Here is a 72,089-nt window from a genome sequence, read left to right on the forward strand (position 1 = left end):
ACCATAAAACATGGCTCATGCAATCGGGGAGCTCTCATGGTCTTGTCAAGATTGAAAGTGATGGTTTCATCTCCTACTTCAAGGGTGAGCTCTCCATGCTTCACATCGATCACCGCTCCCGCGGTGTGCAAGAAAGGTCTTCCTAAGATAATAGGAATGTTGGAGTCTTCTTCCATGTCAACAATAACGAAATCCACCGGGATGAAGAATTTTCCAATTCTCACGGGAACATCTTCCAATACCCCTAAAGGTGTCTTTGTTGATCTATCCGCCATTTGAAGCGTGATGTTGGTACATTTGAGTTCTCCCATTGCTAGCCTCTTGCTAACCGAATATGGCATGACACTAACACTTGCCCCAAGGTCACATAAAGCTTTGTTGATTGTAGTGTCACTAATAGTGCATGGAATGGAGAAACTTCCCGGATCCTTGAGTTTTGCAGGTGAACTCCCTTGAAGGATGGCACTACTGACCTTAGTGAAGGCAATAGTCTCAAGCTTCCGGATTGATTTCTTCTTCGTAAGGATGTCCTTCATGTACTTCGCATAGGCCGGAACGTGATTGATCAATTCCGTGAAAGAAATCGAGACTTCTAAATTCTTCACAATTTCAATAAATTTTCCAAGTTGGTCATCAAGCTTAGGCTTAGCTTGACGACTCGGGAATGGAAGTCTAATCACAATGGGCTCCTTCTCTTTGGCCTTTTTTTCACTTTTCTTTGAAACTTCTTGATTGGTGGGTTCTTCTTCCCTATAGTTTTGCACAACTCTTTCCTTGTCACTAGCTTCCACAACTTCATCCTCAACTTTCTTCTTTGGTCCTTCATATCTAGTACCACTCCTCAAGAGAATGGCACTAACCGTTTCATGTCTTGGGGGATTACTTTGAGGTGGTAATTGCCCCTTTTGTCTTTGAGAGCCTGAAGATGCTAGTTGGGTTATTTGAGTTTCCAACATTTTTGTGCGGGCTAGGTTGTTGTTGATGGCGATGTCTTTTTCTTGGCTATCTTTTTGCATTTGAGTGAAAAATTCTTGTTGATTCTTTTGCATTTGGAGGACCGCTTTTTGAACATCAAAACCTTGGTCATTTTGTTGATTGTATGGAGTTTGATTTTGATAACCTTGGTTTTGGTTGTAAAAGGGTCTTTGATTTTGGTTTCTCATGGGAGGTGGGGTGTATGTTGGTTGAGGATTTTGAACATTTTGGCTGTTGTATGAGATATTTGGGTGGAATTTGGTGTTTTTATTGTAATAGTTGGAATAAGGGGTACCACTTTTGTATGCTTGAAAAGCATTCACTTGCTCATTTGTTCCCCTACATTCACTTTGGTCATGTCCCAAAGTTCCACAATTCTCACATATCCCACTTGGGATTGATGAAGATGCCACCATGGCATTAACATGATGCTTTGGTGATTTTGAGGCTTCTTCAAGCTTAGCCATAGCCTTCTCAAACTTCAAGTTGATGGTATCAATATGAGCACTAAGTTGAGCACCCAATTGAGTAATAGAGTCCACTTCATGCTTTCCTCCTCTAGTAGCCTTGCGAGGTCTACTATATTGTGAATTATGGACCGGCATTTCCTCAATCTTATTCCAAGTTTGATTATCGTCAACTTCAGTGAACATAGCATTTGATCCCATGTTGAGAATGTTTCTTGAGTCTTTATAAAGACCATTCCAAAATTGTTGTACCAAGAACCAATCGCTAAGTCCATGATGAGGACATGAGCGACAAATTCCTTTGAATCGTTCCCAAGCTTCATACAAAGATTCTTCGTCCCTTTGCTTAAAACCCGTAATTTGAGCTCTTACCATGTTAGTCTTTTCCGGAGGGTAGAATTTTTTATAAAAAGCTAGAGCCAACTTCTTCCAAGAGTCAATTCTAAGAGTAGCCTTATCAAGGCTTTTCAACCATTGTTTCGCGGTGCCAATTAGAGAAAAAGGAAATAGGACCCATCGAATTTGGTCTTGAGTCACTCCGGTTTATGAAATCGCATCACAACAGTCACACAAATTTTCCATGTGGGAATGAGGGTCTTCACTAGGCATCCCCCCAAATTGGCTTCTTTCGACTAATTGGAAAAATGCGGATTTTACAATGAAATTTCCGGTTAAGTGTTGTGGTGTGGGAGTACCATTGAGTAGGTTCTCCTCGGTTGGTACGGAATGTGATGAAAACTTAGGCATTGTGGGTTGATTGTGTGATTGATTTTGTGTTGGGTTCTCCTCACCTTCTCTTGCAAAAGGGTTGATAAACTCAATAGTGTTTGGTTGAATATCTACAACCTCACCAATACCTCTCAAAGTATTTATAGCAAGTCTTCTATTGGTTGTCAAAGTCCTTTCAATTTCGTGATCAATGGGTAACAAGTTACCTTGTGATCTTCTAGACATGCAAAATATCAAACAACTCGAAAACAATTAGAACAAACCTTAAGGAGTTTTACTTCCCCAAGGCAAAGAAAGACACAACTAATAACAATAAAAGAAAATCAAATCAAGTTAACACCGTCCCCGACAACGGCGCCATTTTTGGTAGGGTCGCTTTCTTAGCTTAGATTTCGGTTACTTGTCATTGGGAGCACCTAGACCAAAACAATATTTATAACTTCACAAACAACTCTACTACTAGTAAAGAGGTAAGTAAAGGTCGGATCCCAAGGGACGAGTATTGATGTAGGATTTTCGATTGCAAGTAGTGGTGTCTAGGGGTGTCACAATTTGGGTTGAGATAAGAAGATCACTAAACTAAATAACAATAGAAGTAAACAAGAAAGATGACTAAAATGAGATGTAAACAATTGATTAAAAGCACTACGGTATCATGGGTTCATAGGGGATTCATGGAAATTGATCATACAAACATATTCTCAAATTATAAGCAAGCAATTATTGTTGTGATAGGATCGAGTTGGTTTATATCTTACAATCCTAGGAAGGTTTGGGTCCCGGAGCCGAATTGATTAGATTGTACAACACCTACAAATCAACTTAATCCTCCCTACTCAACTATATGCATGGTCTAATGAGACTCGAGTTGGTTTATGTCTTACAAGTCTCATTGAAAACGTAAGTGATGGGTAAAAAATGCAAGGATTCATAGGCTCGCATTTCATCAAACATAACATGCGCATAAGTTGAGATCACAACAAGCAAGCAAATAAATTATGAAAACATATTAAATTAAGCATGAATCATCCCCCATGTTGGTTTTCCCTAATTCCCCATTAACCCTAGTTAAGGAAACTACTCACTCATTATCAAGTTTTACATGTTAACAAGGTTGTCAATCATATTAACAAAGTAAAACTTGATGAATAAATGAAGATGATTAACAATAATTAAAAAGATATTAAGAGAATTATACCTAATGATGATTCCAAAATAATAATGCAAAGAATAATATAAGTACTTGATGATTGATGGAAGGTTGTCAATCTCCCAATAAACCCAAATAATATTCAATTACCCAAAATAAAAGATGAACAATAGAGAAATTAAGGAAATGAGATTTGTATTAATACTTGATTAGAAGTTGATTACAAGATTAAAGAGAGATTAGAATAATATAAACTACACTAAAGATTGATAAGATGAACATGATAATCTAATTAGACTAATGGGGTATTTATAGTGGGGATTAGGTGCACAAATTAGGGTTACTAAGGGCTTAAATGACGATTAAGTCCTTGAGGAATCGCTCCTCTCAAGAAAAGATGCGGGTATCCTTTTAGCTAGTCTTCCAAAAATATGCGCATCTCGAATGAAGAAAGAAGAGGACGTGTTTCTCTGGAAGACAATCCGAGCGTCCAAGGGTCGGGACGGGCGGATTGGGGAGCTTCTAGACGAGTGGCCTAGCGGTAACGACGAGCGTCTTGGGGAGCTGCTGGACGGGCGTCCCGATGGGTGGGGCGAGCGGATCTTGGCTCAGCTTCCATTTCTTCTTTTCTTCTTCCAACAAATCCTCCGCGATTTTGTCGGGGATGCAAGGATCTTCTTCATCATTGCCCATCTACTACATTATGTACAAAGGCCTTCTAGTCTTGTCTTCTCTTTGATGCTTGGTCATTAGATTCGATCAATTTAGCTCTATTTTGCCATGAAAATGCAAGGTTTGCACTCCTCTCCTACCAAGGAAACAAAACCTCAAAGAATATGCAAAACAAAGGACTAAAGATAGTAAATGACCCAAATATGCACTAAAAATCATAGGAATGAGGCTAATTCGGGGACTAAATATGCTCAAATATTGATCACATCACTCGTCCAACAGTTTTGGAATGGCTTATATGAAGACTCCCGAAATGTGCTTAATATGGGCTCTAATGGGAGATTCACCGAGGTTGATGACAACCAAACATGGGCTAAAATCGAAGAGATGGCGGTTCATACTTCCCAATATAGTAGGCTATGAAAAGCCACTGGAGGAGGGAAGCATGAGGTGGATTCCATCACACAATTGGGTGCTCAACTAAGTGCTCATATCGACACCATAAACTTGAAGTTTGAGAAAGCCATGGCGAAGCTTGATGAAGCTTCCCAATCACCCAAACAACATGTCAATGCTATGATGGCAACATCCTCAATCCCAAATGGAGTGTGTGAAAGTTGTGGAACCTTGGGACATGATCAAAACGAATGTAGAGGAACAAGTGAATGCCTTCAAAGCATACAAAACTAGCACACCTTATTTCAACTACTACAATGAGAATACCAAGTTCCATCCTAATCTTTCATACAAGAGCCAAAATGTCCAAAACCCTCAACCCATCTATACATCCCCTCCAATGAAAAATCCTCCTCAAAGGCCATACTACAATCAACCCAATGACCAAGCTTTTGATGTTCAAAAAGCGGTCCTCCAAATGCAAAAGAGCCAACAAGATTTCTTTGCACAAATGCAAAGGGATAGCCAGGCCAAAGACACCACCATCAACAATACACTTGCTCACGCCAAAATGTTGAAGACTCAATTGTCCCAATTGGCCTCTTCTAGCTCCCAAAGACAAAAGGGACAATTACCTCCTCAAGGTAATCCTCTCACAAGACATGAGACCATCAATGCTATGCACTTGAGGAGTGGTACAAGATATGAGGGACCAAAGATGCCGATTGAAGAAGATATTGTTGAGGAGAATGACAAGCAAAGTGATGTGATTGAACCACTAAGGAGAAATCCTAAGGTGGTAGAGACAACTACAAATGACTCGTTAAAGAAGAGAAGTGAAGATAACGCCAAAGAAATAGAGAAAGAGCCTATTGTGATTAGACTTCCATTCTCAAGTCGCCAGCCAAGCCCAAGATTGATGAGAAACTTGGAAAGTTCATGGAGATTGTGAAGAACTTAGAGGTTTATATACCATTCACAGAGCTAATCAACCATGTTCCGGCTTGTGCAAAATACATGAAAGATATCCTTACCAAGAAGAAGTCTATAAGGAAGTTGGAAACCATTGCCTTTACAAAGGTGAGTAGTACAATTCTTTAAGGGAATTCCCCTCCAAAGCTCAAGGATCCGGGAAGCTTCTCCATTCCATGTACCATTGGTGATACCACAATCAACAAGGCACAATGTGATCTAGGTGCAAGTGTGAGTGTCATGCCATATTCGGTATGTGAAAGACTAGGAGTGGGAGAGCTCAAGTGCACCAACATGACCTTACAAATGGCGGATCTTTCAACAAAGAAACCACTAGGGGTATGGGAAGATGTACCCGTGAGAGTTGGAAAGTTTTTCATACCAGTGAACTTTGTCATTGTTGATATGGAGGAATATTCCAACATTCCAATCATTCTAAGAAGACCATTCCTACACACCGCCGGAGCGGTGATCGATGTGAAACATGGAGAGCTCACCCTTGAAGTAGGTGATGAAACAATCACCTTCAATCTTGATAAGACTATGAGAGCTCCCAACTTGTTTGAGCCATGTTTTATGGTTGATCACTATACCCGGGAGGATGACAAGAAGAAGATGGAATCTCCATTCAAAGAACAAGGGAAAGATAGAAATCTTAAAGATAAGGGCAAAGATACACCGCCCAATTTTAAGAAAGATATTGATGATGTTGAAATGGCTCTATTCGGAGAGCATGGAATTTTTCACAACAAGAATGAGAGCTTGCAAAGCTCACCCATGACAAGTATAGATGGAGGCCTCATTGGCCATGATAACAATAATGAAGGAGAGTTGCTCTTATCAACTCATGATCCACCTGACATAGGGAAAGAAGCAAGAGAAGTATGTGGTTTATGGGATGATGAGTTTAAAGGACTTGTTAACCCATACATTGGGAATGTTATAACTCTAGACCAAGGTTATGTAGACCCTTGTCACCTCTTTGACTCGGACTACTACATGAATGAAGACAACAATGTGCCAAGGTCTATGCAAGATCTCTATCATGACAATGAACAAGCATTTGACTACTTCTTCAAGGCATTGAGCAACATCAACAACGCCTTGGGTTTGCCCCCTTGACACCTCTCAAGAGAAGGAGAGTTTGGTGGAGTCCTCACTAAACCACCATTTGTAAATATTCTAACCTCTTACCTTGCATTTCATTTTACTTGTACATTACTCAATTTTTGCATTGCATCCTACATGCTTTGTTTGACGAATTTGTGTAACATGAGAGCAAGTGAGGGAGGGATTTTAATGTGCTTCAAATGTGTAGTGTTTTTGTAACACCCCCATACTCCAAGTGCCTTACCAGGACCACTTAAGGCATGGGAATGCTACCATCTCGGTTACCCGAGGCAATGAATATCAAATAGACCATAAAAGAAATATACTTTTATAATTAAGTTTAAAGCGGTACAAGGTCAAAACAAAAACTGATAATGTAAAATACAATCGTTCTCAAAAATACTAATCCAAATGAAATAAACAAGTCCATGACACAGCGGAAGACTATTAAACAGCTCGTGATGACTCAACCCAGCTATCCCATGCGTATCATCTCATACCTGCTCAATAACTGCTCACCACCCGAATGGATCACCACAGTTTTTAAAACAATTAAACGAGGTCAGTACTGATTACACAAAACAAACAGCTACAATAAATTAATACTTCAATCCAATCCAATCAACCCAAACTCCATCACATCACCACACACCTAACTACACACTAAAGTGTGTAGTCCTGCCAGAATACTCATCGCAACAAGTATTCCACACCGCCAGTGGGGAACCGCAGCCATTCCCACCTAAGCCCCGCTCATCTCGTCAGAGCGATAAACCCAAGTTCCTAAATGTGCACATCCCTTCTATGGCTGGTTCCACAGAAGGCGAATCAAGGGCATGAAGCCACTCCCGCAAGTGACTCCACTCAGCCGAGGACGCACCTCGCAAACCACAGACAATTATACGACAATCATATTATACTATCAACAATCACCAATTCCAAATCCAATGCCAATATGATATACAACAATAACAAACAACCACCAACAAATTATGTAATCAATACTGAGTAGGGAAACCCTACCTGGAATAGCAATCACACGAGACCTTCACATCAGCTAATCAGAACTTTTACTCTACGAATCCTCCTCCCTCGACACAATAATCCCAACGGCGTAAAGAACAAGACAATCCGACGATCCTAGCCTTGGGATTTGCTAATAATGCGAGAGATGCGATCTACGTAAATCTTCTCTTTTCTTTGAAAGGTTTTAGGAGATTAAAAGTGATTAAGCAAAGTGACGGAAACCCTTTTATATTAATCTCGCATTATTAACAAAACCCGGCTAAATAACTCGTAATACGCACTTACTTGATCGAGTAAGTGACTTACTCGATCGAGTGCCCCTTACTCGATCAAGTGTCACACATACTCGATCGAGTACCCATCAGTTCAGCTACTGTTTTGCGTAAAAAGATACTTACTCGACAGAGTAAGCCTCACTCGATATAGTACCCATAGACATAGAAAACCGTAGTATTACAGTCTTCCCTCCTTAAAAAGAACTTTGTCCCCGAAGTTCAACCCATAGACAAAACAAAACATACTATCTCCACTCCGACGTAACCACATAACCAAAACTCAAAATAAAACTCAAAACCACATGTAATACCCCGTAATTTGATAAGAAATTATATTAATAAGGTATGCATTTTAAATAATTAAAGTATAGTATTTATAATTAATAAAATGTGAATAAAAGGAATAATATAATAAAATAATAATTTAATTCGGGAATGTGTTATGGGCCATGTGGACCTAGGGATATGTGCTCGGAATTTCCGAGTAGTGCTAATAATAATAATAATAATAATAATAATAATAATAATAATAATAATAATAATAATAATAATAATAATAATAATAATAATAATAATAATAATAATAATAATAATAATAATAATAATAATAATAATAATAATAATAATAATAATAATAATAATAATAATAATAATAATAATAATAATAATAATAATAATAATAATAATAATAATAATAATAATAATAATAATAATAATAATAATAATAATAATAATAATAATAATAATAATAATAATAATTGTATGTTATAATAGTAATAATAATATGATAATTATCCAGTTTCCTAATTGCTTCCTTATACCCTATGACCTAACTATATAAATAGACCTTATTCATCATAAAACACAAAAGTAATTCTTATAAAGAGGAGGAAGAACTAGCTAGGAGATCGTCACAAGGTAACTTTCCATCGTCTCTTAATATACTCACCTTAAGACGATTATAACTCGTTAATTAGACCGCCGTTGACTGACCCGAGACCATGAACTTGACTGTGGGACACCAGAGGTTGACCGGATCCACCGTTGACCACTTATGACCTGCTGAAAGGGGGTGTTTGAAGGGGTTGTTGTCGGGTGATTATGATATAAGATTTACTTGTTTTACTCGACTTTTGAACCCTTAAACGGACTCGACTTGACCTGGGTACGGTGGGGTTGAGACCTGGTGGTTGGGTCGACCTTGTTGGTGTAGTTGGGGTGGTCCAGGGTGGTATTTGGTACGTTGGTTGGCTGGATTTCGCGAAACAATTAGAGGAAAACAGGGGTTCTTGGTTGTGTCTTGAACCGTGTTGATGCACGCGGGTTGTGGGTCTTTGAGACTTGACTTGGGTTGGCAGTGGCTGGGGTCGGTGTGTCGTTGGACTTGGGTTGTTCTGGGTGGTTGCTAGTGGTGATTTATAGGGTGGTTTTCAGGGTTATGCGGGTTGGTTGTTGCTGTTTGTTATTGTTATCGTTGTTGTGCGCTGATGGTGTTACAGGAGGTTGTGTGGGGGTTTTGTTGGGGGTATGGATCAGGCCATGACCATCGTGGCTGGAGTGAGGGTGGACCCCGGTGGTAATGGCAAGAGGTAGTTTGCCGTGAATGAGGGTGGTTATGGTGGTGTTGTAGCTGGTGGTTAATAACTTGTGTATGAATAGGTTACGTCGGGTTGTCGATATGTGGTAAGGATGAGAGTTAGGGTCATGTATGGAGGCTGTTGCGGTGGCTGGCCAGGTCTGTGGTTGGGCTAATGTGGTGGAGTCCATGACGGTGAGGAGGGGTGAGTGGCTGACATGGAGTATGGCTGGTGATGGGTGAGTTTTTACATGGTTGTTTGTAGAGGTGCTCATTGGGCTGGGCTGGGCTGGGCCGGGCCAAGGGCGGACTGGGCTGAGGTAGAGTGGCACTGGCACGACACTAACATGGGACCGGGCTGGGTTGGTTTTGGTCAGGCCCAGGCACAGCACTATAGGGGCGGGCCGGGCCGGGCTGGTTACGATTTTTTTTTTTAAAAAAAAACAAACGGGCTGGAAACCGGGCTGGGCTGAAAAAACCCAACACTAGCACGGCCCGTATGGCTGACCGGGCTGGGTCGGGCTGCTGAATTCTGGCCCTGAGACCGTGCTGGGCCGGGCTGTGCTGGGTTGGCCCGCTATGTTGTCCACCTCTAGTTGTTAGATTGGGAAGTTGCATGACTATCATGTTGCACGTGACTTGTGGTCATTATTTTATTGTAGGTGATGTTGGTTTTACTTATTGTTTGACGGGTTTATTTGGGGTGTTGACACAGGTTGGGAAGTCTGGATTTAAATATAATAACCCCGTATTAATCGTATAATCGGTTAATAATTAATTTAATTGTATTACATAATTAGTAGATAGTAATTTGTAATTAGTATAATTGCAAGGTGACGGTTTATTGAGAAATACTACTAGCTGAATTGCTTGGATTGCGTAACTGGAATATCGCTTGCCAGCTGGGATAATCTACTCAACTATATTTGTTTCCGTGTTTAATACATGGATGTAATTGGAAGGATGATTGGTTTATGACTGCTTATTTAATTAAGTTAATTGAGTGATTAACATTCTTAATTGTTGGAGTTGTGTATATTTTATACGATTATATTGTGGAATGGTTTATGAGAATTGGACTGCCCCAGGCTTAGTCTCTGGTGGATAATATGAGTGGTTATTGGACTGCCCCAGGCTTAGTCTCTGGTGGATAATGTGTGGTTATTGCACTGCCCCAGGCTTAGTCTCTGGTGGATAACGTGTGTGATTAATTGGAAGGCCCCAGACTTAGTCTCTGGTGCATAACGTGGACAGTTGATGTCGAGATATTACATGTGGACAGTTGAGATTTGAGATTGGAATATTGACAATTGTGAGATTATATACATTGGTTGTTATAATGTATTTTATCCTACACAACCTCGTGGTTGACAGTGTATTCATGAACACCTATGATGAACCATAATGGGGAGCAGATTTGACAGGTACTAAAGATTAGCTGACTTGGGAGCATTGGGATGTGAGCTCGACTTAGACCATAGTTGCTGTCTAGATAACTTAGTTGACTTGTACAACTTTATTTATGTAATTTCCGCTGCGTAATAAATTGTAATGTTAAGGTTTAAATTTAATCGGTTGGCAATGTAACAAAACCGTTACTTCAGTTAAACTTATTAAAGTACTTTGATTTGTTATAATTTGTATCATTTACCTCGGGCAACCGAGATGGTAACAGTCCTATTTATTAGGAATGTCTTGCTAAAGGCTCCTAAATAAATGGGGGTGTTACAACACATCTCCCAAACAACACTCAAACCGACTCAAAGCAACTACTAACTGTACTAAAACCAACATAAAACATACAAAAACCTTATGCGACCATCTCCCCCCCCCCCCCCCAAAAAAAAGAAACATGGTTACGTCCCCGTAACCACACATACCTAATGAAAAAGAGACGGATACCGCTCCCTCATAGCCTCCTCCGCCTCCCAAGTAGCCTCCTCAACCTCATGGTTAGACCAAAGAACCTTAAGCAACACTGTTTCCCCATGTCTAGTTTGGCGAACCATACGATCCTAATCTGTTTTGGCACCCCAAGATAAGACAAGGACTCATCCAACTCTATGTTCTCCACCTCTAATACATGTGAAGGATCGCTCACATACTTCCGCAACTGAGACACATGAAACACATTATGCACTCTATCCAAAACTGTTGGAGTTAGTGTCCTCCACAATTATGGGATGTTTCGCCCAAGCGATGCCTATTGATCTCAAAAGGTTTGTGGTAAAATTTGGTGATTTGTGAAGTTACACAGTTATGGGATGTTTCGCCCAAGCGATGCCTATTTTTGTCTAAAGACGGATCTTGGAATCATTTATATAATTTAGTGAGAGGTCATTATATAAATGGACTTGATAAAAATATTTATCAAGTTTTTTTAAAAACATTGAATGTTAATTTTTCCTATTTTTCGTTCATTTTCATAAATATTATACTATCTTGTAGAAGGCATCACTCATGTGATTTAAAACAAAAGGTTGTACCTACTCCAATGATAACTTGGTGGTTGGTTTAGACCACTCAAGTTAGCGGTATTTTACATTCTTCACGAGAACTAAATATTATACTATCCTGTAGATTTTAAAGTCTCTAATCCGGTGAACCTAATTGATCAAACCTCAAGTAAATTTGTTAAACGTGTAAACAATAAGCACATTGAACAACCATTTGATTGAGAATCTTATGGTGTATGTGCATAAATTATGTTTTCTTTTGCTGAAAAGAAACATATAGTGAGGTGATTGACCATATACATACGGATGTGTAAGACCAATAGTTGGTTGTATATACTTGGTTACTTTTACCGTAATGTTAAGTAGATATGATAACTTCGTATCTATTTAATAATACATAAAAGTGATTTTTGAAATGTGGAATATTTTCAAAATGAAGTAGTAAACCAAAAGCATGATAAGATCAAAATGTTGATCGGAAATTTCAAGGTAATGACTTTGAAGGTCAAATGGGTAATAATCAAGTAATGACCTAGATTATCACTAAGAAGATTGTGAACCAAATCACATACACCTTCTCCTTGGGACACCATAGAGTATGGTGTAGTCAAGAAGATAAACCAAACTTTATGAGATATGGTTTGAGGTTTTTTCGCAATTTTGTAAGCTATTTTCTCACTAAAAGTTTAAAACCCGACTATAATAGCCTAAATGACTCCATATGAGATATGGATAGGGAGGGTCCCTAACTTGTCATTTTCATACATTTGGGATCATAAATGTTTATGTTCAGAACCAATTTATGTATTTGTGAGGGTTATTCAAAATTGAACCACTTGGTTTTTTACTCCTCCAAAATGAGAACAAAGAGTTTGTGGCTCATAATACTGTCTTTCTAGAAAGATTTTCATTTTCTGAAAAACAAAGTGGGAGAAATTTTGAACTTACGGAAGCCCAAGACCCACAAACTGAGTACAATGCAAGAAGACGTTCTTTATTGAGGCTAAGTGATTATAAGGAGATAATTTTGCGATAATATTGCGTTACTTTTCGAAAGTGACAAATCTTCAATCCTCATCAAAGGCTTTTCTATAGTACGAACTCTATGTGATGGTGTGTCACCATGTAATTCGAATTGGTCTTCTTGCATAAGATGTTATATGGAAGAAAACATGAGATGTTTTTGAGACTTGATTTGGGGCGATAACTTTACGCCAAATTAGGTTACCTTGATCTTGTTATAAAGGCTACATAAGATATTTTAATTTTTGAGGTGGTTACAAGAGTTTGTGACAACCCAAATGCCTTTATCAATTCGAATGTTCTTAGCAATTTAGCCTCTCATAAGGATGAGATTCGGCAAAAGGATAATAAAACCTTCTCCTTAAATGAGTCGAGTGAAGGGAGAATTTTTTTTGATCTTGTCAATCCTAAGAATCCTAGCATGCTTGAAAGATCCCTTTTGTGATCTTATATACGTCAAAGAGTTGGAACCTTGGGTTAAATCATGTCATTAATCATAATGGTATTACTCGAGTTGTCGAGGTACCATGATGATACATGGAGTTTAGTGGGAGCTAAAGTGAGTTTCTTAGTCTAAATATATGCTCGACATTTTAGTGACTAGAAATATAGCTAAGGTGATGTTTCTTAGTCTAAATATGTGTTTGACATATTAGTGACTTGAAATATTCTCGGGTGAATACCTGAGAGTAGTATGGCGAATCTTAAATATCCGGATCTAATGAGATAGATCTCCATGGATACTAGCATTAGTCAAGAGACTTATGTGATAAGATTCTTGACTCGTTCAAGTTGTTGAACGCAAATATGATCTCTTTTGCTTCCGTTGCAGGATCTATTAAATATGCTAAAAGCTGCTCTCGTCGGGACTCATCATATTGAGAATATGAGAACTCATTGCCAATCATTTCCTAGTGAGTGTCACTAGATGATTATCAAGAGCATTCTCAAGTACTTGAGAAGCACTGAGAATTTACTCTTGTAGTTTGGAGGAATCGATGAATTTCGTGTAAAGGGATTACACGGAAACATTCCTATGCTTATAAGATGTTATGGGCCTAGCTAAGGAATGATTAGTATGTAAAAGAGTTATGTGCATAAGGAATAACATGTATAAGAAGTTATACATGTATGTATAAGAAGTTATACATAAAAGATGTCATATGAACCTAGGAAAACTACAAGTTGGACTTGGAGGATGATTTACAAAGTCAAAAATATGCTGACACCTGGGTATGTAAACAATCTGTGGTCTGATGGTAATGGTGTTTATACAATTAAGGCTGGTTACCAATGGCTACAAGGATCAATAATTAAGGTAGCCTGGCACCCACTGGTTTGGAATAGCTTTAATATGCCTAAACACTCCTTTATCACCTGGTTGTGTGTTAAGCAAAGGCTCCTAACCAAAGACAGATTGCAGGCTTTTGGGATCTCTAATGATGGTTTATGTGAGATGTGTAAGGATTGTGCTGAGACTCATCTTCATTTATTCTATCAGTGCCCATTCAGTTCCTCTTGTTGGAAGTTGTTGAAGAACTTGCTAGGTGTTCAGCTTCCTGGGCAGGACATTGTCAATTGGTGTGTGAAATGGAGGTGTAAATCTCTGTTGAAGAAGCATATTGTGTTCGCTGCTGTGGCTGCGGTTCTGTACTCCATTTGGCAGTGCAGAAATCTGTGTAGACTTGCATTTATGCACTTATACCATGTGCGCTACCAAAGTCTCATCAAGTAAAGATATCTGTCCAAAAGATGGCCATCTAGATTTCAGCAAGTATCTGTATTCTAGGTTGGTTCTTTTGTTGATGTCTAGTTGATTGTGTAGGTGGTACCATTCATCCCAAAACCATGTAATTGCATTTATGCACTTATTATATTAATATATTTCACATTCCACCTAAAAAAAAGATGTCATATGAAGGATTTGTATAAGAGTCATACGTATAAATCATGAACGAAAGCTACGTACATTACAACATCCGATATTGTAAAAGAGACAGTAGATATCCGGAAATTGATGGAACTAGAGTAGTTCCGTTAGCCGAATATCGTCTCCCAAGAGACTGTGAAAATAGTGGGAGTGTTTGACTGGTTTTAGTACCAGAGTCTAAAAACTTGTTTAGACATGTACTCAGAAAGGTTCTATGTGATGAAAAGATTACATAAAACAAAGGGAAATAGCAATGGAAATTAGAATGATGCAACTGTTGCTAAGCCTCTAATCAAAGCCGTTGGCATAAGGTAGACATGATTGTTATGTCATCTCAATGTGATTGAGGAGTATACCTTAATTGTTGAAGATCGTTATGTAAATATTGGATAGTGTATTGATATTTACATAAGTGATGATCGCATTCATTATTTGAATCTCTTTAAGAACTCAATTATTCAGTTTGACTTAAAACATGAATACCTTGTTTATCTGAATAAGTTGTGGAGACAATGTTGAATACTATTCAAGTGAATAAGATGAACATTGTATTTTGTCCCTAGTCACTTAATGAGGTGACGTCTCGGAGTGACTAGATTGTAAGTCGATTGATGGTTGTTCAACACCATGAGGTCATACGTGATGACTAGTCAATTACATAGGCAGAGTGTGTGATACTTTGCCGGACAGTGACCATTTAGAGATTCCCTAAGTTCTATTACAGACGCCTGGTCGTGGCAGCGATCTCTAAGATGTTCCTATGATTCGATTCTTTTGACTGGAGACTATTATCCAAGTCAATGCAGTTTCTGAGTGACTTTGGTTTTTGTCCTAGGTCGTGCCATGAAAGGAGGCCAAAGGACAACTTCTGAGTCATGATGATCTGTATTGGGCAAAGATAGATACGGCATACAGGAATTGTCCACCCACGTTAGGTAACTTTATCTCAAGGCCACTCGAGGAGTTGTGAGTATAAATGTCTGGCCACGCTCGGAAGTAATCTGTGGGAGATTTTTCCGATCTTGTAGTCACACTCCCAATCGAGAAAACCACTCACGATATGTTCATGTGCAAGTGCGACCTGAAAGACACCTTGCATTGAGTGGGAGATTTTTGGAGTTAGTGTCCTCCACAATAGTGCGTTTACATAATAAATTTCATTAAAGGAATATCATCAGGATATTTATTATTTGATCCTTATCAGTTGATTAACGTAAATCAATAATGGTTAGCTGACTAGAGTTTGACGTTATTGTCTTGAGACGGCGGTGATCAACTGACCCCTTTCGGTCACACCTAAAGGAACGAACCCCAATTGACAACTAATTAATTGTATGAGATATAATTTATTTAGTCCCTTGATTTAAAGACTAAAAGGTTAGTCGATTATTTTTAGAGAGATTTCGAGTTGCGAACTCGTTGCGCGGCTGTTATTATTTATTATGCGATAATTAAATAATAAATTTAATGAGACGGGTTTTAGTTAATTAATTGTTAATTCACTAAAATGGTACTAATTGATTAATGTGATTATTATTAGTACGTAAATAATATGTGTAGCAGTACACGTATATTTACGGAGTGTTTTGAACAAAATTTATCGAAAAGCATTTAAACATAAAACGATGTTTAAAGTAAAATTACACGTATTTGTGCGACAAATTTTAGAACTGATATGGACCCGTAAATGGGACATTGGACCGTGTAAATGGAGTGTAAATGGATGATTATAAACATAATCATTACACTCATGTCTTTGATCTATCCCATCAAACTTTTGTTCTATTTTATGCACAATGACAATTGGACATAAAAAAAGCTAAATCACTCCCTCACTCCACCCTCTTCCATCCGGCCCACTCCCTCCTTTTAGACCAACTTTTGCTCATTTTTCCACTCACTTGAATTCATTTTTCCCCTCACACTTTTGTCGATCATGGGCCGCTTTCATCTTTTGTCTGATCAGCTTAACTTGTTCTACCATCTCCTGTACCATATGTGGTCCTAAAACCATTGCCTCAGCTCTATTATCCCAGCAAATCGGACTCCTACACCTCCTCCCATACAAAGCCTCAAAAGGTGCCATACCAATACTCGTGTGATAGCTGTTGTTATAAGAAAACTCAATCAGATCTAATCTCTCCTCCCAGCTACCACCGAAATCCATAACACAAGCTCGCAGCATATCCTCCAAAGTTTTGATGGTCCTCTCTGTCTGCCCATCTGTCGCAAGATAAAATGCAGTACTTTTCTTCAAAGTAGTTCCCATCAACTCCTGCAACTCTTTCCAAAATCGTGATATGAACCTCGCATCTCTATCTGACACTATATCCTTAGGCACCCCATGCAAACGAACCACATGCTTCCTATAAGCCAAAGCTAACTGTATCTTGGTCCAAGTATCTTTCATCGGAACAAAGTGAGCTGACTTTGTCAGACGGTCAACTAACACCCATATCATGTTGTTACCTTGTTGACTCCTCGGCAAACCCACTATAAAATCCATAGAGATAGACTCCCATTTCCACTCAGGTACCTCAAGAGACTGAATCTTACCTTGTGGTCGTCGTTGCTCTCCCTTAACCCTCTGACATGTCAAACATCGAGCCACAAACTCAGCTGTTTTATTCTTCATCCCAGGCCACCATAAAGTCTTCTTCAAGTCTTTATATAACGTGTCACCACCTGGATGTACCGAATATAGTGTGCAATGGGCCTCTGTCATGATCACCTTTTTCAACTCCTCATCACTAGGAACACACCACCTCCTATCAAATCTCACACTGCCATCTCTATGAATAGAGAATCGAGACACTGTCCCTTTCTCTACTCCAGCTCTCCACTCCTCAATCTTAGGATCCAAAGCATGTTTCCTGATACCCGTCGTGAGGTGTCAAAAATAAATTTATAATCTCCAACTACAACTATAGCTAGCGGCAGTCGGGTCGAACCACAGAGAGGCAGATGTAATTTCTAGTTGTCTAATTCCGGTCTAAGGTAACAAATATGTGGGGGTTTTGAGTTGAGTTGATCTATAGCTAAAGGCAAATAAAAGACAATAAACAAAAAAACGGTTTAAAACAGATATTAAAAGGGTGCAAGGATGGTCGGTTCACTATAGCTTCGGCGGCAGCAAACTAGGTAGGTCTAAAACAATCACGTGAGGCGAGAAAATAAGAGGTCCTCTCGGTCCACTCTCACAGGTAGCATCTTTCGATCTCGCTACAGGTCCCTAATATCACTAATACTGACTTTCGTCCTGAAAAGTGACTCAAAAGGCTAAACTAGCATATCTTTCGATCTCGCTAATCTAGTCGTCTTAATTAAGTAGGCTATCTCTCTTCCCTATCCTTCGATCTTTATTGGGTCGGTCAAATCCTATGTATTCAACTAGTCGCATGCATTCGATTCGTCAAACATAACAATTAAAACAATTAAAACGAAATAATCTCAGCGTGGCCAGTCGATCGACCAGGGAACCCAGTCGATCGACCGGCATGCGATTTAGGTCGTACCAAATTTAATGCCGCCTAATTCTACAGTTCCCCTACATCCTAGCACGATAAAATTAGCTACTCATGGTACTGATAAAAACAACAATAATAATAACGAAATAAACTATTGAATTCATGCTTGAAGTAATCAAATAACAAATAGCGATAAACGATAATTGGCTTTGGATACTAACTAGCAATTCTAAATCTATGAACGATAAAAAGGCAATGAAACTGAATAAGAACAAAGGGAATACCAAAATTGCAGAAGAAGGATCCAAAAACCGATTGCAAAAGAGTAAATTTATTGACGGAAATAATCTAACTAATGAATGTTTAATTGTATCTAAGAACTGTATGCTAAAAACTAGATGCCTAAACTCAATAACCTAGCTTCCGTTATATAGAAAACAACGTAGTTCTTATTCCAAAACCTAATGTACTATGGGCTTCAAGTTACTCGATCTTTTATTTTGCGTCAGACCCGTTGTTCAGTCGATCGACCATAAGCATTAGTCGATCGACCAACTTGCGCTGTACAGGAGCTTCTGTATGTCGTGCTCTGGTCGATCGACCATGTAGGTCAGTCGATCGACCAAGGGTGCTGTACAGAATTGCATTCTGTCGATTCCTGCAGCGCGCACCGATCTTAAAACAGCTGCCATTTCTTCGTTACTTGGTCAAATCAGGCGTTTTATGCGGCGTTGGAAAGCTAAGAGGATAAGCTTTCACCTCCAATAGGAATAACTCAATTATCAGCTCTAGAACTCGAGATCTTGCCATCTGAAACAGGCTGCAATAATGTGAAGTGCTTCTTTGCTTGTTAAACTCGTACGCACCCATGCTTTTGCTATCTTTAGGCCTTGAAACGCGCACCAAGCTCATTCCTCGAGTCACTACTCCATGTCAAATGCAATGCTAAGTACTTAGGGACGGATTTGGCTCGATTTCTACTCATTTCCGCATAATTCTGCAATATTACATAAAAATACGAAAGTAGACAAAATGGGGCAAATAGTAGCATAAACTACATAAATGAGCTCTGAAATGCGTGTAAAATAGGGCGTAAAACAACATATTTAGGACACGCATCAAACTTCCCCAAACCAAACCCTTGCTTGTCCCCAAGCAAGAACTAGACTCGATCTAAAGGAACGAGTTCAAACTCAGAGCGAAATGCAATTGAATAGCCTAAACCAATTTAATGCAATAACCAACAATCAATTAGCAAATGAATCATGCAAACGAGTTATGGAGTCGTTAAAAACATGCTGAACCGTCAACTATAGAAACTTATCAAATTGGACTCTCACGGGTCGCTCAAATCACTCAAATAAGCACAGGTGAATAATGTAAAGATAGAAAGAATTCATTTTGTAGAGACTCTCACCTAACTACGACCTATAAGAACATGCCTGCAGTCTAATATGAAAATAATCTCTACAACCGTACATATGCATTCCAACCAAACAGATGACCATGACACATGCCGAGGTATATATGGATATGTGAGGTATGGGTAAGAAGAGGCAAAGATAATTATGGGAGTGTGGAGGTACAGGTGATCAAGCTAGTACCTAACAAAACCATATGACAACATCCACTTCTTGCTCATAATCAATGATAAAACCCGGTGCAAATGATTAGCACAAATCTCGCAATCTCCATAATAATAAATCAATCAACTCCCCATACGATATAAATAAAACATGGGAGCAAAAATCGCCAAATAATAAGAACTTTGACTTATGCGAATTTATTTCTTTCTTTTCTCTTCTCGGGCTGCAGTCGATCGACCGATGAGGCCAGTCGATCGACTGCCTTCTACAGTACATAACTCTCTTTTTTTTTTTTTTTTTTCGAATCATTTTTTCATCTTTTTTTTCTTTTCTATTTCTTTCTTTCCTTCTTTTCATCTTCCCAACATCATCTCAAAATGAGCATATGCCACCAAAAACATAGTAACAATCCCGAAAACTAAACTACTAGCTTGACAAAGGCAGGCTATATGTAGGATGTAGTAATGGGACAAAAAGGCTATTTTTGGCAGTGTGGAGCTTATGGGCAAAATGAATAAAAGGAAACCTCTACCACATGTGTCAACGAACCACAAACCGAATGCATACAGGTATTAAGCAGATTAAGTTCATATATATGCAATATGATATGACATGTCTCATAAGGAGTACTACTCACATTCCTAAATAAACGGGTCATAGATATCACCAGTTATAGGCTCTAAATCTCAGAAATATGATGTAGTTTGCCAAAATTCTAAGTCAAGTTTAAATTTAAGCAAATAATTTAACGAAAACTCGTAGACTATGCGAATGATTCTACTAATAACATGTCAATTAGCAAGGCTTAGGCGTAAACAAATGCAAATGCAATGTCATCATTGAAATACTACCGTTCCGACTCGACCTATATGCTAAAATAAACGTGCAATTTTGTTTGAAATTTTGAAATTTTTCAGATTTTTTTTTGAATTTTTGTATATATAAGAGAAATGAAATAAACAAATGCAAGACAAAATTAAACGTGAAACAGAAATGCAATAAAACTTATGCAAATGCGACGCAAAACCCTTCCCCAAACCAAATCACACAATGTCCCCATTGTGCAAAATCATGTAAAGAAATAGAAGAGAAATGGGAATTTGCGAGAAAAGAAATAAACATGACATGAAGTGGAACTTGGGAACTCACAAGACTTTAAGCGCAGCAAAAGGAAACCTCCCCAAACCAGCGTAAGCTAGAAGGTTTCAGTAGCCAGCAGTGCTACCAATAAATACCTGAAAAGACGAACAAAAACCGCGCGTAAAACCGAGAAAACAATATTGAAGCGGTAATTATGTGCAAAGTTACGAAAATGGAAGAAATCAGAAATGAGTCGGGAAATAAAATAGAGTAGAAAACTCCCTCAATCCCGCAAAACGACCCAACACAGCAGAGGAAAGGTCGTGAATAGGTACAGCAGCGGTAGTGGTCGATCGACCATAGATGGCAGTCGATCGACCAAAGTGAACAGGAACAGAAACTCCTGAGATGCGCAACTCAGTCGATCGACTGGGAAAACTGCTGTAACTTTCTGATTTCTTCGAATTAGCTCAATAACTTGAGCTAATAAGGTCCATATACCTGCATACACACATAATAACGCGCCCAAAATTGCGCAAAACCCAAAGTATCCGACTAAAGTATTGCTAATTATTAGAGCACACAAAAACAAATAAAGCTAAATGTTCCAAAACCAAATTAAACGAAATGTTTCAAACTCCGGGTTGCCTCCCGGTAGCGCTAGATTAGACGGTCCCAGCTCAACCCACTTTTCGATCATCAAAAAGCACAAATCACTGGCCCACTACTAAGCTTCTGACTGAACGCAGTGGCTTCAGCAACTGTCAAATCTACTCCCGGCCTCCACAACATGGCAACGGAAGAAAAACAACGTTTCGCGGCATTCGAATCCCAATCTTTCACCTCAGCGCACAGCTTCTTCTTAGACGGCATATCCTCATCAGGACCTCCTCCTGGATCATATATCCGGGCAGTGCCAGACTTCAAGCTAGGAACACCCAACTCACCTCCGGGGTCTTTGAACTTGCCAAGACCTGTAGAAAGAGAAACAAAGCGATGTTCCTCCAATTTGTTCCCAAACTGGGGCGGAAGCGTCAATTCTACAGCAGCAAATGGTTCAACAGAAGGAGTAAGAAGGTATACATAATCGACTAAAGGAGTGGAATTACCTCTAATCGGATAGGAATGGTCTTCATTTACCATCTCATCGACATCCGGAATAGGCGTTTGTGACGATTGAACATTTTCCAAGGCTGCAGGGGTCGATCGAACAGTGTCACTACTCGATCGAGTAGTTTCTTCCTCCAGCATAACTGGTCGATCGACCAATGGTTCCAGTCGATCGACCGCTCTTCCTTCTGCAATGTCATTCGTTCGACCACACAAATCTGCTTGATCGAATTCTTCATGTGTCACAGCATTGAAGTCTTCAATTGAGGCTTCATCTTCCTCCAAATCATCATCCTCCGAGTCATACACATCATCATTTTGCTCGGCAGCTACTTGAGCCAAGAGAAGCTCAAGTCTTTTGAAAGAAGCTTCTCTCTGTTCAGCTATTTCTTGCATTTGGAGTTTAAGCATCTCCACCATAGACTTCAATTCCGCACTCTCTTCAGAAGGAAGAGGGTCTTTGCGAGGCGGTGCAAAGGAATATGAAGGCTCTTGGAAGCCTTGCTGATAGCACGGATGTGGCGGCGCATAATGATCTTGTTTATAATGCCAGTAAGCATAAACTTGGTCCATATCTGCTCGGCACATAACAGAATCATGCCCCTCAATGCCACATCTCCCACAAATCTCCACCTGCTGCTCCCAAGAATGGAACATGAGTGGACTCTCCTGAAGTACTGCAAATAAACAACACTAAAGGAGAAGATAAGAACTGCCTCAAGGTACCCAGTCTTCCCTTGAGGCGAAAAACAGACTAAAATAAAGACAACCAAAAATTAGAACAATTGCCTCCCCGGCAACGGCGCCAAAATTTGATACCCGTCGTGAGGTGTCAAAAATAAATTTATAATCTCCAACTACAACTATAGCTAGCGGCAGTCGGGTCGAACCACAGAGAGGCAGATGTAATTTCTAGTTGTCTAATTCCGGTCTAAGGTAACAAATATGTGGGGGTTTTGAGTTGAGTTGATCTATAGCTAAAGGCAAATAAAAGAGAATAAACAAAAAAACGGTTTAAAACAGATATTAAAAGGGTGCAAGGATGGTCGGTTCACTATAGCTTCGGCGGCAGCAAACTAGGTAGGTCTAAAACAATCACGTGAGGCGGGAAAATAAGAGGTCCTCTCGGTCCACTCTCACAGGTAGCATCTTTCGATCTCGCTACAGGTCCCTAATATCACTAATACTGACTTTCGTCCTGAAAAGTGACTCAAAAGGCTAAACTAGCATATCTTTCGATCTCGCTACTCTAGTCGTCTTAATTAAGTAGGCTATCTCCCTTCCCTATCTTTCGATCTTTATTGGGTCGGTCAAATCCTAGGTATTCAACTAGTCGCATGCATTCGATTCGTCAAACATAACAATTAAAACAATTAAAACGAAATAATCTCAGCGTGGCCAGTCGATCGACCAGGGAACCCAGTCGATCGACCGGCATGCGATTTAGGTCGTACCAAATTTAATGCCGCCTAATTCTACAGTTCCCCTACATCCTAGCACGATAAAATTAGCTACTCATGGTACTGATAAAAACAACAATAATAATAACGAAATAAACTATTGCATTCATGCTTGAAGTAATCAAATAACAAATAGCGATAAACGATAATTGGCTTTGGATACTAACTAGCAATTCTAAATCTATGAACGATAAAAAGGCAATGAAACTGAATAAGAACAAAGGGAATACCGAAATTGCAGAAGAAGGATCCAAAAACCGATTGCAAAAGAGTAACTTTATTGACGGAAATAATCTAACTAATGAATGTTTAATTGTATCTAAGAACTGTATGCTAAAAACTAGATGCCTAAACTCAATAACCTAGCTTCCGTTATATAGAAAACAACGTAGTTCTTATTCCAAAACCTAATGTACTATGGGCTTCAAGTTCCTCGATCTTTTATTTTGCGTCAGACCCGTTGTTCAGTCGATCGACCATAAGCATCAGTCGATCGACCAACTTGCGCTGTACAGGAGCTTCTGTATGTCGTGCTCTGGTCGATCGACCATGTAGGTCAGTCGATCGACCAAGGGTGCTGTACAGAATTGCATTCTGTCGATTCCTGCAGCGCGCACCGATCTTAAAACAGCTGCCATTTCTTCGTTACTTGGTCAAATCAGGCGTTCTATGCGGCGTTGGAAAGCTAAGAGGATAAGCTTTCACCTACAATTGGAATCACTTGAGTATCAGCTCTAGAACTCGAGATATTGCCATCTAAAACAGGCTATAATAATGTGAAGTGCTTCTTTGCTTGTTAAACTCGTACGCACCCATGCTTTTGCTATCTTTAGGCCTTGAAACGCGCACCAAGCTCATTCCTCGAGTCACTACTCCATGTCAAATGCAATGCTAAGTACTTAGGGATGGATTTGGCTCGATTTCTACTCGTTTCCGCATAAATCTGCAATATTACATAAAAATACGAAAGTAGACAAAATGGGGCAAATAGTAGCATAAACTACATAAATGAGCTCTGAAATGCGTGTAAAATAGGGCATAAAACAACATATTTAGGACACGCATCATTTCTTGCGAATATCATCATAAAGATCTGGCTCCACTGTCAACTCCCCTCTAGCATCCCCTTTCTGTATCATATGGATCCCCATCTTTCCCACCTCATCTTTCAACCTCATCAAAGACATAGTTGTGCAAAGAGAATGCACACTCTTCATGCTCAACGCATCTGCAACCACATTAGCCTTCCCTTCATGGTATATAATATCCATTTCATAATCCCCAATCAGCTTCATCCACCTCCTCTGTCTCATGTTCAACTCCTTTTGAGTGAAGATGTACTAGAGACTCTTGTGATCTAAAAACACCTTAAAGGTCTCCCCCATAAAGATAGTGCCTCCAAATCTTGAGAGCAAACACAACTGCACCCAACTCCTGATCATGTGTCGGGTAGTTCTCCTCATAAGGCTTCAATTGCCTTGAAGCATAGACAATCACTTTCCCATTCTGCATCAACACACATCCCAACCCGTTCTTTGAAGCATTTGTATATACCTTAAAGTTCTCACACCCTTCAGGTAATGCTAAGATTGGAGCTGTGGTGATGTGACCATTATTTGAGCATATTTAGTCCCCGAATTAGCCTCGTTCCCATGCTTTTTAGTGCATATTTGGGTCATTTTCTATCTTTAGTCCTTTGTTTTGCATATTCTTTGAGGTTTTGTTTCCTTGGAAGGAGAGGAGTGCAAATCTTGCATTTTCATGGCAAAATGGAGCTAAATTGATCGAATCTAATGACCAAACATCAAAGAGAAGACAAGACTAGAAGGCCTTTGTACATATTATAGTAGATGGGCAATGATGAAGAAATCCTTACATCCCTGACTAAATCCCGGAGGATTATTGGAAGAAGAAAAGAAGAAAAGAAAGCTGTGACACAATCCGCCCGTCCAACTAGGCAAGACGCCCGTCCAAGTCGTGGGGAATCCGAGCGTCTTTGCCAGAAGGACGCCCGTCCAACAACGCCACAATCCGCTCGTCCAGCCTATCAATCCGCTCGTCCAGCCACCAGTAAATCCGCCCGTCCCGACACCTTGGACGCCCGGATTCTCTTACAGGCCCACACGACCTTTTCTTCCCTCCATGAAAGATGCGCATATTTATGAAAGACCGGCAAAAAGGAGACCGGCATCTCTTTTGAGTGGAGCGATTCCTCAAGGACTTAATTGTCATTTAAGCCCTTAGTAAACCCTAATTTGTGTACCTAATCCCCACTATAAATACCCCATTAGTCTAATTAGATAATCATGTTCTTCTTATCAATCCTTAGAGTAGTTTATATCATTCTAATCTCTTCTTAATCTTGTAATCAACTTCTAATCAAATATTAATACAAATCTCATTTCCTTAATTTCTCTTTTGTTCATCTTTTATTTTGGGTAATTGAAGATTTATTTGGGTTATTATTGAGAGATTGACAACCTTCCAATCAATCATCAAGTATTTATATTATTCTTTGCTTTATTTTGGAATCATTAGTAGGTATAATTCTCTTAGGGTCCGTTTGGATACAATTTTAGGAGGGAAAGGGAGGGGAGGGGGAGTGAGGGGAGGTGAAGGGAGAGGAGGGAAGGGGAGGGCAAATGGGATTTGGGTGTTTGGATAACAAAAATTATGAAGGGAAATGGAAGGGGAGGAAGGAGGGAGATGAATAATGGATGGAGGATTGAAGGATGCTAGTGGTATAATTAGAGTCCAAATAATGTTTTCTTTCCAAATCTTGTCACCCTTGGAAAGATTATAATTTGTTCTATAGGAGGGAAAATAAGTCCTCTCATTTCTCTCCCCTTCCATTTCCTTTCTCCCATATTTTTTATACAAACAAAGAAAATTAAATCCCTCCCTTTCCCTCCACTCCCCTTCTCTCCAATTCCTTCAATCCAAACGGACCCTTAATCTCTTTTTAATTATTGTTAATCACTTTCATTTATTCATCATGTTTTGCTTTGTTAATGTGTTTGACAACCTTGTTAACATGTCAAACTTGATAATGAGTGAGTAGTTTCCTTAACTAGGGTTAATGGGTAATTAGGGGAAACCAACATGGGGGATGATTCATGCTTAATTTAATATGTTTTCATAGTTTATTTGCTTGCTTGTTGTGATCTCAACTTATGCACATGTTATGTTTGATGAAATGCGAGCCTATGAATCCTTGCATTATTTACCCATCACTTACCTTTTCAATGAGACTTGTAAGACATAAACCAACTCGAGTCTCATTAGACCATGCATATAGTTGAGTAGGGAGGATTAAGTCGACTTGTAGGTGTTGTACAATCTAATCGATTCGGCTCCGGGACCCAAACCTTCCTAGGATTGTAAGATATAAACCAACTCGATCCATCACAACAATAATTGCTTGCTTATAATTTGAGAATGTGTTTGTATGATCAATTCCCATGAATCCCCTATGACCCCATGACACCCTAGTGCTTTTAATCAATTGTTTACATCTCCTTTTAATCATCTTGCTTGTTTACTTTTATTGCTATTTAGTTTAGTGATCTTCTCATCTCAACCCCAGATTGTGAGACCCCTAGACACCGCTACTTGCAATCGAAAATCCTACATCAATACCCGTCCCTTGGGATCCGACCTTTACTTGCCTCTTTACTAATAGTAGAGTTGTTTGTGAAGTTATAAATATTGTTTTGGTCTAGGTGCTCCTAACGACAAGTAACCGAAAAGTAAATCTCCAAGTGAGAAACCGACAAAAAATGGCGTCGTTGCCGGGGACGGTGTTAACTTGATTTGATTTTCTTAGATTGTTATTAGTTGTGTCTTTCTTTGCCTTGGGGAAGTAAAACTCCTCAAGGTTTGTTCTAATTGTTTTCAAGTTGTTCGATATTTTGCAAGATGGATCTTATAGATTGTTTTGTTGAGGACCACTTAAGTATACCTTTCTTCAAAGACCTCATGCAAGCATTGGAAGCCTTGAAAGCAAGTGAGGCCAAAAATATGCATTGGGAGTTAGAGGTAGATCTTTTTGAGGCCGCTCTAGCTAACAAAGAACTTTCTCATGAGCAATCCGAATTTGTACATAACATCCATGTGGAAGCACATCAACCTATAGAACATGAGCAATCAATCCTAGAAGACATCTTACAAGCCGAAGAGCAAGAAGAATTTGTCATGAGATTCGAGTATGACGAGATTGATGAGCCTGAAGAACAAGTTGAACATGCCATGAGAATGGAGTGTCTAATGGAAATGGAGCAAATTCTCAATGAACCCTCAAAGGAGGAAAGTGAGGTACAAATTCCAACTTTAAAACCCCTTCCCCCAAATTTGAAATATGCTTACCTTGATGAATCTAAGACCAAACCCGTGATTGTTAATGACAAACTTGATGAAAACCAATTGGGAAAATTGCTTGATGTGTTAAAGCAACATGAAAAGGCTATAGGTTATAGTCTAGATGACCTTAAGGGGATAAGTCCCAACTTTTCTATGCATAAAATTCATCTGGAGGAGGATCATAGACCTACCATTCAATCTCAAAGGAGATTAAATCCCCACATGCAAGAAGTTCTCAAAGGAGAGGTTATGAAATTACTTGATGCGGGAATCATATATCCCATATCGGACTCTTTGTGGGTTAGCCCCGTTCAAGTGGTACCTAAGAAAGGAGGTACCACGGTGGTGACAAATGAAAAGAATGAGCTAATACCCGCAAGGAAGATCACCGGTTGGCGTATGTGCATTGACTATCGAAAATTGAATTCCGCAACAAGAAAGGATCATTTCCCCCTACCATTCATTGACCAAATGCTTTAGAGGTTAGCCTCTAACAAGTTCTTTTGCTACCTTGACGGGTATTCAGGATTCTTTCAAATCCCTATACACCCGGATGACCAACACAAGACCACCTTCACATGCCCTTATGACCAACACAAGACCACCTTCACATGCCCCCGCCACTTTTCAAAGATGCATGATGAGTGTCTTCTCCGATTACCTAGAGACTATAATGGAAGTTTTTATGGATGATTTTAGCGTTTATGGAAAAGACTTTGACTCAGGTTTGCATAATCTTTCTCTTGTATTGCAAAAATGTGAAGATGTTAGTCTTGTTTTAAATTGGGAAAAGTGTCACTTCATGGTTAATGAAGGAATTGTTTTGGGTCATTTAATCTCGGAAAAGGGCATCGAAGTCGATAAAGCTAAGGTTGAGGTGATAGAGAAACTCCCACCTCCCGCGAATGTTAGAGGGGTGAGAAGTTTTCTCGGTCACGCGGGTTTCTATCGCCGTTTCATAAAAGATTTCTCAAAAATAGCGAAACCCCTCACTCAACTCTTACTTAAAGATGCCAAATTCCATTTCACTGATGAGTGTGTGGAAGCCTTTAATAGAATCAAATAAGCACTAATTTCGGCACCGATCATTCAACCTCCAAATTGGGAACTACCATTCGAGATTATGTGTGATGCTAGTAACTACGCCGTTGGAGCGGTTCTTGGCCAACGGGTAGGAAGAGCTCTACATGCTATCTACTATATAAGCAAGACTCTTGATCCCTCCCAAGTAAAATATGATACCACCGAGAAAGAGCTTCTTGCTATTGTCTATGCTTTGGACAAATTCCGTTCCTACTTACTTGGATCCAAGGTGATTATGTTTTCAGATCACCGTGCTCTCCGACATCTCTTAATAAATAAAGAGGCAAAACCGAGATTTTTGAGATGGATTTTGCTTCTTCAAGAATTCGACTTGGAAATAAGAGACAAGAAAGGAGCCGAGAATGTAGTAGCGGATCACTTGTCAAGGATCCGGTTTCACGATGAACAAGGAGAAACGCCGATCAATGACTCATTTCCCGACGATATCTTTATGGCCATTCAAACATAACTTGAAAGGCATATCACCCCATGGTTTGCCGATTATGCCAACTATATTGTTGGAAGAGTACTCCCTCCAAATTTGAACTACAACCAAAGGAAGAGGTTCTTATTCGAAGTAAAAAGATACTTTTGGGATGACCCAAATCTTTACAAGGAGTGTAGTGATGGGCTCTACCGGAGGTGCATCCCTCAATGAGAAGTTCAAGGAATCTTGGAAGGATGCCACTCGTCACCTTACGGTGGACACCATGGAGCAAGGAGAACCATTGCAAAAATTCTTCAATCGGGCTTCTATTGGCCTACGATGTTACAAGATACAAGGGTGTTCATCTTTCATTGTGATGCTTGTCAAAGGACGGGGAATATCTCTTGGAGGAATGAAATGCCACAAAGGGGCATACTAGAGGTGGATATCTCCGACGTTTGGGGGATCGACTACCAAGGGCCGTTTGTGACATCCAATGGGAACAAATATATCCTTGTGGCCGTAGAATACGTCTCAAAGTGGGTGGAGGCAATTGCCACCCCAAACGATGATGCAAAGACGGTCACCAAGCTCTTCAAGAAAATAATCTTCCCAAGGTTCGGAGTTCCTAGAGCAATCATAAGTGATGGAGGAACGCATTTTCATGAAAAGAAGCTCGCATCCCTTTTGACCAAATATGGTGTTCAACATAGAACCGGCTTAGGATACCAACCTCAAACAAGCGGTCAAGTTGAAGTTTCGAATAGAGAGATCAAGCAAATTCTTGAGAAAGTTTTCAACAAGACCCGAAAAGATTGGAGTACAAAGCTTGACGACGCTCTTTGGGCTTATAGGACGGCCTATAATACTCCCATAGGAGCCTCTCCTTACAAGCTTGTTTATGGAAAAGCATACCACTTGCCAATCGAATTAGAGTACAAAGCTTTTTGAGCAATCAGAGCTCTTAACCTTGATCTCAAATTAAGTGGTCAAAGGAGGATGATACAAATTCAAGAGTTGGAAGAATTCCGACTACAATCTTATGAGAATGCCAAGATCTACAAGTAAAGGACAAGATTGCTTCATGACAAGAGGATCAAGCAAAAAGCCTTGCATAAAGGAGATAAAGTCCTTCTATTCAATTCCTGATATCGACTCTTTCCCGGGAAGTTGAACTCTAGATGGATGGGTCCCTATGTGATCACCGAGGTTGGAAAGTATGGAGTCTTTGAAATCAAAGCAGAAGATGGAAGCAAATTCAAGGTCAATGGCCAAAGATTGAAGCCATATTATGAGGGAGCATTTATTGGAGAGGTCGAGGTCACCTACCTCGGGCCTCCTCATCCTTGAAAGAATCATCAAAGGGAGAGTTTGGTGGAGTCCTCCCTAAACCACCACTTGTAAATATACTAACCCTTCTAACTTGTATTTTTAACTTTATTGCATTCCTTTTATCATAAACATAATTCTTTCCATGAGAGTAAGTGAGGGAGGGTCACTAATTATTTTTAATGAAGGAAGGAACTAAGTTTTCAAGTGAGGGGAAGCTTTTTGTCGGAATAAAGGAAAAACGAGGAGAATCCGCTCGTCCAGCGAAGAATCCGAGCGTCTCGGGAGGCAATCCGCTGGTCTTACTCAAGACGCCCGTCGCATTGCAAATCCGCTCGTCTTTTTGCTACGTGACTTTGGGATACTTTCCTGTAAGGAAATACGAGCGTCCCTCAGACAAGACGCTCGTCCAACTTCAGCAAAGACGCTCGTCCTAACCAAGATCCGCTCGTCTTGGCTGCTTCAAATTTTGGAAAAATCCGCTGTAAGAGAATCCGAGCGTCTTCCCAGGAATCCGCTCATCCCAAATCGAGGGAATCCTAGCGTCCCAAGGCCGAATCCGCTCGTCTCCCTGCGGCCTTTATACCCGGTTTTCACAAATTTATTTCTCCCCCACCACACAATTTGTGACACATCATCCTTCCTTCCACTTGTATTATAAAAACCCACTCTCTTATGACTACAAAATATATCCCAAACACTATTTCATTCCACAAGAACAAAAACCCCCAATTTCTAGGGTTTCAAAAGCAAGATTCAATCCACAAAGAGCATCTCCATACTCCAACAAATCAAAAATTCTAACTCTACAATGAAAGAATGGGACCAAGAGGATCTCTATTTAGGGATAGAAGAAGGCCAAGAGTGAGAGGAAGCTCATCTACTTCTCACATCAACACTCTAAGGAGGGAACATGAAGAGATTGTGGATCTCACCAAGCTTGACGATTTTTCCAACATTGATTTTGTGAACGATGTTCAAAGGCTTGTCTTTCACCGACTACTTGGTAAGAATATTCTTCCTACCAAATTTCTATGCCATAAAACATTAAGGAAGCTTGGAATATACCATCAAACCGAAGCCCTTTTTGAGTTGTTTGGTCTTTCTACCTTGTTCCACTTACATGAGCAAACCTACCGACCTCTTGTTCTTGAATTCTTAAGTTTCTTAAAGATCACAACTTTGAACAAAACAATTTGCATATAGTTTAGATTGGAGAATGTGACAAGGATGATGACTCTTGTTGAGTTTGAAAATGTACTCGGTTTAGATGTTTCGCCTACCCGAACATCAAGACCTAAGAAGTATAGTGTGGCACCATTGTGGAGAGCCATGACCGGTCGAGACTTTTTGTATATCAAACAATGCTTGGCATTCCACATCCAAAACCTTATTCTAAGGATCAGTTACCGGTTCTTATCCGGAACTATTCTTGCACGCCGAGACCCGACAATTGTGAATGAGCTCGATCTTGTATTCATGGAGTCATATCTTGAAATCCAAGGACGAGGTGGATATCATTTTAATGCACCTCTTGTACTACTTGAGAAGTGGGCTAAGTTTAGGAATGGGGATGACGATGGGATGAAGCATATCATCAATGGAGGACTCATTACGAGGCTTGCAAAGCACTTCAATCCAAGGTTCAATGAAAACAATGAGTACACTCCAATCTCCGGGAATACAAGGATAAATGAAGAACTCCTTCTTGTGCAACATCATTGGATAACCCTCGAGGGGGTTGATAAGAAAGTCAAATGGATAACAAAGGGGAGTGACCCAATCTACTTGCCAATAACCGGTCTACCAAGAATTTCACCAAGGAGGGGTCCTCTATCACCGATCCCGTCATACCTCATCCCCGGAAACCCAACCCAAGGAAGTCAAGCACCACCACCACCAAATCCCCAACAACAACAAGAGCCGCAACAACAAGATGAGAAAATCAAGATACCTCCCTACCCTTTTCAATACCAACCATACAACCACCCTAACCTCTTTATTCTTCCCCGAGATGACTTTGTAACGGGGATTCTCCAAGACTTGCATTTCCGTCAATATGAAGCCGCCGTGGATAGCTATTATGCTCTTTACCCTCAATTCCACGATATGGTTCAACAAGGGAAGATTAGTGAGGAGGGAATATTTCCATCTTGGGCACAAATAGACATACTCTTCCCACATTCGGAAAAAGCAAATGAAGGGGCAAATGGGCAAAAAGGCGAAGGGAGCGACAAATCTTGGGGTGGGGATACGGTGGAGCTCAATAGCGAGGAAGATGAGTTCATGGACTTTAATGCAAGTGATGCATCCAAGGAATTTTGGGATAGTGACCTAGAGGGGGATGATGGAGATCTCTAGAAGATCTCTTCTTAGGTAGATGGAGCGGGCATGAGGCACCCATCACAAGCTTAAGTAAAATTTCCTTATCCTCTCTCTTTATTTTCAATTTTCATGAAAAGAATTTGATGTTTTGATAACTTGTACCATATTTGTCTTTTATTTGATTGTGGAGTCCTAGCAACATGGAGGACTAGCACCTTGGCCTCATTAAGGTGCTCTTTTTATTGTTCCCACTTGTAAAATCCAAAATGACAATTTGTAGTTTCATGCATTGCATTCCGTGTGCATGAACTACCCCGAAATTCAAGACGTTAGAAATAATGTCTATTTTGGTTTGGGGAAGTCCATACATACGCATCGGGAGGTAATCTAAATTACACTCTCCGCCATAACAAAAACCCATGCATAATGTAGTGTAGCTTAATATAGTTTGCATTTAGTTTAGAAACCATGCATCATGCTTGCATAATTTCCTATCGTATTGGCCACTGAAGACAATGCCCATACTAGTGTGGGGATGGGAAATTCTAACTTGAATTTTATTCAAAAATCCAAAAAAAAATCAAAAAATTCGAAAAATCCAAGAAAATTGAAAAATTGAAAATCCAAAAACATGTTCATTTCCTTTGTAGCGTAGTCTTGTATATATTGTTGTATACATTGTGTTTGTTCATCCTTGTTCATATAGATCGACTACGCCACATCCGAGACATGAGGATATTGAAGACCGCATGGTATGATCTTTCCAATCTCCTTTTTCCTCTTTATGTTAATGACTATGTGGCTTTATTTTGATTAATGCGGTAAAAACAATGTGAATTTAGGATTGCATTTAGATTATTTGGCATACTAGTTGGTAGAAGCATATGCATTAGGATGTATAAATGTTAGTTGCATCATGGCATGTAGTTTGCATGTTAGAAAAATTTTGTGAAACCGTCTACTTGGGAAGCTTGACAAGTGTATATAGGCCCTAGTAGATGCTTTTTCTTCTTAACACTTTGCTTGTTAGAATGCTTGTAAAACACCCTAGGATGTGTCATGCTAGTATCCTTTGACCCATGGATTAAAGCCTAGTCAAGAATACCTTGTGGTGTGATAACTCCTTGGCTACCGTTTATTCCAAGGTGACCCTTGAAACCATGCAACCATCCATCATCCATATTCTACCACATTTTGTCATCAAAAAGGGAATGGGCACAAAATTGTTCAAATTTGAGTTCAAGAAAAGAAAAGAAAAGAAAAAATTTGCAAATTGCATCAAATGAAAAGAGGAGCAAAAATAGACTCCTATGCTTCAAATATAAGGCACCCTCACTACATATGGGGTGACTTTGAAAATGTTCAAAACAAAATGCAAAAAGTTGAAAAGTTGTCAAGTATTGAAATGCCAAAAATCAAAAGAAGTGGCAAGAAATTGTTCTCAAATGTTATATGCCACAAGAAATTGGGGGGGAAAACAACAATAAAAGCAAACTCCCAAATGAAACTCAAAAATTATTGATCCCTTTTCCATCGTATCCACTTTTGTGCATGGTAGAGAGGGGACGACCCTTCTTCTTGTCTAGGCAAGAAGAGGAATTCCGCGATCCTCTAGTGTTTCTAACACCATAGGGAGTCTATTCTTGACAAAAGCATTTAACGATTGAGGACAAAGGTACCCTAGCTTGACACAACTTGGAGGTGATTTATTGGTATCCTTCTAGGCTTAGTAGTTTGAAGAAATTGCATCTATGAAGGAGTGTGTACCCTTGAATTGCTTCCCTTGTAGATAATTTCCGCCACTTAGATGAGGAAAGTGGCTATTCTTTTGTAGATGCATCCATTACTTGATTTTATGTGCTTTAATGCTTGGATGTGTCGCCATTTTGGCAAGACCCACCTTGCCTTGCAAGAAGGCATCCTACCTCATGGTTGTCTTGTTATGAGTTGAAGGGGCGGAGTGAGACCCGCTAATTGTCTCATATCGGCTATGCTATTAGGTTAGTTTAAATAACGGACCTAGTTTTTGTCACCTTTTTACTCGGGACGAGCAAAGGTTCGGTTTGGGAATATTTGATGTGACCATTATTTGAGCATATTTAGTCCCCGAATTAGCCTCGTTCCCATGCTTTTTAGTGCATATTTGGGTCATTTACTATCTTTAGTCCTTTGTTTTGCATATTCTTTGAGGTTTTGTTTCCTTGGTAGGAGAGGAGTGCATACCTTTCATTTTCATGGCGAAATAGAGCTAAATTGATCGAATCTAATGACCAAGCATCAAACAGAAGACAAGACTAGAAGGCCTTTGTACATATTATAGTAGATGGGCAATGATGAAGAAATCCTTGCATCCCCGACTAAATCCCGGAGAATTATTGGAAGAAGAAAAGAAGAAAAGAAAGCTGTGACACAATCCGCCCGTCTAACGAGGCAAGACGACCGTCCAAGACGTGGGGAATCAAAGCGTCTTTGCCAGAAGGACGCCCGTCCAACAACGCCACAATCCGCTCGTCCAGCCTATCAATCCGCTCATCCAGCCACCAGGAAATCCGCCCGTCCCGACAACTTGGACGCCCGGATTCTCTTACAGGCCCACACGACCTTTTCTTCCCTCCATGAAAGATGCGCATATTTATGAAAGACCGGCAAAAAGGAGACCGGCATCTCTTTTGAGAGGAGCGATTCCTCAAGGACTTAATCGTCATTTAAGCCCTTAGTAAACCCTAATTTGTGTACCTAATCCCCACTATAAATACCCCATTAGTCTAATTAGATTATCATGTTCTTCTTATCAATTCTTAGAGTAGTTTATATCATTCTAATCTCTTCTTAATCTTGTAATCAACTTCTAATCAAATATTAATACAAATCTCATTTCCTTAATTTCTCTTTTGTTCATCTTTTATTTTGGGTAATTGAAGATTATTTGGATTATTATTGGGAGATTGACAACCTTCCAATCAATCATCAAGTACTTCTATTATTCTTTGATTTATTTTGGAATAATTAGTAGGTATAATTCTCTTAATCCCTTTTTAATTATTGTTAATCATCTTCATTTATTCATCATGTTTTGCTTTGTTAATGTGATTGACAACCTTGTTAACATGTCAAACTTGATAATGAGTGAGTAGTTTCCTTAACTAGGGTTAATGGGTAATTAGGGGAAACCAACATGGGGGATGATTCATGCTTAATTTAATATGTTTTCATAGTTTATTTGCTTGCTTGTTGTGATCTCAACTTATGAACATATTATGTTTGATGAAATGTGAGCCTATGAATCCTTACATTTTTTACCCATCACTTACCTTTTCAATGAGACTTTTAAGACATAAACCAACTCGAGTCTCATTAGACCATGCATACAGTTGAGTAGGGAGGATTAAGTCGACTTGTAGGTGTTGTACAATCTAATCGATTCGGCTCCGGGACCCAAACCTTCCTAGGATTGTAAGATATAAACCAACTCGATCCAACACAACAATAATTGCTTGCTTATAATTTGAGAATGTGTTTGTATGATCAATTCCCATGAATCCCCTATGACCCCATGACACCCTAGTGCTTTTAATCAATTGTTTACATCTCCTTTTAATCATCTTGCTTGTTTACTTTTATTGCTATTTAGTTTAGTGATCTTCTCATCTAAACCCCAGATCGTGACACCCCTAGACACCGCTACTTGCAATCGAAAATCCTATATCAATACCCGTCCCTTGGGATCCGACCTTTACTTGCCTCTTTACTAATAGTAGAGTTGTTTGTGAAGTTATAAATATTGTTTTGGTCTAGGTGCTCCTAACGACAAGTAACCGAAAAGTAAATCTCCAAGTGAGAAACCGACCATGTGGTCAAACGCTTCATTAATGTTTGGAACGCCGTCTCATAAATTTCATCCTAACGAAACCTGTTCTCTTTCCTCATTAATGTTGTCATAGGTCTGGCTATCTTGGAAAAGTCTTTCACGAACCGACGATAGTATCCTACCAAACCCAAGAAACTCCTGATCTCTGCCACATTCTTCGGTGCTTCCCACCGAGTAACTGCCTCTATCTTGGCCGGATCCACAGCTACACCCTTCTTTGAAATCACATGCCCCAGAAAAGCAACTTCCTCGAGCCAAAACTCACACTTAGACAACTTTGCATACAGCTGATTGTCTCGCAAAGTCTGCAACACTAACCTCAAATGCTCCTCATGCTCCTCCTTAGTCTTAGAATAGACTAAGATATCATCGATAAAGACCACCACAAACTGATCCGAAAACTGACTGAAGACCCGGTTCATCAAATCCATAAACACTACAGGTGCATTAGACAACCCAAACGGCATCACAACATACTCATAGTGACCATACCTCGATGTAAAAGTTGTCTTCGGTATGTCCTCATCCCGAATCTTCACCTGATGGTAACCCGACCTCAAATCAATCTTAGAAAAGACTGCTACCCCGTTCAACTAATCAAACAAATCATCTATCCTTGGCAAAGGATACCTGTTCTTCACGGTAACCCTGTTCAGCTCTCTGTAGCCGATACACAACCTCAAACTCCCATCTTTCTTTTTCACAAACAAGACTGGTGCTCTCCACGGTGATACACTAGGTCTAATGTATCCCCTCTCAATCAAGTCATCCAGCTGCTTCTTCAGCTCCTCCAACTCCTTAGGACCCATGCGGTATGGGGCCTTAGAGATTGGTCTTGTCTCTGGTTTCAGCTCCACACTGAAATCTATCTCCCTCTCCGATGGCAAACCCGGTATCTCCTCCGGAAAGACATCTGGAAACTCCCCCACCACTGGTATCTGCTCAACTGTCGGACTCACCATACTATGATCTCTCACATGGCATAAGATCAACGGACACCCCTTCCTCAGATAAGACTTCCAGGTCACTGCTGCAATCAACTTAACTTTGGGTTTGACAACAAACCCACGATAAGACACACTAACTCCCTTAGGACCTCTCAAAGAGACTCTCTTCTGATGACAGTCTATTCTAGCCTTGTACTTACCCAACCAGTCCATACCAACTATCATCTCAAAACCATCCAAGGGAAATTCTAACAAGTCCACTGGTAGGTCAACCTGCCTAACTATCATAGACAAACCCCTATACAACCTCCCACAAGATACAGACTCACTCGATGGTATAAAACCTTCCTCTTTTACAGACTCATACTCTCTCAAACCCAAAATCTTAGCATGACTCGATGATACAAACCACTGCGATGCCCCCGAATAAAAAAAAAACAAAGGTAAAGACTCCATTAACAAGAAAAGTAACCGTGATAACGTGTGCATCATCCTCAGCTGCCTTCTTCTCCATCACGAACAGCTTACCACTGGTCTTCTGTCCACCTCCCTGGATAGTACTAGCAGAAGTAAACGGCTTAGCAGCCGACCCTGGCTGTTATTCTTCACTGGTCTCTGATATGAATTACCGCCATTGCGGTTAGCCCCACCATTGTTTTTCTGACCACCCTGGTTATTCCACGACCCAGCCGGCCTGTTACTAGCATATCTCTGAGATGGAGCCTGAGAGAAACTCCCCTGTGACTGCCTCAGAAAACCCCTGCCCGCTACACTGGTACACTCATGTCTCTTGTGGCCCACACCACCACAGTTAAAACAAGACAAACCCCAGCTTCTACTACCACCACCACGGCCACGCCCGTAAGAAGCTCCACCACTAAAACCCGACCCCGAAGAGTAAGCTCTATTAGGTTCATGTACCTATTATTAGACTCTTCTAATAGTGAACTAATTAACCTTTTAATTTGTGTTCTTAAGATCTAGTGTATGCATAACTAAATAGGTGATTAAATAAGAAAAACAATGTCTTTTACATTGTTGGGTGGCTCGAAATAAGGGAACAAACAAGGTCACCTTCTTTATTTGTTCTTGAACTTAAATATGATGGATGATCCTCCAAAATCCCAAAGCAGAGATCCTCCTTTGATTGCACCCAAGACAAATCCCTTAAACTAATATATTAATTAACTATATTAATATACTAGTATCCTTAAAATAATTCTAATAATATTCTTATTACTACACTAGTAATCTAATATTGTGGTTAGAATTTTTGATGAACAATATTCATGTAATCTAAAACAAGTATAGAGAGAAATGAGAGAGATGAGCAAAAATTCATGTGGAATGAATGAATGATGGAGTAGTGTAAAAATGAGAACAAATTCTCATAATATAAGAGGAAGGCGCCGGGTAGAAGAGCCTGGCATCTTGCTTTTGGTTTTTCACTTCTCCAAAAATAGGCTTGTAGGGCTATGTAGAGTAGGGTGATCATGATGTTATTCTAGCTTATTAAAATAAATCATCCACCATCCTCTAAACCCTCCTCAATTCGGTCCATATACATAAAATGGACTACCATTTTGTTTTGTCAATTTGTCATTTGTCACACAATATGTCACATGTAGTATGTTACATGTTACTAATTAATTTAATGCAAATTTATCAAATAAATATCATTTTCTAAATTAATTAATTTACATACAACAAATTGACTAGTGATTCTTGATCACATAAATAAAATGGGTCATATAATTATATTTCACAACATATTGTAATTATAATTAACCATTCATTCTTATCTCAATTGTTTCACAAACAATAATTAATTTCAGTAATAAAGTATTTTAATTACTAAAATAAATCTTATTTAATCCAATTACAATAAGATATAAATATTCTCTCTCATAATTGAATTGTTCAATTTTAAGGAATTGATTAACTTGTATCGTCATACAATTAATCAAACTTGTCTATTAAGGGAATTGTCCTTTAGGTGTGACCTTAAGGGATCAACTGATCACCACCGTCAAACGACACTAATGTCAAACTCTAGTTAGCCAATCATTACTGATTAATGTTGATCAGTTGACTATATAAATTAATGATCACTTACGTATTCTTAATTTGATATTTAAACATATTGTGATCGCACTATTGTTGAGGACACATACTCCAACAAGTTCTCACCTGGTTATGGCCACCCCTCTTGTAACTAGACTGACCACCACCCTCACTCTCAGCCTTCCTCTTCTCAGAAGCTCTCTCTCTGTTCTCCTTAGCCATCTCTACCAACCTCTCAGCTCTCCCAGCACGCTCATTCACCTACTTAACATCAGTAAGGACTCCTACCGGCAACTTCTCCATAATTTTGGGTGTCAACCCCTTCTCAAACCTCAACGCCAAGTTCTCTTGTTTCAGCCCAATATCCTCTGCATATCTAGACTTCTCGTTGAACTTGTGATAATACTCAGCCACCGTCATATCAGAAGTCATCTTGAAGTCATCAAACTCCTCTCTCAGCTTACTACGCATATGTTCCGGCACAAACTCGCGTCTCACAACTCTCTTAAACTCACCCCAAGGTATAGCAGACAACCCATGTTTTACATACAAGTCCAAGGCACTCTCCCTAACCTTGTCCCACCACTCTCCAGCCGCATCCTTCAAGTAGAACGCAGCTTGTTCTGTTGGAGCTTGTGTCCTCCACAAATTAGTGTGATAACATTTGTAAATCTCTTACAGGTTCACAAGGGTATACTTCGTATTTAGTCAGTTGATTAACGATTACCTAATAACGGTTGGCTTGTTAGAAAGTTTGACGTTATTATCATACAGATGGCGGTGATCAACTGGTCCCTAAAGGTCACATCTATAGGATGTGTTTGAGAGATGTGGTTATAGAAATATGATCACATTGATGCCTATATGACTAAACAGTTAGTCAATGTGTTGATGAGACAATTATTTAGTGAAGATTAAATAATATTAGTTGAGATGAATTAACTGTCAATTCGTAAATTGAATATAAAAAGTTATATTTAATTAAATGTATGTAATGTTAGCTTGGACGAATTAATCTGTTAATTCGTAATTAAATGTAATCGGTTATATTTAAATCAACAAGATGAATGTGTCATAGTGGTAATAGTGAGGGTACTCAAACCAAGAGGTCATGGGTTCGATCCTCACTAGATGACAATTTAACACATTTTATACATTTTTGGAATAACCGAAAAAGAAAAAGATATCTCTTCTATTTTTCGGGATTTGGGCCGAGAATTTTAGAGAAAAAAAATATCTCCCTCATCCTTCTTATTTTCGGTTACAATAAGAGGTGAGGTGAGATCATTTTTTAACCTAATTCATTCTAACCTAATCCTCGCCTCTCATCTCTACGAAAAACACAAAAAACCTAAAAATTAATTAGTTAATTTTTGGATCGATTCTAGCATAATCAAAGGGCATTTCTCATATCATCTTGGGTGCAACTGATAGGAGAATATCATTGCGATATTGTTCATAGGCCATATAAGCTAGGACCGAAGGTTATTTCGTCATCTCTTTACCCTTTTGTTTATGCAATTTATTTTATGACATGCTTTCATCATGATAAATTCGTTATAGTCCTTAAATTTAAAGGGATGCATACAGATAAATCCCACAAGTGGTATCAGAGCCAAGGCCACGAATTTTAATTTTGATGATTTTCATAAAATCGTTTGTAAACAACATTAGGGTTTCAAAAAAAAAATTAATGGTTTGGTTGAAAAAAAAATTTGTGCCGAGAGGAATTTTTTTTTGCAGATTGTTGCGTTTTTTTGTTGCTTTATTTCCATTTGATTCTCATATTGTTATTTTTAATCGGTTAAGATAATAATATGATAATTTGTAGATGTTTCGATTTATTAAATCGAGATGTAAATGGAAATTAGTTTTGCCGATTTGAAAAAATATTTTGGGGCTGTTTTTAATTTTTTTTATAGCCGTGAAATTTTTTTCTGCTGTTTCTGTACTGTTCACGGATGAACAGTATTAAAAAAAAAATTCTGTTTTTTTTCTCTCTCGATTTTTCCTGAAAAACCGATTAAAGTTTTTTTGCGGTTGTTTTTGTTTATGCCGATTTGAAAAGCATATGAGAAAAGAATTTTTTTTCTTGTTGTTACTGTTCACAGGGGACAGATTTAAAAAAAAAAAAAAAACAATTCTTGTTTCCGTTTTTACAGATAAAACCGTGTATAAAATAAGAAACAGGCTTGTTTTGTTTTTCCTTGATTATGCCGAGAACTTTTATAAATTTTTTTTTGTTTTTGGCCAATTAGTTATTGTGAAACGGTTCACAATTTAAAGATACCTTATTATTTTAAAGCAGTTTAAAATATTGATGGATTAAATTCATATTACAAGTTTAATATGAATTAAGTTTGAAATTAATGTGATCAATTGAGGAATTGTCGCTTAATTTGTTAATTTAAATAGGTGGTTTGGATAAATTAATCAACATAATTAAGGAATTGTGACATGTATGTTTAATTTATTTTTAGTTGATGCATTTTATTTTTTTTTGTTGAATGAATCGTTGAATGAATTTATTTACGTATTTTTATTTTTTTTGCAATCGGTTGTAATTTGTAATACTTAGTGTGGCCTTAGTCAAATTATGTTTTCATAATGAAGGAAACATAATTTTTAATGTAAATATGAGATCTCGAATCTCCTTTATTTTTCTTTAGTTTTTGGGTTTTGAAATTAGAATGTAATAAATAGGTTTATTATGTAAATTTATTTATTGTAATTTTCAAAGAAGACTAAAGATGGAGATTGGAGCTCACTCCCGCTACATGGATCAAGATGGAACATCGAGACAGGCATCTGGGGTCCAAGGATGGATTCCAAACTTGTATTTAATGTTCATTTTGATAGGATAGGCCACACTAGGACTTTATTATTGCTTTTACGTTTTTCATTCCTATTGCTTTTCATTCACATGATAGTTTATGCATCATATTCCGCCTAAAACCAAACCACCTACTAATAAAATGCATGAAAATTGACTCATATAGATTGTATGTTTGTTTTCATGGACATACAGATGTCACATTTTTAAGCCATCATCTTAGTTTATTCATTCTCGCATGCTAGATATTAGTTCACTTAAAATGAATTAAAATAAAGTTGATGGGATCTTCCTCTAAAACGGAAATTCAGATTAGTCTTTATAAGGGCAAACAACTATGAATCCCTTCTTCGTCGGTAGGCATAATATGACCCCTTCAACGTTGGGTAAGTAGTTGTGTTGACAAAGTTTATCTCAACATTATAGTCGGAAGAGTTTCTCGTGATTATGATGGACTAAAAGATAGAATTTACAGAAATTTATCGACCAAGAATTCTAACGGTAAAATTAGCTAAAAGGTTAGCTTATCAATTTACAGAGAATTGAGTCTTGGGATCATTTATATAATTCTTGAGGGAGGTCAATTGTATAAATGCTTGAGTCTTCGCGTTATGACATTAGTTCATTAGACTTAAAATCAAAACGATGCACATGCTTATTATTTTTATTCTTCTTTCGCAGTGTAGAACACGATTATTTTTGATAATACTGTTACAACAAATGGCTGGAAATAACGAAATCCCAATGCCTAGTGCCACATTTGATCGCGCGTCCTGGCTTAAAATTTTTATGGACCAAATGAATCAGTTCACACGTCTGAAAAATGACGGGTCCAACTTTATGGATCGGGAGGCAAAGACTACGGAATCTTTGTCATTCTTTGACGGTAAGCTAAGGTACTTAACTGAGCCAATACCGGTAAACCTAGGCCCCAATGCAGGAGTCAACGAGTCACTCGCTTATAGTGACTTCGTTATGGAAGCGGGTGCGATAAAGAACGTACTCATCTTTGCAATGGAAACCAATTTGTAGAGACGCTTCATTGCCCAAGGTGCAAACAAGATTTTCACCATGCTCACTAACGAGTTATCAAAAGCACCGAGAATCGTTACATATGAGCATACCTGTCGCTTCTTTGATGTGAAACTCTAGAAGGGCCAACCGGTTAGCCCACACATTCTTCACATGATTGAGAATGTCGAGAAGCTGGAGGCACTGAATTGTAAAATCAGTGAGAGCATTGTCATTGACCGAATGCTTCATTCTCTTCACGATGGTTTTGTTGGAACTTGTGTCCTCCACAAATTAGTGTGATAACATTTGTAAATCTCTTACAGGTTCACAAGGGTATACTTCATATATTTAATCAGTTGATTAACGTTTACCTAATAACGGTTGGTTTGCTAGAAAGTTTGACGTTATTATCATACAGATGGCGGTGATCAACTGGTCCCTAAAGGTCACACCTATAGGATGTGTTTGAGAGATGTGGTTATAGAAATATGATCACATTGATGCCTAATATGACTAAACAGTTAGTCAATGTGTTGATGAGACAATTATTTAATGAAGATTAAATAATATTAGTTGAGACGAATTAACTGTGAATTTGTAAATTAAATATAATAAGTTATATTTAATTAAATGTATGTAATGTTAGCTTAGACGAATTAATCTGTTAATTCGTAATTAAATGTAATCAGTTATATTTAATATCAACAAGTTGAATGTGTCATAGTGGTAATAGTGAGGGTACACAAACCAAGAGGTCATGGGTTTGATCCTCACTAGATGACAATTTACACATTTTATACATTTTTTGTAAAAACCGAAAAAAAGAGAAATGGACCTCTCTTATTTCGGTTAGCATGTGGGCCGGAAAAATAAAATAAGAAAATCTACCCTAATCATCTATATACTCGGTTGTATAGGGTGATGAGGGATAGAAGTTTTAACCTAATTTTTCTACTCATTGCTTTTGCCTCTTCTCATCAGAAAAAACACAAAAACCTAAATTTTACAGAAAATTTTGGATCGATTTCTAGCATAATCAGAAGGGCATATCTCATATCGTCTTGGGTGCAACTGATAGGCGAATATCTACTTTGATATTGTTCTTAGGCCATATTTGCTAGGACCGAAGGTTATTTCTGAATCCTTTATTTTGTTTATGTATTTTATTTATGACTTGTGATCGTCTTAATTAAATTCGTTATAATCCTTCAATTTTAAGGGAAGTATACAGATTATTTCCCATAAGTGGTATCAGAGCAAAGGCCACGAATTTTAATTTTGATGATTTTCATAAAAATTGTATGTAAACTTTTAGGGTTTCCGAAAAAAAATTAGGGCACAGCTGTTTTTTTTGTTAATGCCGATTGAAAAAAAAAATGTTTGCAGCCGGTGTTTGTTCTTTTTGATGCGAGATTTCCATTTTATTTTTCATAATGTTGTTTTAATCAGTTAAAATTATCATATGAAGAATTGGTAGATGTTTGATTTGATGCAGATTAAGTTAAAACATAAATGGAATCGTCATGTTTGATTTAATGCAGATTAAGTTGAAATTAAAAAGGCATTAGGGTCCTAATTTAAAAACCGTGAAAATTTTTTTTGCTGTTTCTGTACCGTTCACGGATGAACAGTATTATTAAAAAAAAAAAAATTGCTGTTTTTTTTGCTCTCGGTTTTTCTTAGAAAAACCGATTAAAGTTTTTTGCGGTTGTTTTGTTTATGCCGTTTTGGAAAAGCATCCGAAAAAAAAAAAAATTGTTGTTACTGTTCACGTGCTACTGTTCACAGGGGACATATTTTAAAAAAAAAAATTTTGTTTCGGTTTTTACAGATAAAACCGTGTATAAAATAAGAAACATGCTTGTTTTGTTTTTCTTTGTTTATGCCGAGACCAACTAAAAAAGGATTTTGTTTTTGTTTTGATTTTGGCCAATTAGTTATTGTGAAACGGTTCACAATTAAAAGATACCGAATTATTTTAAAGCAGTTTAAAATTTTGACGGATTGAATTCATATTACAAGTTTAATATGGATTAAGATTGAAATTAATGTGATTAATTGAGGAATTGTCACTTAATTTGATTTAAATAGGTGGTTTGGATAAATTAATCAACATAATTAAGGAATTGTGTCATGTATGTTTAATTTATTTTAGTTGATGCATTATATTTTATTTTTGTTGAATGAATCGATTGAATGAATTTAATTTACGTATTTTTGCAATCAGTTGTAATACTTAGTGTGGCCTTAGTCAAATTATGTTTTCTTAATGAAGGAAACATAATTTTTAATGTAATTATGAGATCTCGAATCTCCTTTATTTTTCTTTAGTTTTTGGGTTTTGAAATTAGAATGTAATAAATAGGTTTATTATGTAAATTTTATTTATTGTAATTTTCAAAAGAAGACTAAAGATGGAGATTGGAGCTCACTCTCGCTACATGGATCAAGATGGAACATCAAGACAAGCTTCTCGGGTCCAAGGAGGATTCCAAACTTGTATTTATTGTTTTTTTTGATAGGATAGGCCACACTAGGACTTTTACTGTTTTTACGTTTTTCATTCTTATTGCTTTTCATTCACATGTTAGTTTATGCATCATATTCCGCCTAAAACCAAACCACCTACTAATAAAATGCATGAAAATTGACTCATATAGGTTGTATGTTAGTTTTCAAGGACATACAGATGTCACAGTCTTTAAGCCATCAGCTTAGTTTATTCATTCTCGCATGCTAGATATTAGTTCACTTAAAATGAATTAAAATAAAGTTGATGGGATCTTCCTCTAAAACGGAAATTGAGATTAGTCTTTATAAGGGCAAACAACTATGAATCCCTTCTTCGTCGGTAGGCATAATATGACCCCTTCTACGTTGGGTAAGTAGTTGTGTTGACTTAGTTTACCTCAACATCATAGTCCGAAGAGTTTCTCGTGATTATGTTGGACTAAAGATAGAATTTACAGAAATTTATCGACCAAGAATTCTAACGGTAGAATTAGCTAAAAGGTTAGCTTATCAATTTACAGAGAATTGAGTCTTGGGATCATTTATATAATTCTTGAGGGAGGTCAATTATATAAATGTTTTGAGTCTTCGCGTTATGACAGTAGTTCATTAGCCTTAAAAATATAAACGATACACATGCTTATTACTTTTATTCTTCTTCTCGCAGTGTAGAACACGTTTATTTTCATAATACTGTTACAACGAAATGGCTGGAAATAACGAAATCCCAATGCCGAGTGTCACACTTGCACGCGAATCCTGGCTGAAAATATTCATGGACCAAATGAATCAGTTCACACGTCTGAAAAACGACGGGTCCAACTTTGCGGATCGGGGCGGCACTACGGAATGCTGCCATTGCTAACGGTAAGCTCAAGTACTTAACTGAGCCAATACCGCCAAACCCAGGCCCAAATGCAGGAATCAATGATATTGATGTTTATAATGACTTCGCTATGGAAGCGGGTGCGATAAAGAACGTACTCATCTTTGCAATGGAAACCAATTTGCAGAGACGCTTCATTGCCCAAAGTGCAAACAAGATTTTCACTACGCTCACTAACGAGCTCTCAAAAGCACCGAGAATCGTTACATATGAGCATACCTGTCGCTTCTTTGATGCGAAACTCCAGAAGGGCCAACCGGTTAGCCCACACATTCTTCACATGATTGAGAATGTCGAGAAGCTGGAGGCACTGAATTGTAAAATCAGTGAGAGCATTGTCATTGACCGAATGCTTCATTCTCTTCACGATGGTTTTGCCCTTTTCAGGGCGAACTACTACATGAATGACTTGAAAAAGAGTCCTCATGAGCTACACTCCCTTCTCGTACAGATCGAGAAGGATATGAAATTGAGTGGGAGCATGAAGCAGGATGTTCTCACGATTTCCAATAAAAGTTAGGGTAAGGCCAAGGCGAATGGCGACCTATTTGTAGGTAAGCCAAAGTTTAAAAAGCCAGGAAATGGTAAGAGTGCGCCTGATGAGACTAGTGGCTCATAGGGCAAGACAAAGAGCAAGGGCGGTGACGTAGAGTGCCACCATTGTCACAAGACTAGACATTGGAGGAGGAACTGTCCCGTGTACCGTGAGGACATCAAAGCAGGCCGCGTCGTTCCTGTTGGTATGTCATCTTATATTCATATGATTGAGATTAACCATGCAAGTTTCGGAACTTGGGTACTTGATACTGGTTGTGGTTCTCATCTGTGTAATCATTTGCTGGGCCTAAAGAACATCATACCTCTCGAAAAGGATGATGTGGACCTGCGAGTCGGGAATGGAGCACGAGTTGCTGCTGTCTCGAAGGAAACATATGTAATCCAACTCCCTAGTGGTTTTGAGTTATTTCTAAATAACTGTTACTATGTACCCAGTTTGTCTAAGAACATTATTTATGTTTCCGTACTTGCTAAAGACGGTTTTGCATTTTCAATAAAGGATAATAGCTGTATTTTCTCTTTCAATGAAATGATTTATGGCAAAGCAGTTTCCATGAATGGAATTTATATCTTAGACCAAACCACAGAAGTATTACACGTGAATAATAAGAAAATAAAGGTTGGTGACAAAGATCAAACCTATCTATGGCATTGTCGAATGGGACACATAAATGAGAAACGCGTGAAGAAACTCGTCGATAATGGGACCATTCCCGCATTCGATGTTTCTACATATGGCACGTGTGAATCATGTCTCATTGGCAAGATGACTCGAATTTCCTTCAAAGGTGTTGGAATGCGCACTAGTGACCTATTAGGACTCATACATACTGATGTTTGTGGACCTATGTCAATTACCGCTAGAGATGGCTATAGATATTTCATCACTTTCACGGACGATTTGAGTAGATACGGATATGTCTACTTAATGAAGCACAAAAGTGAGTCCTTTGAGAAATTCAAGGAATACCAGAACAGGGTACAAAACCAACTGGGTAGAAAGATTAAAGCACTCCGTTCAGATCGAGGTGGCGAATATCTTTCAAATGAGTTTGATCAACACCTGAAAGACTGTGGAATCGTTCTGAAGTTAACTCCACCTGGAACACCTCAATTAAATGGTGTGTCCGAACGGAGAAATCGAACCTTACTTGATATGGTTCGATCCATGATGAGTCACACGGTAGTGCCTGATTCATTATGGGGTTTTGCTCTTTGTCATTTTGCACTTATACTTAACCGAAGTCCGTCTAAAGCTGTCGACAAGACTCCATATGAAATGTGGAAGGGAACGGTCCCTAACTTGTCCTTTATTCGGGTTTGGGGCTGCGAGGCTTATGTCAAGTGGAGACACGAGGATAAGCTCGGCCCGCGATTGGTCAATACATACTTTATAGGTTATCCAAAAGGAACATTTGGTCATTACTTCTATTCGCCGACCAAACATCGTGTTTTTGTTGCGGCTAGTGCGACGTTCTTAGAGAAAGAATTTCTCGAGAACAAGACGAGTAATAGAACCTTCGAGCTGTCGGAGATTCCAGAACAAACTATCGAGGAACGGATGGAGGAAGTTGTTCCTCCAACTGATGATACGGTTAATATTCCTGAGGAACCTTGGAGGTCGGGTAGAGTCTCTAATCCTCCGGACAGATACATTGGTATGGTCGAGGAGAATGACGTTTTACTCCTAGAGAGTAATGAACCCGCTACCTATAAAGATGTTATGACCTGTTCCGACTCAAAGTTATGGCTCGAAGCCATGCAATCCGAGATGGACTCCATGTATGATAATGACGTGTGGGATCTAGTTGATTTACCTAATAAGGTAAAACCTCTACAGTGCAAATGGCTTTACAAGATAAAGCGTTCTGTAGACGCGCAACCAGATACCTATAAGGCACGACTTGTGGCAAAAGGTTTCTCTCAAGTGCACGGATTGCATTATGATGAGATTTTTGCACCTGTAGTCATGCTACGTTCCATTCGGATAATCTTAGTGATAGCCGCATTTCATGATTATGAAATTTGGAAAATGGATGTGAAAACCGCCTTCTTAAACGGTTATTTGGGGGAAGAGTTGTACATGGTGCAACCCGAAGGTTTCATAGATCCTGAGCATCCTAAGAAAGTATGCAAGCTTAAGCGTTCCATTTATGGACTTAAGCAAGCTTCTCGGAGTTGGAATCATCGTTTCGACCAGGTGATAAAAGAGTATGGTTTCACTCGATCGGTCGAGGAACCATGCTTATATATCAAGTCGAGTGGGAGCAAGATTGTATTCTTGATATTGTATGTCGATGACATACTCTTGATTGGGAATGACATTCCTCTCCTATCTTCGGTTAAAGAATGGTTGAAAAACCATTTCCAGATGAAAGATCTGGGTGAGGCACAACGCATTTTGGGAATCCGTATCTACCGAGATAGATCACGACGGACGTTATCACTTAGTCAGGAGTCTTATTTGGATAAGATTCTTGAGAAGTTCATCATGACCAACTCCAAGAAGGGGAACCTTCCAATGACGACTGGGATGCAGTTGAGCAAGTCTCAGTCACCCACGAGCATGAAGGGATTGAGCGCATGAGTCGTGTTCCTTATGTATCTGCAATAGGATCGATCATGTATGCCATGATATGCACACGTCCAGACGTGGCATATGCATTGAGTATGACGAGTCGGTACCAAAAGACTCCGGGTGAAACACACTGGATAGCTGTTAAAAACATCCTCAAGTACCTACGGAGGACTAAGGATTGGGTATTGACTTATGGAGGCGATACTAAGCTATGCGCAATCGGTTACGCAGATGCTAGCTTCCAAACGGATCGAGATGATTCAAAATCTCAGTCCGGGTTCGTCTTCACTCTTAATGGTGTTGCGGTCAGCTGGAAGAGTTCCAAACAGAGTGTTGTAGCAGATTCTACTACTGAATCCGAGTACTATGCCGCTTCGGAGGCAGCAAAGGAAGCGATATGGATGCGTCAATTCTTACAAGGACTTACGGTAGTTCCTAGTTCGAATGACCCGATCACCATCTATTGTGACAATAGAGGTGCCATCTTCCAGGCTAAGGAGCCAAAGTCTAGCAACAAATCTAGACATGTACATCGGAAAGCTCACCTGATCCGTGATTATGTGGAGCAAAAGGAGATAGTGATAGACAAGATTGCGACGGATGATAACATCGCGGATCCTCTCACTAAACCGTTGAATTATGATAAGCATGTAGGGCACGTTAATTCCATGGGAATTAAACGTGTTCCTGAGTTGTAGTACTTGATTATGGATTTGATACATTATCTTTTTCATATACTATTTATAACTTCATCGTTTTATTTATAATATTTTGTTTTTCATGTGGATTGTACTGACAACATTGAACGCCACAAAGTGAACTGAACTACATTATATTTATTTTGGTCCGTAATCGCCAATGTGAGCTTATAACTCCGGCTATTATATTGTGCAGTCGATTGTTGGTGGGTTCAACGAGCCATAAGTCAAACGGTTAACTGATCGATCACAGATGCGAGATTATAACGATACCTCGTAGGACAAATTTTTGTGACAAAGTAATGGAGTCCTAAATGTTTAAAAACATTCGGTGCCAGGTCGTGGATAGGACATCCATTGTATTCCTAGAGTCGATTCTTTTGACTATCGACTGTCTCTTGAGATTAAGGCAGTTTTTGGGTGACTTTGGTTTCTTTCTCACGGTCTGCCGTAACTAGAGGCTAAGTAGATTTTTTCTAAGTCATTTCATACTGTGCTTACATCTGCAGGATTCGAGTTGAGGAAAATATCCAACCCTTATCAGGTATAGTTATTTCTCAGGGCCACTCGAGGAGTTGTAACTGAAATGCATGGCCATGCTCGAATGTTGATTCGTTTATCAGTTAAGTTACTTTCTAGTCGGGGAAACAACTCTTGATAATGATTGCTTGTAAAATACGACCTTTGTGAATGCGGATTTGCAAATTGTTTTACATTGAGTGGGAGAAATTTTAGGATATGAGAATCGGTTATCGCACATACACTTATGAGGACAAGTGGGAGTTTGTTGGAGCTTGTGTCCTCCACAAATTAGTGTGATAACATTTGTAAATCTCTTACAGGTTCACAAGGGTATACTTCGTATATTTAATCAGTTGATTAACGTTTACCTAATAACGGTTGGCTTGCTAGAAAGTTTGACGTTATTATCATACAGATGGCGGTGATCAACTGGTCCCTAAAGGTCACACCTATAGGATGTGTTTGAGAGATGTGGTTATAGAAATATGATCACATTGATGCCTAATATGACTAAACAGTTAGTCAATGTGTTGATGAGACAATTATTTAATGATGATTAAATAATATTAGTCGAGACGAATTAACTGTGAATTCGTAAATTAAATATAATAAGTTATATTTAATTAAATGTATGTAATGTTAGCTTGGACGAATTAATCTGTTAATACGTAATTAAATGTAATCAGTTATATTTAATATCAACAAGTTGAATGTGTCATAGTGGTAATAGTGAGGGTACACAAACCAAGAGGTCATGGGTTCGATCCTCACTAGATGACAATTTACACATTTTATACATTTTTTGTAAAAACCGAAAAAAAAAAAGAGAAATGGACCTCTCTTATTTCGGTTAGCATATGGGCCGGAAAAATAAAATAAGAAAATCTACCCTAATCATCTATATACTCGGTTGTATAGGGTGATGAGGGATAGAATTTTTAACCTAATTTTTCTACTCATTGCTTTTGCCTCTTCTCATCAGAAAAAACACAAAAACCTAAATTTTACAAAAAAATTTGGATCGATTTCTAGCATAATCAGAAGGGCATATCTCATATCGTCTTGGGTGCAACTGATAGGCGAATATCTACTTTGATATTGTTCTTAGGCCATATTTGCTAGGACCGAAGGTTATTTCTGAATCCTTTATTTTGTTTATGTATTTTATTTATGACTTGTGATCGTCTTAATTAAATTCGTTATAATCTTTCAATTTTAAGGGAAGTATACAGATTATTTCCTACAGGTTTTGCCCTTTTCAGGGCGAACTACTACATGAATGACTTGAACAAGAGTCCTCATGAGCTACACTCCCTTCTCGTACAGACCGAGAAGGATATGAAATTGAGTGGAAGCATGAAGCAGGATGTTCTCATGATTTCAAACAAGGGTAAAGGTAAGGGCAAGGCTCATGGCGACCTAGCTGTAGGTAAGCCCAAGTTTAAAAAGCCAGGAAACGGTAAGAGTGTGCCTGGTGAGACTAGTGGCTCACAGGGCAAGGCAAAGAGCAAGGGCGGTGACATAGAGTACCACCATTGTCACAAGACTGGACATTAGAGGAGGAACTGTCCCGTCTATCGTGAGGACATCAAAGCAGGCCGCGTCGTTCCTGTTGGTATGTCGTCTTATATTCATATGATTGAGATTAACCATGCAAGTTTCGGAACTTGGGTACTTGATACTGGTTGTGGTTCTCATCTGTGTAATCATTTGCAGGGCCTAAAGAACATCATACCTCTCGAAAAAGGTGATGTGGACCTGCGAGTCGGGAATGGAGCACGAGTTGCTGCTGTCTCGAAGGGAACATATGTAATCCAACTCCCTAGTGGTTTTGAGTTATTTTTAAGTAACGGTTACTATGTACCCAGTTTGTCTAAGAATATTATTTCTGTTTCCGTACTTGCTAAAGACGGTTTTGCATTTTCAATAAAGGATAATAGCTGTATTTTCTCTTTCAATGAAATGATTTATGGCAAAGCAGTTTCCATGAATGAAATTTACATCTTGGACGAAACCACGGAAGTATTAGACGTGAATAATAAGAAAATAAAGGTTGGTGACAAAGATCAAACCTATCTATGGCATTGTCGAATGGGACACATAAATGAGAAACGCGTGTTGAAACTCGTCGATAATGGGACTATTCCCACATTCGATTTTTCTACATATGGCACGTGTGAATCATGTCTCATTGGCAAGATGACTCGAATTTCCTTCAAAGGTGTAGGAATGCGCGCTAGTGACCTATTAGGACTCATACATACTGATGTTTGTGGACCTATGTCAATTACCGCTAGAGATGGCTATAGATATTTTATCACTTTCACGGACGATTTGAGTAGATACGGATATGTCTACTTAATGAACCATAAAAGTGAGACCTTTGAGAAATTCAACGAATACCAGAACAGGGTACAGAACCAATTGGGTAGAAAGGTTAAAGCACTCCGTTCAGATCGGCGTGGCGAATATCTTTCAAATGAGTTTGATCAACACCTTAAAGACTATGGAATCGTTCTACAGTTAACTCCACCTGGAACACCTCAATTAAATGGTGTGTCCGAATGGAGAAATCGAACCTTACTTGATATGGTTCGATCCATGATGAGTCACACGATAGTGCCTGATTCATTATGGGGTTTTGCTCTTTTGTCAGCTGCTCTTATACTTAACCGAAGTCCGTCTAAAGCTGTCGACAAGACTCCATATGAAATGTGGAAGGGAACGGTCCCTAACTTGTCCTTTATTCGGGTTTGGGGCTGCGAGGCTTATGTCTAGTGGAGACACGAGGATAAGCTCAGCCCGCGATCGGTCAAGACATACTTTATAGGTTATCCAAAAGGAACATTTGGTCATTACTTCTATTCGCCTACCGAACATCGAGTTTTTGTTGCGGCTAGTGCGACGTTCTTAGAGAAAGAATTTCTCGAGAACAAGACGAGTAATAGAACCTTCGAGCTGTCGGAGATTCCAGAACCAACAACCGAGGAACGGATGGAGGAAGTTGTTCCTCCAACTGATGATACGGTTAATATTCCTGAGGAACCTAGGAGGTCGGGTATAGTCTCTCATCCCCCGGACAGATACATTGGTATGGTTGAGGAGAATGACGTTTTACTCCTAGAGAGTAATGAACCCGCTACCTATAAAGGTGTCATGACCTGTTCCGACTCAAAGCTATGGCTCGAAGCCATGCAATCCGAGATGGACTCCATGTATGAGAATGACGTATGGGATCTAGTTGATTTACCTAATAAGGTAAAACCTCTACAGTGCAAATGGCTTTACAAAATAAAGCGTTCTGTAGACGCGCAACCACATACCTATAAGACACGACTTGTGGCAAAAGGTTTCTCTCAAGTGCACGGATTGCATTATGATGAGATTTTTGCACATGTAGTCATGCTACGTTCCATTCGGATAATCTTAGCGATTGCCGCATTTCATGATTATGAAATTAGGCAAATGGATGTGAAAACCGCCTTCTTAAACTGTTATTTGGAGGAAGAGTTGTACATGGTGCAACCCGAAGGTTTCATAGATCCTGAACATCCTAAGAAAGTATGCAAGCTTAAGCGTTCTATTTATGGACTTAAGCAAGCTTCTCGGAGTTGGAATCATCGTTTCGACCAGGTGATAAAAGAGTATGGTTTCACTCGATCGGTCGAGGAACCATGCTTATATATCAAGTGGAGTGGGAGCAAGATTGTATTCTTGATATTGTATGTCGATGACATACTCTTGATTAGGAATGACATTCCTCTCCTATCTTCGGTTAAAGGATGGTTGAAGAACCATTTCCAGAAGAAAGATCTGGGTGAGGCACAACGCATTTTGGGAATCGGTATCTACCGAGATAGATCACGACGGACGTTATCACTTAGTCAGGAGTCTTATTTGGATAAGATTCTTGAGAAGTTCAGCATGACCAACTCCAAGAAGGGGAACCTTCCAATGACGACTGAGATGCAGTTGAGCAAGTCTCAGTCACCCACGATGCCTGAAGGGATTGAGCGCATGAGTCGTGTTCCTTATGCATCTGCAATAGGATCGATCATGTATGCCATGATATGCACACGTCGAGACGTGGCATATGCATTGAGTATGACGAGTCGGTACTAAAAGACTCCAGGAGAAACACACTGGATAGCTGTTAAAAACATCCTCAAGTACCTACGGAGGACTAAGGATTGGGTATTGACTTATGAAGGAGATACTAAGCTATGCGCAACCGGTTACGCAGATGCTAGCTTCCAAACAGATCGAGATGATTCAAAATCTCAGTCCGGGATCGTCTTCACTCTTAATGGTGCTGCGGTCAGCTGGAAAAGTTCCAAACAGAGTGTTGTAGCAGATTCTACTACTGAATCCGAGTACTATGCCGCTTCGGAGGCAAAGACAGAAGCGATATGGATGCGTCAATTCTTACAAGGACTTACGGTAGTTCCTAGTTCGAATGACCCGATCACCATCTATTGTGACAATAGAGGTGACATCTTCCAGGCTAAGGAGCCAAAGTCTAGCAACAAATCTAGACATGTACATCGAAAAGCTCACCTGATCCGTGATTACGTAGAGCAAGAGGAGATAGTGATAGACAAGATTGCGACGGATGATAACATCGCAGATCCTCTCACTAAACCGTTGAATTATGATAAGCATGTAGGGCACGTTAATTCCATGGGAATTAAACGTGTTCCTGAGTTGTAGTACTTGATTATGGATTTGATACATTATCTTTTTCATATACTATTTATAACTTCATCGTTTTATTATAATATTTTGTTTTTCATGTGGATTGTACTGACAACATTGAACGCCACAAAGTGAACTGAATTACATTATATTTGTTTTGGTCCGTAATCGCCAATGTGAGCTGATAACTCCGGCTATTATATTGTGCAGTTGATTGATGGTGGGTTCAACGAGCCATAAGTCAAACGGTTGACTGATCGATCACAAATGCGAGATTATAACCATACCTCGTAGGACAACTTTTTGTGACAACGTAATGGAGTCCTAAATGTTTAAAAACATTCGGTGCCAGGTCGTGAATAGGACATCCATTGTGTTCCTAGAGTCGATTCTTTTGACTATCGACTGTCTCTTGAGATTAAGGCAGTTTTTGGGTGACTTTGGGTCCTTTCTCACGGTCTGCCGTAACTTGAGGCTAAGTAGGTTTTTTCTGGGTCATTTCATACTGTGCTTACATCTGCAGGATTCGAGTTGAGGAAAATATCCAACCCTTATCAGGTATAGTTATTTCTCAGGGCCACTCGAGTAGTTGTAACTGAAATGCATGGCCATGCTCGAATGTTGATTTGTTTATCAGTTAAGTTACTCTCTAGTCGGGGAAACCACTCTTGATGATGATCGCTTGTAAAATACGACCTTTGTGAATACAGATTTGCAAATTGTTTTACATTGAGTGGGAGAAATTTTAGGATATGAGAATCGGTTATCGCACATACACCTGTGAGGACAAGTGGGAGTTTGTTGGAGCTTGTGTCCTCCACAAATTAGTGTGATAACATTTGTAAATCTCTCACAGGTTCACAAGGATATACTTCGTATTTAATCAGTTGATTAACGATTGCCTAATAACGGTTGGCTTGCTAGAAAGTTTGACGTTATTATCATACAGATGGCGGTGATCAACGGGTCCCTAAAGGTCACACCTATAGGATGTGTTTGAGAGATGTGGTTATAGAAATATGATCACATTGATGCCTTATATGACTAAACAGTTAGTCAATGTGTTGATGAGACAATTATTTAATGAAGATTAAATAATATTAGTTGAGATGAATTAACTGTCAATTCGTAAATTTAATATAATAAGTTATATTTAATTAAATGTATGTAATGTTAGCTTGGACGAATTAATCTGTTAATTCGTAATTAAATGTAATCGGTTATATTTAATATCAACAAGATGAATGTGTCATAGTGGTAATAGTGAGGGTACTCAAACAAAGAGGTCATGGTTTCGATCCTCACTAGATGACAATTTAACACATTTTATACATTTTTGGAATAACCGAAAAAGTGAAAGATATCTCTTCTATTTTTCGGGATTTTGGCCGAGAATTTTAGAGAAAAAAAAGATCTCCCTCATCCTTCTTATTTTCGGTTACAATAAGAGGTGAGGTGAGATCATTTTTTAACCTAATTCATTCTAACCTAATCCTTACCTCTCATCTCTACGAAAAACACAAAAAACCTAAAAATTAATTAGTTAATTTTTGGATCGATTCTAGCATAATCAAAGGGCATTTCTCATATCATCTTGGGTGCAACTGATAGGAGAATATCATTGCGATATTGTTCATAGGCCATATAAGCTAGGACCGAAGGTTATTTCGTCATCTCTTTACCCTTTTGTTTATGCAATTTATTTTATTACATGCTTTCATCATGATAAATTCGTTATAATCCTTAAATTTAAAGGGATGCATACAGATAACTCCTACATGTTCCACTCTAAAATCCTCAGGACAATGAACCACATTAAGTATGTTCTCCATCTCTCTATGCCAATCATCTAGCAGAATTAGTGCACCGTGCCCATGTACTCCTTTGGATTAAACCTCGCTATGTTTATACTCATCCTGGCGAAGTCCACACCCGCTTCTTTATCTTTCCCAAACTTTTTTAGAGCCTCAGTAAGGGCATCTTGGTGCTCCAGCATCTTAACTATCTCATCAACGCTCATGTTTTCAGCCCTAGCATACGCGGTTCTCTTTGACGACATCTTGAAACTATATAAGAAAAGGTAAACATAAACACACATCCCATATCTCAAACACGTATACGACCTGTGCAGAACCTACTCGATCGAGTACCACAACCCACTCGATTGAGTTGAGGCCACTCGATCGAGTTGCCCACTTATTCGATCGAGTGCCTCGACTCCAGAACCTGACCAGAAAGCAAACTTACTCGATCGAGCCACAAACTTACTCGATCGAGCTGACCCTACTCGATCGAGTGCCCAAAAACAGTACACTGTCCAGAGACATAAAACAACCTACTCGATCGAACTGAAAGTTCGGTGCGAACCGTGCGAACTAAAGTAAAAGGGCTAGATTAAAGTTAATCGACGGTCCCCATTAACAGTCCTTTAATACTCTGATTCCTTTCATACATAGAGACCACATTCACTGGCTCTTTCTCCTCTAACTCAACATTTCACTTTCACCCCCAAAGCAACTGATGCCCACGCTGACGCCCGGCAACCACCATCGTCGACCAGGCTTCGCCTGACATCGGACTTCAATTATCATCGCTGTTCTTCAATTATTTTATATATTTTTAAAAATTTTGTAAGTTTAATCGTAAATTTAGTTTAAATAAAGTAAAATTGCGAAAAGTTAGTTGTTATAATGGACAAATCGGAAGAGTTAAGATTCAAAAAAACGTCTTTGATGGCGCAATATAACTCTAATGGTTGTTAGGGAGGTGGATTTTGTCGATGACGGAGCTCTACCGAGATAGGGAGACGTCGGAACATTTTGGATGTTCACTTACGTTGCTGGCGAGGATCTGGGTTACCGTCTTTGCTATTGAAGGTGCATTAAACTACTCACGGTGGCTCGATGGTGTGAATCCGAGGTAGAATATGGTTGCGTGGTGGTCTGAAGGATGGAGATGGAGCTATGGCGGTAAGGGTAGTACAGTGACGATGTTGGATCATGGACGGTTGGGGTGGACAGGTGGTGCGCTGGATTGACGTCACGATGACTGGAGGAAGTGATGGCGGTAGGCGGCGCTGACGACCAGTTATGAGGTTGTAGATGGTCCATTAGGATTGAATGCATCCCCGTGTTGGAGGTTGATGGATTAGGCAGTGGTGCTTGAGTGATGTTGCTCAGAATCTCGGATACACATAATATTACACTAGGTATAAGGTTGTGTTTATGGATAGTTCGTAGGGGTGGTGGGTTGTGGTTTGGGGATGGGCTTGGTGGATCATGGTGAAGCGGTGGATACACAAGATACCTGCCCGGATACACATTGTATTACTGTTGGATACATTAATCGATTTGTGTATGTAGTAGTATAACCATATGTATCCAGTAGTACTACCATGTGTATCTGAGGGTAGTAATATGGGTACCTTGGTAGTTTATACGGTGCCAGAGAATATGGGTGTCTGAGAGCATGAGGGGTGATGTCGGCTTTGGAGAAATGAGGAAATAAAAAACTGTGTCCAAATTCTGAATGTTGCTTAGTCAAATTAATTGAAACTAACTCCCCCTCCTCAACATTCACATTTCCTCGTAATCAATAATCATCACTCATTTACGGAGTTCATGGTTAAGACGGGAATATCCTGACAAATTCTAGACAACAATCGTGAAAAGTTAAATAAAGTGGGACAACTTGGTTGGACATGAAAACCATTCCGACTGCGAATTTCAATTTACATGGGTGTTTTTTAATTGGAACTAGTTTCATTGCCATCACTCAGGTTAACAAATCAAACAGTGTCCGAATTCCAAATATAACTTGGTCAAAGTAACAGACGAAGGCCTAAACTGAATATTTCACTTAGTTTCCGATAAATGCATTATTACTTAAAACCCACAACTTTAAGATAGCAAAGAGGATGCTCAAATTTAAGTAGATGACAAATAAAACAATGTTGCTCCTGAAATAGGATATGCCAATTAGCTCCAACTTGGCTGTGTTTGTACAATTTACTTGTAATACGAAAGACATGAGTATAAGGTAAAATTTCATAGCCAATATGGGAGTCAAACCCATATCTTGTGCATTGCACAATGCTCTACCATTTGATATAATTGGCTTTTGATATTAATAAATCAAAGCATCTTAACATAATGTGGTGTGCAATTGTAAGGTGACCAAATCTACACGGACTAACTAGGACGATCAATTGTATGGTGACCAAATCTACACGGACTAACTAGGACGATAAACTTCTACGTGCTCCAACTTTAAGTTTTTTTTTACCCACCGTTCTTTCCAAGTCCTCAGCCTTGCGTCTCAGGGCTACTACTATCTATCTGACACTCCTCTTCATCTAGTGCTTGCATCAGAGTCTTGATTTCTAAAAATGAAAGAAAAAAGATAGGTCATTTTGTTAAAAAAACAAGAAGTAACTTGCCCCTAACATTCTAATTCAATCATCAACATCAACAAATATAACAATAATTTATCTAACAAATCTTTACATCATCCGAAGTAGTGACAACATTCAAGACTTGAACATGCTTAACACCAACATGCGGATGAATGTCGACAAGATTGTGATGAGCTTTGACAGTGGCTGATTTCAAACTTCCATGTAATTCTCGATGTCTTTAGCATCTGAGCTGGTATTTCTCAGATGAAACCACCTTTTGTATGGCTTAGGAGCTCTGTCGCTGATGGCTATTGAAACGTTGTTAGGGAATAGGTTTCTAAATACAAATGCCTGAAGCAAAGTTGTTACAAAATAGTGAAGTTAATGTGAGTGTAGATATAGCAGATAGAATGATTGTCATGGCTTGAGTGACCTTGCTTGTCACTTCGTTTGAGTATCGGATTATCGCTATGGCTGCTCTTGTCCTAGGGAATGTATATGCCACCATGCTAATGATGAGAATCTGCAATTTCTACTTTCAGATATTAAACAGAGCAGGTAAAACAAAACAAAAAACAAAAAAAAAACTTGAACTGTGCAGCTTAAATAAGACCGGAAATCCGAAAACCTGAACTGGCAAAATGTTCAGAAATCAGCACTGTAAACTGACATTAGGATTATATACCAGAAAAATAAGATAAACCTTAGCACTCATGACCCTTAATTACTAATTACCCCACTCAAGACCAATTGTCCGGCTCCTAACCATTGAACGGACATAATTAAACCCCAAATGATCTGATAAGTGCATAATACAACTGACAGGATCCAAATCGATAGCATCTAAATGAAATGTTTGCTAGAACTATAATATTACCTGATTCCTCAAAAGAAGTTGATCTGAACAGCCTGTTGAAACAAATACAAAGAAATCGACTGTATGAGAAAGGATTCGCGTAAATTGAATGTGAAGATTGAAGAAGAAGAAAAAGAAACTCATGATAAGCTGAATGCCAACTATATATGAAAATAATTTCAATGAGATTCATTGATTTTCTATCAAATCAAAACATTACTAAATATAAACAAAGCTCCAAAATTACAACAGATGATCCATCTTCTGCGTCAAGAGATGCTTCTGGACATAAACAAATTCCTGAACATTGACAAGATAATTGAGGAGCAAGCACACAGTGGAGATATTAGCTGATTTTCTCATATCAAGTCCAATTTGTATCGAGCAAAATTATAATCAATGTACAATTAAATCACATATCATCAGAACATGAAAATTGACATCGAGAAAGCTTATAATCAATGTCCAGGTTTCAACTAAGTCAGCGTTAATTGCAAACGCGAGCACCTACAATATAATTGACCTAGCTATGATCAACATAGCGCATTAAATCTCCGAACATCTTTTAATCGAATGTAATCAATCTCATACAGCTAAATTACGCTATAATAGTCAATAAAAATAATGTCGATTGGCAGATACAAACCAACCCTAAACCCTTCTTAAATTTAGCATACTCGTCCCTCGCGTTTGTTTTCATTAAGTTACTAGATACAATTGTTTAAGTTGGTAGATACGTACCTCTAGCTAGCTAGATACGCTCATTTAAGTTGCTAGATACATAAATTTAGCTAGCCAGATACACTTTTTAAAGTTGCTAGATACATACCTTTAGCTAGCTAGATACACCCGTTTAAGTTTATAGATACATACCTTTAGCTAGCTAGATACACTTTTTAAAGTTTCAAGATACATATCTTTAGCTAGCTAGATACACTCGTTTAAGTTTATAGATACATACCTTTAGTTAGCTAGATACACTTCTGTAAGTTTATAGATATACTCCTTTAAACTGCTAAATACACTCCTTTAAACTAATTTAAACTACTAGATACATACCTCTAATTAGCTAGATACACTTCTTTAAGTTGCTAGATACATACCTCTAGATAGCTAGATCCTTCCGACCAATAATTTGAATCAAACTCAACGCTCATTCATGTAATGAGTAAGGCATTGCGAAAAGCCTTAGAAAAACAACGTTGGCAAGTCAGAAATATAGTAATGCCTAAAATGTTTTGAATTCACAAGGAAATACATCCTTCACTCATATGATTGATTCATAATTATACCCATACTCACATTCATCCACCAACTTCACATTGTTTAGGCGGATTTTTGGATCAAAAGCACTACTCTTGACAAAAATTACAAGGAAAAAAATCGTAATTTTTTAACTAAAAGTTTCAATTTTTTCATTATTTGACAGGACGAGCGCCACTACTATTACTATCCCCTAGTTCCGCTTCCGCTGATTACAAATTATCAACACCAAAACAAAGCAACCATTAACGAAAAAATAACAACATATTAAATAATAATAATAATAATAATAATAATAATAATAATAAAGATCTTGTTGAGAACCCAAATGGAGTGATTATAAGTACGATTAAGAACCCAAATGAACCAACCATTGTTTAAAACTAGGTTAAAAGGAACTGTACATGAGATGGGCAAATTCTATATTGATATGATATAAAAAAAAGGTGTGAAATAAACCTAACTCTCAAAGTAAGATCACATGTAATCTGTCCAGAATTATAAGTGGACAGTACAAAAGAAGACTTACGGAACTAGGAGTCGAAATTTTGATAACCACTAAATCAAATACAAACCCAGGATGATAAAATTACCATGTGAAGCTTTGAAGTAATGATAGGTTTTCAAGCCAATTATATCAGGCTGCTCCCATCCCTACTCAACACCTTAGCACTCTTTTGTTTTTAGAATCTTCTTCTTAGATATGTTTAAAAATTAACCCGACTTATAAATGGGATAAAATAGCAGAAAATGCAAATTTAAGGGATATAAAATTCATTTATAAAAGAAAATCATATATTATAATCAAATTTGATTTATAAGTCATAATTACAATTGCAATTAAAATATTAATATTATACCCCTCTGTAGTCTGTCTCGATCAATTCATTACATTTTTCTTATTTGAGTGTCTCAGTCATATAATTCATTTATATAAATAAATCGACAGATAGTATTCAACCCCAGCTGTATATCAAGTCGGACCTTACTGCCCGACCAGTTTGACAGTCACTGATTAAGCAGTAACTATTTTTTAACCGCGTTTATTCTAATGTCTCAAAGGCTCCTTAGACGCATATTAAGTGGCTCAATGTATACAACTTCGGGTTTTCATCCTACGGTGAAAACCGCTGACAGTAGTTTCCTTCCAGGATGAATAAGGAGTAACTACCATATGAACAAAGGCTACCCTCGGGATTCCATTTGGCAGAATTGTCACAAGTGATTTAAAGTACAGATTATGCAGAGAACATTCTGTCATCTATCTTGAAAAATAAGAGGGTACTTATTAGATTTGAATAATGCATCAGCATACAAGAATCAATAACTAAATGAACGAGTATCCAATGCATAAAGTTCAAGAAAAACAAAACGTTACATCGAAAAACCCCTGTTAATAGATTATGTAGAGAACATTCTATCATCTATCTTTAGATTGCTATATACACATATCTGGAAAGCTAGATATACTCGTCTACCTTATCAGATACACATCTCTAACAAGCTAGATACACTCCTTTACCTTCCTAGATACACATCTCTAGATTGCTAGATACCCCCTACTACCTAAGCCCCTCATCGTTTTCAATCAATCTTGGCCAAAATGTCAATTTAATAGTCAACTTCCTCCATAATTTTCAGTATTAACCCGATTCACCATTTCATCCACCAAAATGTGAGCTTCAAATAATGGTAAATCAGCTACCACACAGAATATCATAATGCGTGCTAAACACAAATAATGTCACGATAAGCAAAATCATCTAAGTGCTGCCATTATTCAAGTATTTCAAATGCTATTAGAGTGTACATTTCAATTAACACACGACATTTCTAACTAACTGCTTTCACTTAATTTACTAAAGACTAATTATATTTTTTTTTTATTAACCAGTGATATTTTTTTCCAAAATCAATTGAAATGCGAGATCTAAAATAAACGAAGTAAGATTTCAGAAAACTAATAGTACCGTCGAAGAAATCTGAAAATTTAGAGCCGCAAACTCCAAGGAAGTCGTCAGAAAATCCATAACTTGGTTGTTGGCCATAGGAGCGACAAAAGAAGAGCGGTGGCTTGGTATGCGTGGCCGACGGAGGATAGCACCATCTCCGGTGGTGTTTTTGGAAACAATGGCGGATATTGGTGGTGGTGGTGGTGACTGGTGGTAGTGGTGGTGGATGAAGGAGATGGAAATTTAGGTGGGGTGTGTGATATAAAAGGATAAGGGTGAGGGAAGTCAGACCGATGGGTTTGGTTTTGCTTTTATTAAATTAGTTCGTACGGTTCTCACCGTACTTTAGTTCGCACCTGACCCCGCCCCTATATATATATAGGCGGGATCTCGTGAGTTTGGTTCTTATGGTGAGTTTATGCTTTAAAATCTGGACCACTAGATAAAGAGCAATACATGGTCAAGATTCAATTTAAAATAAACACAAAGCCACTGCATTATAAAAAATCTTCTCAACTCCTCGTCACTCCTCTGCACTTACAGAGTTACTTTCTCACTCCAGAAGTTTTCTCCCCTTTTTATCTTGATATTTTCGTTCAACAGTGCACTAGTTTTGCACATTATCTTTCTTAATGATTCTTAAAAAAAAAAACAATTCTGTCAATTAAGCGTTAAAATAATCAAAACATGTTCGATTCTTTTAATTGAACAAAATCATGACGCAGATCGACGAATGAAAACGGAGAAGAGCGATTGAATTGATCACTCCAAAAACTGTTCTCTAAAATCAATCACTCCAAAATCAAAAATCCACATTCAATCTATTTATTAATTTATTATTATTCTCCGCTCTTGTTATCTGGCATATGGGGACGGTGACAGCGTCGTTGGAGAGATCACTCCAAAACTGCTCTCTAAATCAGACCCAAAGCAGTACCCAGATCCGGCGGGGAATAGCGGGGTCATCGGAATCTTCAGATATTGTAAATCAACAACTACAACATGATAATGATGATTATGTTGTTGCTGGTGAAAACTCATCATCGTCTGAAGCTATTTGGTGACGAGGCGGGCATAATTTGTTCATGTTGTTGTTGCTCTTATCCTTTTTGCTTCATGTATTCATCCCTCTTTTTTCTTTGAGTAAACTTATATTGTGTTTGAAACTTTTCGGGAAACAACTCATAGTATTGCAGGTCTATACCCAGGTGAGATTAGGTTCGATCTGTTTTGAGGAAGTTTAGAAAGCGTTATTGGACGTGTTATACGACAATATTGTAGAATGTTGCCTTCAACATAATCCTATCAGTTAGATTTTTAGGAAGAAGTAACTGTGGTGCGTTGGTCGCTGATTTCGGTGCCGAGTTCAGTGGTAGCTCAAAATGTGGTGGGATAACCGAAGTGATGGTGCACAAGTTAAGTCGGGTTTCGATTCTGAGTTGAAGGCAAGCAATAAATGACGTCAGTTTGAGTCCAGACTGTTGGTGAGCATGGCGACACGGTAGAAGCAGGAGCAGTTGTTGTTGGTGGTGGTTGTCGATCATGAATACGAATGAATGGTGATGAATGATAATGGATTTTTGTTGTGGTCTGTATATTAGCATAGTAGACTAGCAAGGACGAGGTAAAAAAACGTGGTAAAAAAAGAGTAAAAAAAGTAGTAAAAAAATCTAACTGACACCGGAATAACATCACAATAACACTAGAATAACATAACAGCAGAATAACAGCACAATAACATGTGATAAAACAAAGAGTAAAAAAATCAAAGTGACATCGGAATAACATCACAATAACACCAGAATAACAATAACAGCACAATAACATGTGGTAAAAAAAACGAGTAAAAAAATCTAAGTAGTAAAAAAATATAAGTAACACCGGAACAACATCACAATAACAGCATAATAACAATAACACCAGAATAACATCACAATAACATGTGGTAGAAAAAAGTAAAAAAATCAAAAGTAGTAAAAAAATCAAAGTGACACTGGAATAACATCACAATAACACCAGAATAACAATAACAGCACAATAACACATGGTGAAGAAAAAAAGAGAAAAACAAATCAAGTCGTAAAAAAATCAAAGTAAAAAAAAGCACAATAACAGCATAATAACACGAGATAAAACAAAAGAGAGAAAAAAAATAAAGTAAAAAAAAATCTGGTACAAAACGAAAAAGAAAAAAGGTCACATAATGAGAAAATTAGAGAAAAACATACGAGGAAAAAAAAAATCAAAGTCGTAAAAAAAAAAGCACAATAACAGCATAATAACACGAGGTAAAAAAAAGGAGATAAAAAATTAAAGTAAAAAAAAAAAGAGTAACACTAGAAAAAGAGAAAATAAGTAAATGACAGTGGTTTGATATGACAAGTAAGATTAGATCTTGGTCATTCATCTCTAATATAATCTAGTGGCTGAGATTTCAAAGTACAAACTCACCATAAGAAACCAAACTCACAAGATCCCAACTATATATATATATATATATATATATATATATATATATATATATATATATATATATATATATATATATATATATATATATATATATATATCAAACAACAACCTACTCCACATGTTTCTAACAATGCCACGTTATAAATCATCTATCATGCATTTACGTTATTCAGTCAACATTTATACTCGTGTTATCATCACCTTTCACCACATCAGCTCCCATCCTCCACATGTATTCATCCACCAATTCACACAACGCATTTCTATATAGATATACAACATACAAGACAAACACATAATGATCCCAAGAAACGCCTCATAGTGACCGGTTCAAACTTGCAGGGCGAGATCGCGACTTTAGGACGTCTCCCAAGTCTTTGCATTAGCTCCTAACAACTCCTACCCGGGTTCATTTTATTTTTGACTCCCTAAGTTCATTGAGTTCATTAGTTACAGTTCCAAAATCGTCGCTCTGATATCACTTTGTAACACCCCCATACTCCAAGTGCCTTACCAGGACCACTTAAGGCTTGGGAATGCTACCATCTCGATTACCCGAGGCAATGAATATCAAATAGACCATAAAGAAACATACTTTTATAATTATAATTAAGTTTAAAGTGGTACAAGGTCAAAACCAAAACTGATAATGAAAAATACAATCGTTCTCAAAAATACTAAACCAAATGAAATAAACTAGTCCATGACACAACGGAAGACTATTAAACAGCTCGTGATGACTCAACCCAGCTATCCCATGCGCATCATCTCATACCTGCTCAATAACTGCTCACCATCCCCGAATGGATCACCACAGTTTTTAAAACAATTAAACGTGGTCAGTACTGGTTACACAAAACAAACATCTGCAATAAAACAATACTACAATCCAATCCAATCAACCCAAACTCCATCACATCACCACACACCTGACTACACACTAAAGTGTATAGTCCTGCCAGAATATTCATCGCAACAAATATTCCACACCGCCAGTGGGTTCCCTCCTAAGCCCCGCTCATCTCATCCGAGCGATAAACCCAAGTTCCTAAATGTGCACATTCCTTCTGTGGTGGGTTCCACAGAAGGCGAATCAAGGGCGTGAAGTCAATCCCGCAAGTGACTCCACTCAGCCGAGGACGCACCTCGCAAACCACAGACAATTATACGACAATCACATTATACTATCAACAATCACCAATTCCAAATCCAATGCCAATATGATATACAACAACAACAACAACAACAACAACAACAACAACAACAACAACAACAACAACAAACAACCACCAACACATTATGTAATCAATACTGAGTAGGGAAACCCTACCTGGAATAACAATCACACGAGACCGTCACAGCAGCTAATCATAACTTTTCCTCTACGAATCCTCCTCCCTCGACACACGATCACAACGGCGTAAAGAACAAGATAATCCGACGATCCTAACCTTGGGATTTGCTAATAATGCGAGAGATGCGATCTACGTAACTCTTCTCTTTTCTTTCAAAGGTTTTAGGAGATTAAAAGTGATTAAGCACAGTGACGGAAATCCTTTTATATTAATCTCGCATTATTAACAAAACCCGGCTAAATAACCCGTAATACGCACTTACTCGATCGAGTAAGTGACTTACTCGATCGAGTGCCCCTTACTCGATCGAGTGTCACACATACTCGATCGAGTACCCATCAAGTCAGCTACTGTTTTGCGTAAAAAGATACTTACTCGACAGAGTAAGCCCCACTCGATAGAGTACCCATAGACATAGAAAACTGTAGTATTATAGTTTGATGATTAAGTGTGGGGAAGCACATGCCTAGGCTAATCAAGCCTTTGTAATCCTACCTAAGAAGAAATGACGAAGAAAAGAAGAAGAATTGATATGGGGAGAAAATCCCCACGAGCAGACCTGAGCTCGTGGGGACTGGAAAAGAGGCACAAAGTGAAATTTTGCTCTGGAAAGAAATCTGCCCGAGCCGAGCTCAGCTCAAGCGTCCCTCAGCTCAAGTCGCCCGACCTCAACCTAGGACGTGGGTCTTGAAAGTGCCTTCAGTTGTTAAATTTACACTGGACCTCAAGCTCAAGACGAGCGAGCCTAGCAGAAATCCGCCCGACTTGTCTTCAAGTCGCCCGTCTCCAGAGCCAAGCAGATTGTTGATTTTTCACTGGATGAAAATATGCCCGACTCCTCCCCAATCCGCCCGTCCATACCTGCTACATCAACAAAACACGGGACTCACCTCTCATCTTCATTTCATTTCATTTCTTCAAACATAAAACACCATAATTTCCCTCACTAAAACCTTCAATCCCCTCATCCAAAAACACCATTTTCTCAACCAAATTCACCACAATCAAATCCAAACTTGCTCAAATTAAAAACAAATCACTCCTTTATCAACAATAAGGCCATTCAAACAACAATTTCCTCACAAAATCAATCAATTTCTCTAGGGTTGGGTAAAAATCGGAAAATCCCCAAATTGATTGGGCATTCAATTGAAACTTGAAGAAGAAAGGAGCATTCAAGCATAAACTTGGTTTGTTGATACTAATTTGAAAGGAGAATAGCCATGGCAAGGACTAAAGGAGGCATCAAGGCAACAAAAACACCAACTTTATCAAAAAGACAACAAGCTCTTGCTTTAAAAGGCATTGGTCTTGGCTCAACAAAGGGAGCAAGCTCCGGAAATCGTCAATGCTATCGAGGAAGCTACTACTTCTATCCCGGAGGTGGAACAATTGAAAAACTATCCGGAGGTAACTTTCATATCCGATAAGTATAGGCTTGCATTCGAATCCCTAGCCAAGAAAAAGATTTTTGCTACAAAATATGTATGTCAAGATGATTTGAGCAAATTTGGTGTCCTTGAGCAAACAAAGGCATTCTTTGAGTCTATGGGGTTATCCACCCTCTTTGAAATGAATGAATTGACATACCCCTCTTTGACATTGGAATTCATTAGTTCTTTGAGGGAGTATAGAATTGAGACTCGAGATTATGTAGAATTCCGTCTCGAAAACAACACTAGAACAATGCATAAAAGTGATTTTGGTAAAGTGTTTGGGCTTAAGAACCATGACCGATTCAACAAGAAACCTTTGGAGTTTGATGCCAAACCACTTTGGCAAGCCATATTTGGTCGTGAGTTCACTACTTTCAAGGAGTGCCATGCCTTGTACATTCATCATCCGGGCATAATGTATTGGCACAAGTTCGTGGCTAACACTTTGATTGCTACAAAAGAAGCCAATCACTTAACGGAATTAGACTTTGTTTACCTTGAGTCCTTCTTGAATGTTGGTGGGAAGCCCAAAAGTGAGTACAATATTCTTCAACTATTGATCAAGAGATGGTTGGATATTGAGAATGGGAAAGATGGCGCGACTTTCATTGTTAATGGAGGGTTGGTGACAAGATTAGCTAAGCACTTTAACCCAGAGTTCAACAAAGACAACACTTACAAAGCGGTTAAATAAAACCACCTTCTTGATATGAGCAATTTGATCCGCAAATTTCAATGGGTCAAGCATGATAACTTAGACCATACCTATGAGTGGCTCATCAAGGATGCCAATTCCATTGTCTTACCAAGCAAGATTTATCGCATCTCCACCCACCGAACCAACTACCTTATTCCCATTTCTGAGAGAGCCGAAACCATCATCAAGCAACAACAAAATCCGAGCGAAGAGCCCTCCTCCTCCATTGTTACACCACCATATGCCTTTGCCTACCACGAGTTCAAATCGAGTAATGCTATGGCGGGCAATGACTACTGACACAATTAATGCAACATATGCATAGGGAAGCATACAATGATCGGGTGAATGCCTACTACGCCCAATATCCACCCCTTTTCCATCTTGCTAGGCAAGGATTCCTTGATCCTTCGAGTTCTTTGCCAAATTGGGTGGATAGGAAAGTGTTCTTTCCTAATGCTTCTCAAGATGAAGAAAGGGATGATCGGGAAACAAGGATAGAGGAGGAAGTTGATGATGAGAGCGGGGAAGGTAGTGGGTCTTGCCAAGATGATGAGGAAGAAGAGCAAAGTTCAAGTTCTAGTGAAGAAGATGATGGTGAAACCTCCGGTTCCATGGAGGTAGATGATGATGATGATGATGTCATGATGAGTGACAATTGATGGTTGACAAAGCTTGAAGGAGGACAACACATATGTGCGGTTGATAACTTATGCTAGTATCACCCTATTCCATTGTGAGTCTCCTACCCCTCCTTTAGGTTTGTTGTTTCTATCTCTTGATTACATTGATAACATGACTTGTACAATTGTTATAACATCTAGTTTAGAGCATCTTTATAGTCATTTCGGGCTCTTTGGTAGTTTTGAGGATTTGAGTCCTAGCACTATTCAAAGGACTCACACCTCGGCAACATTGAGGTGCCTATCTTTTTGCTCCCACTACAAAGAATCCAAAATGACAAACCTCATTCATGCATTGCATTTCATGCCTTGTGGATGAACTTCCTCCTTTTTGCACTAGAAATAGTGTTTTGTCCGGTTTGGGGAAGTTCACTCATAAGGAATGCGAGTTAATTCAAATTAGCTCTTCGAACAATAGAAAGCATGCATCATATAGTTTAGCTTAGTTTGCATCACTTGTATATACTTATCACATGTAAATATTTCACATATAGTTTGCATCTAGTATAGAATCATTCATCATTCATTTCATTGCATTTTCACAATTCCCTATTATTTTGTCCATTGAGGACAATGTCCATTCTAAGTGTGGAGATGGGGAATTCTAACACTATCTAACTCAAAAATGATAAAATGATAAAAAATTAAAAAATCCAAAAACATGTTCTTCCCTTTTGTAGTGTAGAAATGTATATATTGTATATATTTGTTTGTTTGTGTTCACTCCTATAACTTGGGACCGACTACTCCACATTCGAGGCATGAGGAATATGAAGACCGCGTGGTATGATCTTTCCAAACATCCTTTTTCTTCTTATATGT

At 38.6% G+C, this 72,089-nt stretch overlaps 1 protein-coding gene, 1 long non-coding RNA gene and 1 other non-coding gene across 3 annotated transcripts; 2 read left to right on the plus strand and 1 right to left on the minus strand.

The window, feature by feature from the left end:
- Positions 1 to 1,710: 1,710 nt before the first annotated feature.
- On the plus strand, positions 1,711 to 1,817 carry LOC141603346 (small nucleolar RNA R71). The gene has a single exon (XR_012525228.1). It is a non-coding gene; the product is annotated as a small nucleolar RNA R71 (small nucleolar RNA).
- Positions 1,818 to 13,983: 12,166 nt separating this feature from the next.
- LOC141601585 (uncharacterized) lies at positions 13,984 to 14,562 on the plus strand. Its single transcript, XM_074421879.1, has one exon. It carries the CDS (start codon positions 13,984 to 13,986, stop codon positions 14,560 to 14,562), a length of 579 nt encoding a protein of 192 aa, XP_074277980.1.
- A 46,047-nt stretch (positions 14,563 to 60,609) lies between these two features.
- LOC141600062 (uncharacterized) lies at positions 60,610 to 64,932 on the minus strand. Its single transcript, XR_012524111.1, has 2 exons — positions 64,643 to 64,932; positions 60,610 to 61,462 (listed from the first exon to the last, which is right to left on the minus strand). It is a non-coding gene; the product is annotated as an uncharacterized LOC141600062 (long non-coding RNA).
- Positions 64,933 to 72,089: the final 7,157 nt, after the last annotated feature.

This window comes from Silene latifolia, chromosome 9 (assembly GCF_048544455.1).
Source record: "Silene latifolia isolate original U9 population chromosome 9, ASM4854445v1, whole genome shotgun sequence".
NCBI lineage: Eukaryota > Viridiplantae > Streptophyta > Magnoliopsida > Caryophyllales > Caryophyllaceae > Silene > Silene latifolia.

Bases quoted from the DNA above. Each gene is read 5' to 3' on its own strand.
- LOC141601585 (XM_074421879.1), top strand. From the start codon at position 13,984: ATGTCATATGAACCTAGGAAAACTACAAGTTGGACTTGGAGGATGATT.